Below are 72089 nucleotides of genomic sequence, written 5' to 3'. Positions count from 1 at the left end.
TCAGAAATCAATTTCAGACTTATAACGAAGTGTGTAGACTTTTTTTAGTTAACCTATATAAAATTCAACATTTTTATGAACTCTTTCTTTTTGTGTTGCCTTTATCTTTCTATTTGATTCAAGATAGATGAAATTTGTTAGGATTTGGGTTAGTTCTTCTTGGTATTTCATCCTTCTTCAATTGTGAAATTTGACTTCCTTCATATTTTCTTGAATCAACGTACATAGAAATGCAATTTTTACTAGACGTATTGCCTTAGAACATATTAATTGTGATTACAATACATTTTTCAAACTTTTTTTTGTTAAAGATGAGTTTATCTAGTTTACAATTTAGTCTCAGAAATCAATTTCTGAATTATAACGAATTGTGTAGACTTTTTTGAGTTAACGTATATTAAATTCAACATTTTTATGAACTCTTGATTTTTGTACCGGCTTTGTCTTTCAATTTGATTCAAATATATGAAATTTGTTACAATTTGGATTAGTTCTGGCTGGTCTTTCATCCTTCTTCTATTGTGAAATTTGGCTTCCATCATATTTTCTTGAATTAACGTACATAGAAATGCAATTTTTACTAGACGTAATACCTCAAAACATATAATTTGTGATTAAAATACATTTTTCAAACTTTTACTGTTAAAGATGAGTTTGTCTAGTTTACAATTTAGTCACAGAAATCAATTTCCGACTTATAACGTAATGTGTAGACTTTTTTGAGTTAACGTATCATAAATTCAACAGTTTTATGAACTCTTTCTTTTTGTGTTGGCTTTGTCTTTCAATTTGATTCAAATAGATGAAATTTGTTGGAATTTGGATTAGTGTTGCCTGTGCTTTTATCCTTCTTCTATTGTTAAATTTGACTTCCTTCATATTTTCTTGAATCAACGTACATAGAAATGCAATTTTCACTAGACGTAATGCCTCAGAACATATTATTTGTGATTACAATACATTTTTCAATCTTTTTCTGTTAAAGATGAGTTTATCTAGTTTACAATTTAGTCTCAGAAATCAATTTCCGACTTATAACGAAATGTGTAGACTTTTTTGAGTTGACGTATATTAAATTCAACAGTTTATGAACTCTTTGTTTTTGTGTTGACTTTGTCTTTCAGTTTGATTCAAATAGATGAAATTTGTTGGAATTTGGATTAGTGCTACCTGGGCTTTTATCCATCTTCTATTGTTAAATTTGACTTCCTTCATATTTCTTGAATTAACGTACATAGAAATGCAATTTTTACTAGACGTAATACCTCAGAACATATAATTTGTGATTAAAATACATTTTTCAAACTTTTTCTGTTAAAGATGAATTTGTCTAGTGTACAATTTAGTCTCAGAAATCAATTTCCGACTTATAACGAAATGTGTAGACTTTTTTGAGTTGACGTATATTAAATTCAACAGTTTATGAACTCTTTCTTTTTGTGTTGACTTTGTCTTTCAATTTGATTCAAATAGATGAAATTTGTTGGAATTTGGATTAGTGCTGCCTGGGCTTTTATCCTTCTTCTATTGTTAAATTTGACTTGCTTCATATTTTCTTGAATCAACGTACATAGAAATGCAATTTTCACTAGACGTAATTCCTTAGAACATATTATTTCTGATTACAATACATTTTTCAAACTTTTTCTCTTAAAAATGAGTTTATCTAGTTTACAATTTAGTCTCAGAAATCAATTTCAAATGTATAACGATTTGTGTAGACTTTTTGGAGTTAACGTATATAAAATTCAACATTTTTATGAACTCTTTCTTTTTGTGTTGCCTTTGTCTTTCTATTTGATTCAAGATAGATGAAATTTGTTAGGATTTGGATTAGTTCTTCTTGGTCTTTCATCCTTCTTCTATTGTGAAATTTGACTTCCTTCATATTTTCTTGAATCAACGTACATAGAAATGCAATCTTTACTAGACGTATTGCATTAAAACATATTAATTGTGATTACAATACATTTTCAAACTTTTTCTGTTAAAGTTGAGTTTATCTAGTTTACAATTTAGTCTCAGAAATCAGTTTCAGATGTATAACGATGTGTGTAGACTTTTTTGAATTAACGTATATAAAATTCAACATTTTTATGAACTCTTTCTTTTTGTGTTGCCTTTGTCTTTCTATTTGATTCAAGATAGATGAAATTTGTTAGGATTTGGATTAGTTCTTCATGGTCTTTCATCCTTCTTCTATTGTGAAATTTGGCTTCCTACATATTTTCTTGAATTAACGTACATAGAAATGCAATTTTTACTAGACGTAATACCTTAGAACATATAATTTGTGATTAAAATACATTTTTCAAACTTTTTTTGTTAAACATGAGTTTGTCTACTTTACAATTTAGTCTCAGAAATCAATTTCCGACTTATAACGAAGTGTGTAGACTTTTATGAGTTAATGTATATAAAATTCAACATTTTTATGAACTCTTTCTTTTTGTGTTGGCTTTGTCTATCTATTTGATTCAAGATAGATGAAATTTGTTAGGATGTGGATTAGTTCTGCATGGTCTTTCGTCCTTCTTCTATTGAAAATTTGACTTCCTTCATATTTTCTTGAATCAACGTACATAGAAATGCAATTTTTACTAGACGTATTGCCTTAGAACATATTAATAGTAATTACAATACATTTTTCAAACTTTTTTTTGTTAAAGATGAGTTTATCTAGTTTACAATTTAGTCTCCGAAATCAGTTTCTGACTTATAACGAAGTGTGTAGACTTTTTTGAGTTAACGTACATTAAATTCAACATTTTTACGAACTCTTTATTTTTGTATTGACTTTGTCTTTCAATTTGATTCAAATAGATGAAATTTGTTACAATTTGGATTAGTTTTGGCTGGTCTTTTATCCTTCTTCTATTGTGAAATTTGGCTTCCTTCATATTTTCTTGAATCAACGTACACAGAAATGCAATTTTTAGTAGACGTAATTACTTAGAAGATATTTATTGTGATTACAATACATTTTAAAACTTTTTCTATTAAAGATGAGTTTATCTTGTTTACAATCTAGTCTCAGAAATCAACTTCCGACTTATAACAAAGAGTGTAGACTTTTTTGAGATAACGTATAAAAATTTCAACATTTTTATGAACTCTTTATTTTTGTATTGGTTTTTTCTTTCAATTTGATTCAAATAGATGAAATTTGTTACAATTTGGATTAGTTCTGGCTGGTCTTTCATCCTTCTTCTATTGTGAAATTCTGCTTCCTTCATATTTTCTTGAATTAACGTACATAGAAATGCAATTTTTACCAGACGTAATACCTTAGAACATATAATTTGTGATTAAAATACATTTTTCAAACTTTTTCTGTTAAAGATGAGTTTGTCTAGTTTGCAATTTAGTCTCATAAATCAGTTTCCGACTTATAACGAAGTGTGTAGACTTTTTTGAGTTAATGTATATAAGATTCAACATTTTTATGAACTCTTTCTTTTTGTGTTAGCTTTGTCTTTCTATTTGATTCAAGATAGATGAAATTGTTTTAGGATTTGGATTAGTTCTGCATTGTCTTTCATCCTTCTTCTATTGTGAAATTTGGCTTCCTTCATATTTTCTTGAATTAACGTACATAGAAATGCAATTTTTACTAGACGTAATACCTCAAAACATATAATTTGTGATTAAAATACATTTTTCAAACTTTTACTGTTAAAGATGAGTTTGTCTAGTTTACAATTTAGTCACAGAAATTAATTTCCGACTTATAACGTAATGTGTAGACTTTTTTGAGTTAACGTATCATAAATTCAACAGTTTTATGAACTCTTTCTTTTTGTGTTGGCTTTGTCTTTCAATTTGATTCAAATAGATGAAATTTGTTGGAATTTGGATTAGTGTTGCCTGTGCTTTTATCCTTCTTCTATTGTTAAATTTGACTTCCTTCATATTTTCTTGAATCAACGTACATAGAAATGCAATTTTCACTAGACGTAATGCCTTAGAACATATTATTTGTGATTACAATATATTTTTCAATCTTTTTCTGTTAAAGATGAGTTTATCTAGTTTACAGTTTAGTATCAGAAATCAATTTCAGACTTATAACGAAGTGTGTAGACTTTTTTTAGTTAACCTATATAAAATTCAACATTTTTATGAACTCTTTCTTTTTGTGTTGCCTTTATCTTTCTATTTGATTCAAGATAGATGAAATTTGTTAGGATTTGGGTTAGTTCTTCTTGGTATTTCATCCTTCTTCAATTGTGAAATTTGACTTCATTCATATTTTCTTGAATCAACGTACATAGAAATGCAATTTTTACTAGACGTATTGCCTTAGAACATATTAATTGTGATTACAATACATTTTTCAAACTTTTTTTTGTTAAAGATGAGTTTATCTAGTTTACAATTTAGTCTCAGAAATCAATTTCTGAATTATAACGAATTGTGTAGACTTTTTTGAGTTAACGTATATTAAATTCAACATTTTTATGAACTCTTGATTTTTGTACCGGCTTTGTCTTTCAATTTGATTCAAATATATGAAATTTGTTACAATTTGGATTAGTTCTGGCTGGTCTTTCATCCTTCTTCTATTGTGAAATTTGGCTTCCTTCATATTTTCTTGAATTAACGTACATAGAAATGCAATTTTTACTAGACGTAATACCTCAAAACATATAATTTGTGATTAAAATACATTTTTCAAACTTTTACTGTTAAAGATGAGTTTGTCTAGTTTACAATTTAGTCACAGAAATCAATTTCCGACTTATAACGTAATGTGTAGACTTTTTTGAGTTAACGTATCATAAATTCAACAGTTTTATGAACTCTTTCTTTTTGTGTTGGCTTTGTCTTTCAATTTGATTCAAATAGATGAAATTTGTTGGAATTTTGATTAGTGTTGCCTGTGCTTTTATCCTTCTTCTATTGTTAAATTTGACTTCCTTCATATTTTCTTGAATCAACGTACATAGAAATGTAATTTTCACTAGACGTAATGCCTTAGAACATATTATTTGTGATTACAATACATTTTTCAATCTTTTTCTGTTAAAGATGAGTTTATCTAGTTTACAATTTAGTCTCAGAAATCAATTTCAGATGTATGACGATGTGTGTAGACTTTTTTGAGTTAACGTATATAAAATTCAACATTTTTATGAACTGTTTCTTTTTGTGTTGCCTTTGTCTTTCTATTTGATTCAGAATAGATTAAATTTGTTAGGATTTGGATTAGTTCTTCTTGGTATTTCATCCTTCTTCTATTGTGAAATTTGGCTTCCTACATATTTTCTTGAATTAACGTACATAGATATGAAATTTTTACTAGACGTAATACCTTAGAACATATAATTTGTGATTAAAATACTTTTTTCAAACTTTTTTTGTTAAAAATGAGTTTGTCTACTTTACAATTTAGTCTCAGAAATCAATTTCTGACTTATAACGAAGTCAGTAGACTTTTTTGAGTTAAAGTATATTAAATTCAACATTTTTATGAACTCTTTCTTTTTGTGTTGGCTTTGTCTTTCAATTTGATTCAAATAGATGAAATTTGTTGGAATTTGGATTAGTTCTGCCTGGGCTTTTATCCTTCTTCAATTGTGAAATTTGACTTCCTTCATATTTTCTTGAATCAACGTACATAGAAATGCAATTTTTACTAGACGTATTGCCTTAGAACATATTAATTGTAATTACAATACATTTTTCAAACTTTTTTTTGTTAAAGATGAGTTTATCTAGTTTACAATTTAGTCTCAGAAATCAATTTCCGACTTACAACGAAGAGTGTAGACTTTTTTGAGTTAACGAATATAAGATTCAACATTTTTATGAACTCTTTCTTTTTGTGTTAGCTTTGTCTTTATATTTGATTCAAGATAGATGAAATTTGTTAGGATTTGGATAAGTTCTTCTTGGTCTTTCATCCTTCTTCTATTGTGAAATTTGACTTCCTTCATATTTTCTTGAATCAACGTACATAGAAATGCAATTTTTACTGACGTATTGCCTTAGAACATATTAATAGTAATTACAATACATTTTTCAAACTTTTTTTTGTTAAAGATGAGTTTATTTAGTTTACAATTTAGTCTCCGAAATCAATTTCTGACTTATAACGAAGTGTGTAGACTTTTTTGAGTTAACGTACATTAAATTCAACATTTTTACGAACTCTTTATTTTTGTATTGACTTTGTCTTTCAATTTGATTCAAATAGATGAAATTTGTTACAATTTGGATTAGTTTTGGCTGGTCTTTTATCCTTCTTCTATTGTGAAATTTGGCTTCCTTCATATTTTCTTGAATCAACGTACATAGAAATGCAATTTTTACTAGACGTAATACCTTAGAACATATAAATTGTGATTAAAATACATTTTTCAAACTTTTTCTGTTAAAGATGAGTTTGTCTAGTTTGCAATTTAGTCTCAGAAATCAATTTCCGACTTATAACGAAGTGTGTAGACTTTTTTGAGTTAACGTATATAAGATTCAACATTTTTATGAACTCTTTCTTTTTGTGTTAGCTTTGTCTTTCTATTTGATTCAAGATAGATGAAATTTTTTTAGGATTTGGATTAGTTCTGCATTGTTTTTCATCCTTCTTCTATTGTGAAATTTGACTTCCTACATATTTTCTTGAACCAACGTACATAGAAATGCAATTTTTACTAGACGTAATGCCTTAGAACATATTATTTATGATTAAAATAAAATTTTCAAACTTTTTCAGTTAAAGATGAGTTTATCTAATTTACAATTTAGTATCAGAAATCAATTTCAGACTTATAACGAAGTGTATAGACTTTTTTGAGTTAACGTATATAAAATTCAACATTTTTATGAACTCTTTCTTTTTGTGTTGCCTTTATCTTTCTATTTGATTCAAGATAGATGAAATTTGTTAGGATTTGGATTAGTTCTGCATTGTCTTTCATCCTTCTTCTATTGTGAAATTTGGCTTCCTTCATATTTTCTTGAATTAACGTACATAGAGATGCAATTTTTACTAGACGTAATACCTTAGAACATATAATTGGTGATTAAAATACATTTTTCAAACTTTTTCTGTTAAAGAAGAGTTTATCTAGTTTTCAATTTAGTCTCAGAAATCAATTTCCGACTTATAACGAAGTGTGTAGACTTTTTTGAGTTAACGTATATAAGATTCAACATTTTTATGAACTCTTTCTTTTTGTGTTAGCTTTGTCTTTCTATTTGATTCAAGATAGATGAAATTTTTTTAGGATTTGGATTAGTTCTGCATTGTCTTTCATCCTTCTTCTATTGTGAAATTTGACTTCCTTCATATTTTCTTGAATTAACGTACATAGAAATGCAATTTTTACTAGACGTAATACCTCAGAACATATAATTTGTGATTAAAATACTTTTTTCAAACTTTTTCTGTTAAAGATGAGTTTGTCTAGTTTACAATTTAGTCTCAGAAATCAATTTCCGACTTATAACGAAATATGTAGACTTTTTTGAGTTAACGTATATTAAGTTCAACAGTTTTATGAACTCTTTCTTTTTGGGTTGGCTTTGTCTTTCAATTTGATTCAAATAGATGAAATTTGTTGGAATTTGGATTAGTGCTGCCTGGGCTTTTATCCTTCTTCTATTGTTAAATTTGACTTCCTTCATATTTTCTTGAATCAACGTACATAGAAATGCAATTTTCACTAGACGTAATGCCTTAGAACATATTATTTGTGATTACAATACATTTTTCTAACTTTTTCTGTTAAAGATGAGTTTATCTGGTTTACAATTTAGTCTCAGAAATCAATTTCAGATGTATGACGATGTGTGTAGACTTTTTTGAGTTAACGTATATAAAATTCAACATTTTTATGAACTCTTTCTCTTTGTGTTGCCTTTGTCTTTCTATTTGATTAAAGATAGATGAAATTTGTTAGGATTTGGATTAGTTTTTCTTGGTCTTTCATCCTTCTTCTATTGTGAAATTTGGCTTCCTACATATTTTCTTGAATTAACGTACATAGAAATGCAATTTTTACTAGACGTAATACCTTAGAACATATAATTTGTGATTAAAATACATTTTTCAAACTTTTTTTGTTAAAGATGAGTTTGTCTACTTTACAATTTAGTCTCAGAAATCAATTTCTGACTTATAACGAAGTGAGTAGACTTTTTTGAGTTAAAGTATATTAAATTCAACATTTTTATGAACTCTTTCTTTTTGTGTTGGCTTTGTCTTTCAATTTGATTCAAATAGATGAAACTTGTTGGAATTTGGATTAGTTCTGCCTAGGCTTTTATCCTTCTTCTATTGTTAAATTTGACTTCCTTCATATTTTCTTGAATCAACGTACATAGAAATGCAATTTTCACTAGACGTAATGCCTTAGAACATATTATTTGTGATTACAATACATTTTTGAAACTTTTTCAGTTAAAGATGAGTTTATCTAGTTTACAATTTAGTCTCAGAAATCAATTTCCGACTTATAACGAAGTGTGTAGACTTTTTTGAGTTAACGTATATTAAATTCAACATTTTTATGAACTCTTTATTTTTGTCTTGGCTTTGTATTTTTATTTGATTCAAGATAGATGATATTTGTTAGGATTTGGATTAGTTCTGTATGGTCTTTCATCCTTCTTCTATTCTAAAATTTGACTTCCTTCATATTTTCTTGAATCAACGTACATAGAAATGCAATTTTTACTAGGCGTATTGCCTTAGAACATATTAATTGTAATTACAAAACATTTTTCAAACTTTTTCTGTTAAAGATGAGTTTATCTAGTTTAAAATTTAGTCTCATAAATCAAATTCCGACTTATAAAGAAATGTGTAGACTTTTTTTAGTTAACATATATAAAATTCAACATTTTTATGAACTCTTTCTTTTTGTGTTGGCTTTGTCTTTCTATTTGATTCAAGATAGATGAAATTTGTTAGGATTTGGATTAGTTCTTCTTGCTCTTTCATCCTTCTTCTATTGTGAAATTTGACTTCCTTCATATTTTCTTGAATCAACGTACATAAAAATGCAATTTTTACTAGACGTATTGCCTTAGAACATATTAATTGTGATTACAATACATTTTTCAAACTTTTTCTGTTAAATTTGAGTTTATCTAGTTTACAAGTTAGTCTCAGAAATCAATTTCTTACTTATAACGAAGAGTGTAGACCTTTTTGAGTTAGCGTATATAAGATTCAACATTTTTATGAACTTTTTCTTATTGGGTTAGCTTTCTCTTTCTATTTGATTCAAGATAGATGAAATTTGTTAGGATTTGGATTAGTTCTGCATTGTCTTTCATCCTTCTTCTATTGTGAAATTTGACTTCCTTCATATTTTCTTGAATCAACGTACATAGAAATGCAATTTTTACTAGACGTATTTCCTTAGAACTTATTAATTGTAATTACAATATATTTTTCAAAATTTTTTTTGTTAAGGATGAGTTTATCTAGTTTACAATTTAGTCTCAGAAATCAATTTCTGACTTATAACGAAGTGTGTAGACTTTTTTGAGTTAACGTATATTAAATTCAACATTTTTATGAACTCTTTATTTTTGTATTGGCTTTGTCTTTCAATTTGATTCAAATAGATGAAATTTGTTACAATTTGGATTAGTTCTGGCTGGTCTTTCATCCTTCTTCTATTGTGAAATTTGGCTTCCTTCATATTTTCTTGAATTAACGTACATAGAAATGCAATTTTTACTAGACGTAATACCTCAGAACATATAATTTGTGATTAAAATACATTTTTCAAACTTTTTCTGTTAAAGATGAGTTTGTATAGTTTACAATTTAGTCTCAGAAATCAATTTCCGACTTATAACGAAATGTGTAGACTTTTTTGAGTTAATGTATATTAAATTCAACAGTTTTACGAACTCTTTCTTTTTGTGTTGGCTTTGTCTTTCAATTTGATTCAAATAGATGAAATTTGTGGGACTTTGGATTAGTTCTGCCTTGGCTTTTATCCTTCTTCTATTGTTAAATTTGAATTCATTCATATTTTCTTGAATTAACGTACATAGAAATGCAATTTTCACTAGACGTAATGCCTTAGAACATATTATTTGTGATTACAATACATTTTTCAAACTTTTTAAGTTAAAGATGAGTTTATCTAGTTTAAAATTTAGTCTCAGAAATCAATTTCCGACTTATAACGAAGTGTGTAGACTTTTTTGAGTTAACGTATATTAAATTCAACATTTTTATGAACTCTTTATTTTTGTCTTGGCTTTGTATTTTTATTTGATTCAAGATAGATAATATTTGTTAGGATTTGGATTAGTTCTGCATGGTCTTTCATCCTTCTTTTATTCTAAAATTTGACTTCCTTCATATTTTCTTGAATCAACGTACATAGAAATGCAATTTTTACTAGGCGTATCGCCTTAGAAAATATTAATTGTAATTACAAAATTTTTTCAAACTTTTTCTGTTAAATATGAGTTTATCTAGTTTAAAGTTTAGTCTCATAAATAAAATTCCGACTTATAACGAAATGTGTAGACTTTTTTTAGTTAACGTATATAAAATTCAACATTTTTATGAACTCTTTCATTTTCTGTTGGCTGTGTCTTTCTATTTGATTCAAGATAGATGAAATTTGTTAGTATTTGGATTAGTTATGCATGGTCTTTCATCCTTCTTGTATTATGAAATTTGACTTCCTTCGTATTTTCTTGATTCAACGTACATAGAAATGCAATTTTTACTAGACGTATTTCCTTAGAACATATTAATTGTAATTACAATATATTTTTCAAACTTTTTTTGTTGAAGATGAGTTTATCTAGTTTACAATTTAGTCTCAGAAATCAATTTCCGACTTATAACGAAATGTGTAGACTTTTTTGAGTTAACGTATATAAAATTCAACATTTTTATGAACTCTTGTGTCAGCTTTGTATTTCTATCTGATTCAAGATACATGAAATTTGTTAGGATTTGGATTAGTTCTGCATGGTCTTTCATCCTTCTTCTATTGTGAAATTTGACTTCCTTCATATTTTCTTGAATCAACGTACATAGAAATGCAATTTTTACTAGACGTATTGCCTTAGAACATATTAATTGCAATTACAATACAATTTTCAAACTTTTTCTGTTAAAGATGAGTTTATCTAGTTTACAATTTAGTCTCAGAAATCAATTTCCGACTTATAACGAAATGTGAAGACTTTTTTGAGTTAACGTATATAAAATTCAACATTTTTATGAACTCTTTCTTTTTGTGTTTCTATATGATTCAAGATAGATGAAATTTGTTAGGATTTGGATTAGTTCTGCATGGTCTTTCATCCTTCTTCTATTGTGAAATTTGACTTCCTTCATATTTTCTTGAATCAACGTCCATAGAAATGCAATTTTTACTAGACGTATTGCCTTAGAACATATTAATTGTAATTACAGTACATTTTTCAAACTTTTTCTGTTAAAGATGAGTTTATCTAGTTTAAAAGTTAGTCTCATAAATCAAATTCCGACTTATAACGAAATGTGTAGACTTTTTTGAGTTAACGTATATAAAATTCAACATATTTATGAACACTTTCATTTTCTGTTGGCTTTGTCTTTCTATTTGATTGAAGATAAATGAAATTTGTTAGGATTTGGATTAGTTCTGCATGGTCATTCATCCTTCTTGTATTGTGAAATTTGATTTCCTTCATATTTTCTTGATTCAACGTACATAGAAATACAATTTTTACTAGATGTATTGCCTTAGAACATATTAATTGTAATTACAATACATTTTTCAAACTTGTTTTTGTTAAAAATGAGTTTATCTAGTTTACAATTTAGTCTCAGAAATCAATTTCTGACTTATAACGAAGTGTGTAGACTTTTTTGAGTTAACGTATATTAAATTCAACATTTTTATGAACTCTTTATTTTTGTATCGGCTTTGTCTTTCAATTTGATTCAAATAGATGAAATTTGTTACAATTTGGATTAGTTCTGGCTGGTCTTTCATCCTTCTTCTATTGTGAAATTTGGCTTCCTTCATATTTTCTTGAATTAACGTACATAGAAATGCAATTTTTACTAGACGTAATACCTCAGAACATATAATTTGTGATTAAAATACATTTTCAAACTTTTTCTGTTAAAGACGAGTTTTTCTAGTTTACAATTTAGTCTCAGAAATCAATTTCCGACTTATAACGTAATGTGTAGACTTTTTTGAGTTAACGTATATTCAATTCAACAGTTTTATGAACTCTTTCTTTTTGTGTTGGCTTTGTCTTTAAATTTGATTCAAATAGATGAAATTTGTTGGAATTTGGCTTAGTTCTGCATGGTCTATCATCCTTCTTCTATTGTGAAATTTGACTTCTTTCATATTTTCTTGAATCAACGTACATAGAAATGCAATTTTTACTAGACGTATTGCCTTAGAACATATTAATTGTGATTACAATACATTTTTCAAACTTTTTCTGTTAAATATGAGTTTATCTAGTTTACAAGTTAGTCTCAGAAATCAATTTCCGACTTATAACGAAGAGTGTAGACCTTTTTGAGTTAGCGTATATAAGATTCAACATTTTTATGAACTTTTTCTTATTGGGTTAGCTTTCTATTTCTATTTGATTCAAGATAGATGAAATTTGTTAGGATTTGGATTAGTTCTGTATTGTCTTTCATCCTTCTTCTATTGTGAAATTTGACTTCCTTCATATTTTCTTGAATCAACGCACATAGAAATGCAATTTTTACTAGACGTATTTCCTTAGAACTTATTAATTGTAATTACAATATATTTTTCAAACTTTTTTTTGTTAAGGATGAGTTTATCTAGTTTACAATTTAGTCTCAGAAATCAATTTCTGACTTATAACGAAGTGTGTAGACTTTTTTGAGTTAACGTATATTAAATTCAACATTTTTATGAACTCTTTATTTTTGTATTGGCTTTGTCTTTCAATTTGATTCAAATAGATGAAATTTGTTACAATTTGGATTAGTTCTGGCTGGTCTTTCATCCTTCTTCTATTGTGAAATTTGGCTTCCTTCATATTTTCTTGAATTAACGTACATAGAAATGCAATTTTTACTAGACGTAATACCTCAGAACATATAATTTGTGATTCAAATACATTTTTCAAACTTTTTCTGTTAAAGATGAGTTTGTATAGTTTACAATTTAGTCTCAGAAATCAATTTCCGACTTCTAACGAAATGTGTAGACTTTTTTGAGTTAATGTATATTAAATTCAACAGTTTTACGAACTCTTTCTTTTTGTGTTGGCTTTGTCTTTCTATTTGATTCAAATAGATGAAATTTGTGGGAATTTGGATTAGTTCTGGCTGGGCTTTTATCCTTCTTCTATTGTTAAATTTGACTTCATTCATATTTTCTTGAATTAACGTACATAGAAATGCAATTTTCACTAGACGTAATGCCTTAGAACATATTATTTGTGATGACAATACATTTTTCAAACTTTGAAGTTAAAGATGAGTTTATCTAGTTTACAATTTAGTCTCAGAAATCAATTTCCGACTTATAACGAAGTGTGTAGACTTTTTTGAGTTAACGTATATTAAATTCAACATTTTTATGAACTCTTTATTTTTGTCTTGGCTTTGTATTTTTATTTGATTCAAGATAGGTAATATTTGTTAGGATTTGGATTAGTTCTGCATGGTCTTTCATCCTTCTTTTATTCTAAAATTTGACTTCCTTCATATTTTCTTGAATCAACGTACATAGAAATGCAATTTTTACTAGGCGTATTGCCTTAGAACATATTAATTGTAATTACAAAATTTTTTCAAACTTTTTCTGTTAAATATGAGTTTATCTAGTTTAAAATTTAGTCTCATAAATAAAATTCCGACTTATAACGAAATGTGTAGACTTTTTTTAGTTAACGTATATAAAATTCAACATTTTTATGAACTCTTTCATTTTCTGTTGGCTGTGTCTTTCTATTTGATTCAAGATAGATGAAATTTGTTAGTATTTGGATTAGTTATGCATGGTCTTTCATCCTTCTTGTATTATGAAATTTGACTTCCTTCGTATTTTCTTGATTCAACGTACATAGAAATGCAATTTTTACTAGACGTATTTCCTTAGAACATATTAATTGTAATTACAATATATTTTTCAAACTTTTTTTGTTAAAGATGAGTTTATATAGTTTACAATTTAGTCTCAGAAATCAATTTCCGACTTATAACGAAATGTGTAGACTTTTTTGAGTTAACGTATATAAAATTCAACATTTTTATGAACTCTTGTGTCGGCTTTGTGTTTCTATCTGATTCAAGATACATGAAATTTGTTAGGATTTGGATTAGTTCTGCATGGTCTTTCATCCTTCTTCTATTGTGAAATTTGACTTCCTTCATATTTTCTTGAATTAACGTACATAGAAATGCAATTTTTACTAGACGTAATACTTCAGAACATATAATTTGTGATTAAAATACATTTTTCAAACTTTTTCTGTTAAAGACGAGTTTGTCTAGTTTACAATTTAGTCTCAGAAATCAATTTCCGACTTATAACGTAATGCGTAGACTTTTTTGAGTTAACGTATATTAAATTCAACAGTTTTATGAACTCTTTCTTTTTGTGTTGGCTTTGTCTTTAAATTTGATTCAAATAGATGAAATTTGTTGGAATTTGGATTAATTCTGCATGGTCTTTCATCCTTCTTCTATTGTGAAATTTGACTTCCTTCATATTTTCTTGAATCAACGTACATAGAAATGCAATTTTTACTAGACGTATTGCCTTAGAACATATTAATTGTAATTACAATACAATTTTCAAACTTTTTCTGTTAAAGATGAGTTTATTTAGTTTACAATTTAGTCTCAGAAATCAGTTTCCGACTTATAACGAAATGTGAAGACTTTTTTGAGTTAACGTATATAAAATTCAACATTTTTATGAACTCTTTCTTTTTTTGTTTCTATCTGATTCAAGATAGATGAAATTTTTTAGGATTTGGATTAGTTCTGCATGGTCTTTCATCCTTCTTCAATTGTGAAATTTGACTTCCTTCATATTTTCTTGAATCAACGTCCATAGAAATGCAATTTTTACTAGACGTATTGCGTTAGAACATATTAATTGTAATTACAATACATTTTTCAAACTTTTTTTGTTAAAGATGAGTTTATCTAGTTTAAAATTTAGTCTCATAAATCAAATTCCGACTTATAACGAAATGTGTAGACTTTTTTTAGTTAACGTATATAAAATTCAACATTTTTATGACCTCTTTCATTTTCTGTTCGCTGCGTCTTTCTATTTGATTCAAGATAGATGAAATTTGTTAGGATTTGGATTAGTTCTGCATGGTCTTTCATCCTTCTTGTATTGTGAAATTTGACTTCCTTCGTATTTTCTTGATTCAACTATATGAAATTTGTTACAATTTAGATTAGTTCTGGCTGGTCTTTCATCCTTCTTCTATTGTGAAATTTGGCTTCCTTCATATTTTCTTGAATTAACGTACATAGAAATGCAATTTTTACTAGACGTAATACCTCAGAACATATAATTTGTGATTAAAATACATTTTTCCAACTTTTTCTGTTAAAGATGAGTTTGTCTAGTTTACAATTTAGTCTCAGAAATCAATTTCCGACTTATAATGAAGTGTGTACACTTTTTTGAGTTAACGTATATTAAATTCAACAGTTTTATGAACTCTTTATTTTTGTGTTGGCTTTGTCTTTCAATTTGATTCAAATAGATGAAATTTATTGGAATTTGGATTAGTGCTGCCTGGGCTTTTATCCTTCTTCTATTGTTAAATTTGACTTCCTTCATATTTTCTTGAATAAACGTCCATAGAAATGCAATTTTTACTAGACGTATTGCATTAGAACATATTAATTGTAATTACAATACATTTTTCAAACTTTTTCTTTTAAAGATGAGTTTATCTAGTTTAAAATTTAGTCTCATAAATCAAATTCCGACTTATAACGAAATGTGTAGACTTTTTTGAATTAACGTATATAAAATTCAACATTTTTATGAACTCTTTCATTTTCTGTTGGCCTTGTCTTTCTATTTGATTCAAGATAGATGAAATTTGTTAGGATTTGGATTAGTTCTGCATGGTCTTTCATCCTTCTTGTATTGTGAAATTTGACTTTCTTCATATTTTCTTGATTCAACGTACATAGAAATGCAATTTTTACTAGACGTATTTCCTTAGAACATATTAATTGTAATTACAATACATTTTTCAAACTTTTTCTATTAAAGATGAGTTTATCTAGTTTACAATTTAATCTCAGAAATCAATTTCCGACTTATAACGAAATGTGTAGACTTTTTTGAGTTAGCGTATATTAAATTCAACATTTTTATGAACTCTTTGTTTTTGTGTTGGCTTTGTCTTTTTATTTGATTCAAGATAGATGATATTTGTTAGGATTTGGATTAGTTCTGCATGGTCTTTCATCCTTCATCTATTGTGAAATTTGACTTCCTTCATATTTTCTTGAATCAACTTACATAGAAATGCAATTTTTACTAGACGTATTGCCTTAGAACATATTAATTTTAATTACAATACAATTTTAAAACTTTTTCTGTTAAAGATGAGTTTATCTAGTTTACAATTTAGTCTCAGAAATCAATTTCCGACTTATAACGAAATGTGAAGACTTTTTTGAGTTAACGTATATAAAATTCAACATTTTTATGAACTCTTTCTTTTTGTGTTGGCTTTGTCTTTCAATTTGATTCAAATAGATGAAATTTTTTAGGATTTGGATTAGTGATGCCTGGGATTTTATCCTTCTTCTATTGTTAAATTTGACTTCCTTCATATTTTCTTGAATCAACGTACATAGAAATGCAATTTTCACTAGACGTAATTTCTTAGAACATATTATTTGTGATTACAATACATTTTTCAAACTTTTTTTGTTAAAGATGAGCTAATCTAGTTTACAATTTAGTCTCAGAAATCAATTTCCGACTTATAACGAAGTGAGTAGACTTTTTTGAGTTAAAGTATATTAAATTCAACATTTTTATGAACTCTTTCTTTTTGTGTTGGCTTTGTCTTTCAATTTGATTCAAATAGATGAAATTTGTTGGAATTTGGATTAGTTCTTCCTGGGATTTTATCCTTCTTCAATTGTGAAATTTGACTTCCTTCATATTTTCTTGAATCAACGTACATAGAAATGCAATTTTTACTAGACGTATTGCCTTAGAACATATTAATTGTAATTACAATACATTTTTCAAACTTTTTTTTGTTAAAGATGAGTTTGTCTAGTTTACAATTTAGTCTCAGAAATCAATTTCTGACTTATAACGATGTGTGTAGACTTTTTTGAGTTAACGTATATTAAATTAAACATTTTTATGAACTCTTTATTTTTGTATCGGCTTTGTCTTTCAATTTGATTCAACTAGATGAAATTTGTTACAATTTGGATTAAATCTGGCTGGTCTTTCATCCTTCTTCTATTGTGAAATTTGGCTTCCTTCATATTTTCTTGAATTAACGTACATAGAAATGCAATTTTTACTAGACGTAATACCTCAAAACATATAATTTGTGATTAAAATACATTTTTCAAACTTGTTCTGTTAAAGATGAGTTTGTCTAGTTTACAATTTAGTCTCAGAAATCAATTTCCGACTTATAATGAAGTGTGTACACTTTTTTGAGTTAACGTATATTAAATTCAACAGTTTTATGAACTCTTTCTTTTTGTGTTGGCTTTGTCTTTCAATTTGATTCAAATAGATGAAATTTATTGGAATTTGGATTAGTGCTGCCTGGGCTTTTATCCTTCTTCTATTGTTAAATTTGACTTCCTACGTATTTTCTTGAATCAACGTACATAGAAATGCAATTTTCACTAGACGTAATGCCTTAGAACATATTATTTGTGATTAAAATACATTTTTCAAACTTTTTCTGTTAAAGATGAGTTTATCTAGTTTACAATTTAGTCTCAGAAATCAATTTCCGACTTACAACGAAGAGTGTAGACTTTTTTGAGTTAACGTATATAAGATTCAACATTTTTATGAACTCTTTCTTTTTGTGTTGCCTTTGTCTTTCTATTTGATTCAAGATAGATGAAATTTGTTAGGATTTGAATTAGTTCTGCATGGTCTTTCATCCTTCTTCTATTGTGAAATTTGACTTCCTTCATATTTTCTTGAATCAGCGTACATAGAAATGCAATTTTTACTAGACGTATTGCCTTAGAACATATTAATTTTAATTACAATACAATTTTCAAACTTTTTCTGTTAAAGATGAGTTTATCTAGTTTACAATTTAGTCTCAGAAATATATTTCCGACTTATAACGAAATGTGAAGACTTTTTTGAGTTAACATATATAAAATTCAACATTTTTATGAACTCTTTCTTTTTGTGTTGGCTTTGTGTTTCTATCTGATTCAAGATAGATGAAATTTGTTAGGCTTTGGATTAGTTCTGCATGGTCTTTCATCCTTCTTCTATTGTGAAATTTGACTTCCTTCATATTTTCTTGAATCAACGTCCATAGAAATGCAATTTTTACTAGACGTATTGCCTTAGAACATATTAATTGTAATTACAATACATTTTTCAAACTTTTTCTGTTAAAGATGAGTTTATCTAGTTTACAATTTAGTCTCAGAAATCAATTTCCGACTTATAACGAAATGTGTAGACTTTTCAGAGTTAACGTATATAAAATTCAACAGTTTTATGAACTCTTTCTTTCTGTGTTGGATTTGTCTTTCTATTTGATTCAAGATAAATGAAATTTGTAAGGATTTGGATTAGTTCTGCATGGTCTTTCATCCTTCTTCTATTGTGAAATTTGACTTCCTTCATATTTTCTTGAATCAACGTCCATAGAAATGCAATTTTTACTAGACGTATTGCCTTAGAACATATTAATTGTAATTACAATACATTTTTCAAACTTTTTCTGTTAAAGATGAGTTTATCTAGTTTAAAATTTAGTCTCATAAATCAAATTCCGACTTATAACGAAATGTGTAGACATTTTTTAGTTAACGTATATAAAATTCAACATTTTTATGAACTCTTTCATTTTCTGTTGGCTTTGGCTTTCTATTTGATTCAAGATAGATGAAATTTGTTAGGATTTGGATTAGTTCTGCATGGTCTTTCATCCTTCTTGTATTGTGAAATGTGACTTCCTTCATATTTTCTTGAATCAACGACATAGAAATGCAATTTTTACTAGACGTATTGCCTTAGAACATATTTATTGTAATTACAATACATTTTTCAAACTTTTTCTATTAACGATGAGTTTATCTAGTTTACAATTTAATCTCAGAAATCAATTTCCGACTTATAACGAAATGTGTAGACTTTTTTGAGTTAACGTATATTAAATTCAACATTTTTATGAACTCTTTCTTTTTGTGTTGGCTTTGTATTTTTATTTGATTCAAGATAGATGATATTTTTTAGGATTTGGATTAGTTCTGCATGGTCTTTCATCCTTCTTCTATTGTGAAATTTGACTTCCTTCCTATTTTCTTGAATCAACTTACATAGAAATGCAATTTTTACTAGGCGTATTTCCTTAGAACATAATAATTGTAATTACAATACATTTTTCAAACTTTTTCTGTTAAAGATGAGTTTATCTAGTTTAAAATTTTGTCTCATAAATCAAATTCCGACTTATAACTAAATGTGTAGACTTTTTTGAGTTAACTTATATTAAATTCAACATTTTTATGAACTCTTTATTTTTGTATTGGCTTTGTCTTTCAATTTGATTCAAATAGATGAAATTTGGACAATTTGGATTAGTTCTGGATGATCTTTCATCATTCTTCTATTGTGATATTTGGCTTCCTACATATTTTCTTGAATTAACGTACATAGAAATGCAATTTTTACTAGAAGTAATACATTAGAACATATAATTTGTGATTAAAATACATTTTTTAAACTTTTTTTGTTAAAGTTGAGTTTGTCTAGTTTACAATTTAGTCTCAGAAATCAATTTCCGACTTATAACGAAGTGTGTAGACTTTTTTGAGTTAACGTATATTAAATTCAACATTTTTTATAAACTCTTTCTTTTCGTGTTGGCTTTGTCTTTTTATTTGATTCAAGATAGATGATATTTGTTAGGATTTGGATTAGTTCTTCATGGTCTTTCATCCTTCTTCTATTGTGAAATTTGACTTCCTTCATATTTTCTTGATTCAACGTACATAGAAATGCAATTTTTCCTAGACGTATTGCCTTAGAACATATTATTTATAATTACAATACATTTTTCAAACTTTTTCTATTAAAGATGAGTTTATCTAGTTTACAATTTAATCTCAGAAATCAATTTCCGACTTATAACGAAATGTGTAGACTTTTTTGAGTTAACCTATATTAAATTCAACATTTTTATGAACTCTTTCTTTTTGTGTTGGCTTTGTCTTTCTATTTGATTCAAGATAGATGAAATTTGTTAGGATTTGGATTAGTTCTGCATGGTCTTTCATCCTTTTTCTATTGTGAAATTCTACTTCCTTCATATTTTCTTGAATCAACGTACATAGAAATGCAATTTTTACTAGGCGTATTTCCTTAGAACATATTAATTGTAATTACAATACATTTTTCAAACTTTTTCTGTTAAAGATGAGTTTATCTAGTTTACAATTAAGTCTTATAAATAAATTTCCGACTTATAACGAAGTGTGTAGACTTTTTTGAGTTAATGTATATTAAATTCAACAATTTTATGAACTCTTTCTTTTTGTGTTGGCTATGTCTTTCAATTTGATTCAAATGGATGAAATTTGTTGGAATTTGGATTAGTTCTTCCTGGGCTTTTATCCTTCTTCTATTGTTAAATTTGACTTCCTTCATATTTTCTTGAATCAACGTACATAGAAATGCAATTTTCACTAGACGTAATGCCTTAGAACATATTATTTGTGATTACAATACATTTTTAAAACTTTTTTTTGTTAAAGATGAGTTTATCTAGTTTACAATTTAGTCTCAGAAATCAATTTCCGACTTATAACGAAGTGTGTAGACTTTTTTGAGTTAACATTATTAAATTCAACATTTTGATGAACTCTTTCTTTTTGTATTGGCTTTGTCTTTCAATTTGATTCAAATAGATGAAATTTGTTACAATTTGGATTAGTTCTGGCAGGTCTTTTATCCTTCTTCTATTGTGAAATTTGGCTTCCTTCATATTTTCTTGAATTAACGTACATAGAAATGCAATTTTTACTAGACGTAATACCTCAGAACATATAATTTGTGATTAAAATACATTTTTCAAACTTTTTCTGTTAAAGATGAGTTTGTCTAGTTTACAATTTAGTCTCAGAAATCAATTTCCGACTTATAACGAAGTGTGTAGACTTTTTGAGTTAACGTATATTAAATTCAACATTTTTTATGAACTCTTTCTTTTCGTGTTGGCTTTGTCTTTTTATTTGATTCAAGATAGATGATATTTGTTAGGATTTGGATTAGTTCTGCATGGTCTTTCATCCTTCTTCTATTGTGAAATTTGACTTCCTTCATATTTTCTTGAATCAACGTACATAGAAATGCAAGGCGTATTGCCTTAGAACATATTAATTGTAACTACAATACATTTTTCAAACTTTTTCTGTTAAAGTTGAGTTTATCTAGTTTAAAATTTAGTCTCATTAATCAAATTCCGACTTATAACGAAATGTGTAGACTTTTTTGAGTTAACGTATATTAAATTCAACATTTTTATGAACTCTTTCATTTTCTGTTGGCTTTGTCTTTCTATTTGATTCAAGATAGATGAAATTTGTTAGGATTTGGATTAGTTCTGCATGGTCTTTCATCCTTCTTGTATTGTGAAATTTGACTTCCTTCATATTTTCTTGATTCAATGTACATAGAAATGCAATTTTAACTAGACGTATTGCCTTAGAACATATTAATTGTAATTACAATACATTTTTCAAACTTTTTCTATTAAAGATGAGTTTATCTAGTTTACAATTTAATCTCAGAAATCAATTTCCGACTTATAACGAAATGTGTAGACTTTTTTGAGTTAACGTATATTAAATTCAACATTTTTATGAACTCTTTCTTTTTGTGTTGGCTTTGTCTTTTTATTTGATTCAAGATAGATGATATTTGTTAGGATTTGGATTAGTTCTGCATGGTCTTTCATCCTTCTTGTATTGTGAAATTTGACTTCCTTCATATTTTCTTGAATCAACGTACATAGAAATGCCATTTTTACTAGGCGTATTGCCTTAGAACATATCAATTGTAATTACAATACATTTTTCAAACTTTTTTTTGTTAAAGATGAGTTTATCTAGTTTAAAATTTAGTCTCATAAATCAATTTCCGACTTATAACGAAATGTGTAGACTTTTTTGAGTTAACGTATATTAAATTCAACATTTTTATGAACTCTTTCTTTTTGTGTTGGCTTTGTCTTTTTATTTGATTCAAGATAGATGATATTTGTTAGGATTTGGATTAGTTCTGCATGGTCTTTCATCCTTCTTCTATTGTGAAATTTGACTTCCTTCATATTTTCTTGAATCAACGTACATAGAAATGCCATTTTTACTAGGCGTATTGCCTTAGAACATATCAATTGTAATTACAATACATTTTTCAAACTTTTTTTTGTTAAAGATGAGTTTATCTAGTTTAAAATTTAGTCTCATAAATCAAATTCCGACTTATAACGAAATGTGTAGACTTTTTTGAGTTAACGTATATTAAATTCAACATTTTTATGAACTCTTTATTTTTGTATTGGCTTTGTCTTTCAATTTGATTCAAATAGATGAAATTTGGACAATTTAGATTAGTTCTGGATGATCTTTCATCATTCTTCTATTGTGAAATTTGGCTTCCTACATATTTTCTTGAATTAACGTACATAGAAATGCAACTTTTACTAGAAGTAATACATTAGAACATATAATTTGTGATTAAAATACATTTTTCAAACTTTTTTTGTTAAAGTGGAGTTTGTCTAGTTTACAATTTAGTCTCAAAAATCAATTTCCGACTTATAACGAAGTGAGTAGACTTTTTTGAGTAAACGTATATTAAATTCAACATTTTTATGAACTCTTTCTATTTGTGTTAGCTTTGTCTTTCTATTTGATTCAAGATAGATGAAATTTGTTAGGATTTGGATTAGTTCTGCATGGTCTTTAATCCTTGTTCTATTGTGAAATTTGACTTCCTTCATATTTTCTTGATTCAACGTACATAGAAATGCAATTTTTACTAGACGTATTGCCTTAGAACATGTTAATTGTAATTACAATACATTTTTCAAACTTTTTCTATTAAAGATGAGTTTATCTAGTTTACAATTTAATCTCAGAAATCAATTTCCGACTTATAACGAAATGTGTAGACTTTTTTGAGTTAACCTATATTAAATTCAACATTTTTATGAACTCTTTCTTTTTGTGTTGGCTTTGTCTTTCTATTTGATTCAAGATAGATGAAATTTGTTAGGATTTGGATTAGTTCTGCATGGTCTTTCATCCTTCTTCTATTGTGAAATTCTACTTCCTTCATATTTTCTTGAATCAAAGTACATAGAAATGCAATTTTTACTAGGCGTATTGCCTTAGAACATATTAGTTGTAATTACAATACATTTTTCAAACTTTTTCTGTTAAAGATGAGTTTATCTAGTTTACAATTTAGTCTTATAAATAAATTTCCGACTTATAACGAAGTGTGTAGACTTTTTTGAGTTAATGTATATTAAATTCAACAGTTTTATGAACTCTTTCTTTTTGTGTTGGCTATGTCTTTCAATTTGATTCAAATAGATGAAATTTGTTGGAATTTGGATTAGTTCTGCCTGGGCTTTTATCCTTCTTCTATTGTTAAATTTGACTTCCTTCATATTTTCTTGAATCAATGTACATAGAAATGCAATTTTCACTAGACGTAATGCCTTAGAACATATTATTTGTGATTACAATACATTTTTAAAACTTTTTTTTGTTAAAGATGAGTTTATCTAGTTTACAATTTAGTCTCAGAAATCAATTTCCGACTTATAACGAAGTGTGTAGACTTTTTTGAGTTAACATATACTAAATTCAACATTTTTATGAACTCTTTCTTTTTGTATTGGCTTTGTCTTTCAATTTGATTCAAATAGATGAAATTTGTTACAATTTGGATTAGTTCTGGCAGGTCTTTTATCCTTCTTCTATTGTGAAATTTGGCTTCCTTCATATTTTCTTGAATTAACGTACATAGAAATGCAATTTTTACTAGACGTAATACCTCAGAACATATAATTTGTGATTAAAATACATTTTTCAAACTTTTTCTGTTAAAGATGAGTTTGTCTAGTTTACAATTTAGTCTCGGAAATCAATTTCCGACTTATAACGAAGTGTGTAGACTTTTTTGAGTTAACGTATATTAAATTCAACATTTTTTATGAACTCTTTCTTTTCGTGTTGGCTTTGTCTTTTTATTTGATTCAAGATAGATGATATTTGTTAGGATTTGGATTAGTTCTGCATGGTCTTTCATCCTTCTTCTATTGTGAAATTTGACTTCCTTCATATTTTCTTGAATCAACGTACATAGAAATGCAATTTTCACTAGACGTAATGCCTTAGAACATATTATTTGTGATTACAATACATTTTTAAAACTTTTTCAGTTAAATATGAGTTTATCTAGTTTACAATTTAGTCTCAGAAATCAATTTCTGACTTATAACGAAGTGTGTTGACTTTGTTGAGTTAACGTATATTAATTTCAACATTTTTATGAACTCTTTCTTTTTGTATTGGCTTTGTCTTTCAATTTGATTCAAATAGAAGAAATTTTTTACAATTTGGATTATTTCTGGGTGGTCTGTCATCCTTCTTGTATTGTGAAATTTGACTTCCTTCATATTTTCTTGATTCAACGTACATAGAAATGCAATTTTTACTAGGCGTATTGCCTTAGAACATATTAATTGTAATTAAAATACATTTTTCAAACTTTTTCTGTTAAAGATGAGTTTATCTAGTTTAAAATTTAGTCTCATAAATCAAATTCCGACTTATAACGAAATGTGTAGACTTTTTTGAGTTAACGTATATTAAATTCAACATTTTTATGAACTCTTTATTTTTGTATTGGCTTTGTCTTTCAATTTGATTCAAATTGATGAAATTTGGACAATTTGGATTAGTTCTGGATGATCTTTCATCATTCTTCTATTGTGAAATTTGGCTTCCTACATATTTTCTTGAATTAACGTACATAGAAATGCAATTTTTACTAGAAATAACACATTAGAACATATAATTTGTGATTGAAATACATTTTTCAATCTTTTTTTGTTAAAGTTGAGTTTGTCTAGTTTACAATTTAGTCTCAGAAATCAATTTCCGACTTATAACGAAGTGAGTAGACTTTTTTGAGTTAACGTATATTAAATTCAACATTTTTATGAACTCTTTCTTTTTGTGTTGGCTTTGTCTTTCCATTTGATTCAAATAGATGAAATTTGTTGGAATTTGGATTAGTTCTGCCTGGGCTTTTATCCTTCTTCTATTGTTAAATTTGACTTCCTTCATATTTTCTTGAATCAACGTACATAGAAATGCAATTTTCACTAGACGTAATGCCTTAGAACATATTATTTGTGATTACAATACATTTTTCAAACTCTTTCAGTTAAAGATGAGTTTATCTAGTTTACAATTTAGTCTCAGAAATCAATTTCCGACTTATAACGAAGTGTGTAGACTTTTTTGAGTTAACGTATATTAAATTCAACATTTTTTATGAACTCTTTCTTTTCGTGTTGGCTTTGTCTTTTTATTTGATTCAAGATAGATGATATTTGTTAGGATTTGGATTAGTTCTGCATGGTCTTTCATCCTTCTTCTATTGTGAAATTTGACTTCCTTCATATTTTCTTGAATCAACGTACATAGAAATGCAAGCCGTATTGCCTTAGAACATATTAATTGTAATTACAATACATTTTTCAAACTTTTTCTGTTAAAGATGAGTTTATCTAGTTTAAAATTTAGTCTTATAAATCAAATTCCGACATATAACGAAATGTGTAGACTTTTTTGAGTTAACGTATATTAAATTCAACATTTTTATGAACTCTTTCTTTTTGTGTTGGCTTTGTCTTTTTATTTGATTCAAGATAGATGATATTTGTTAGGATTTGGATTAGTTCTGCATGGTCTTTCATCCTTCTTCTATTGTGAAATTTGACTTCCTTCATATTTTCTTGAATCAACGCACATAGAAATGCAATTTTTACTAGGCGTATTGCCTTAGAACATATTAATTGTAATTAAAATACATTTTTCAAACTTTTTCTGTTAAAGATGAGTTTATCTAGTTTAAAATTTAGTCTCATAAATCAAATTCCGACTTATAACGAAATGTGTAGACTTTTTTGAGTTAACTTATATTAAATTCAACATTTTTATGAACTCTTTATTTTTGTATTTGCTATGTCTTTCAATTTGATTCAATTAGATGAAATTTGGACAATTTGGATTAGTTCTGGATGATCTTTCATCATTCTTCTATTGTGAAATTTGGCTTCCTACATATTTTCTTGAATTAACGTACATAGAAATGCAATTTTTACTAGAAGTAATACATTAGAACATATAATTTGTGATTAAAATACATTTTTCAAACTTTTTTTTGTTAAAGTGGAGTTTGTCTAGTTTACAATTTAGTCTCAGAAATCAATTTCCGACTTATAACGAAGTGAGTAGACTTTTTTGAGTTAACGTATATTAAATTCAACATTTTTATTACCTCTTTCTTTTTATGTTGGCTTTGTCTTTCAATTTGATTCAAATAGATGAAATTTGTTGGAACTTGGATTAGTTCTGCCTCTGCTTTTATCCTTCTTCAATTGTGAAATTTGACTTCCTTCATATTTTCTTGAATCAACGTACATAGAAATGCAATTTTTACGAGACGTATTGCCTTATAACATATTAATTATAATTACAATACATTTTTCAAACTTTTTTTTGTTAAAGATAGTTAATCTAATTTACAATTTAGTATCAGAAATCAATTTCTGACTTATAACGAAGTGTGTAGACTTTTTTGAGTTAACGTATATTAAATTCAACATTTTTTATTAACTCTTTCTTTTCGTGTTGGCTTTGTCTTTTTATTTGATTCAAGATAGATGATATTTGGTAGGATTTGGATTAGTTCTGCATGGTCTTTCATCCTTCTTCTATTGTGAAATTTGACTTCCTTCATATTTTCTTGAATCAATGTGCATAGAAATGCAAGGCGTATTGCCTTAGAACATATTAATTGTAACTACAATACATTTTTCAAACTTTTTCTGTTAAAGATGAGTTTATCTAGTTTAAAATTTAGTCTCATAAATCAAATTCCGACTTATAACGAAATGTGTAGACTTTTTTGAGTTAACGTATATAAAATTCAACATTTTTATGAACTCTTTCATTTCCTATTGGCTTTGTCTTTCTATTTGATTCAAGATAGATGAAATTTGTTAGGATTTGGATTAATTTTGCCTGGTATTTCATCCTTCTTGTATTGTGAAATTTGACTTCCTTCATATTTTCTTGATTCAACGTACATAGAAATGCAATTTTCACTAGACGTAATGCCTTAGAACATATTATTTGTGATTACAATACATTTTTCAAACTTTTTCAGTTAAAGATGAGTTTATCTAGTTTACAATTTAGTCTCAGAAATCAATTTCCGACTTATAACGAAGTGTGTAGACTTTTTTGAGTTAACGTATATTAAATTCAACATTTTTTATGAACTCTTTCTTTTCGTGTTGGCTTTGTCTTTTTATTTGATTCAAGATAGATGATATTTGTTGGGATTTGGATTAGTTCTGCGTGGTCTTTCATCCTTCTTCTATTGTGAAATTTGACTTCCTTCATATTTTCTTGAATCAACGTGCATAGAAATGCAAGGCGTATCGCCTTAGAACATATTAATTGTAACTACAATACATTTTTCAAACTTTTTCTGTTAAAGTTGAGTTTATCTAGTTTAAAATTTAGTCTCATAAATCAAATTCCGACTTATAACGAAATGTGTAGACTTTTTTGAGTTAACGTATATAAAATTCAACATTTTTATGAACTCTTTCATTTCCTATTGGCTTTTTCTTTCTATTTGATTCAAGATAGATGAAGTTTGTTAGGATTTGGATTAGTTCTTCCTGGTATTTCATCCTTCTAGTATTGTGAAATTTGACTTCCTTCATATTTTCTTGATTCAACGTACATAGAAATGCAATTTTTACTAGGCGTATTGCCTTAGAACATATTAATTGTAATTAAAATACATTTTTCAAACTTTTTCTGTTAAAGATGAGTTTATCTAGTTTAAAATTTAGTCTCATAAATCAAATTCCGACTTATAACGAAATGTGTAGACTTTTTTGAGTTAACGTATATTAAATTCAACATTTTTATGAACTCTTTATTTTTGTATTGGCTTTGTCTTTCAATTTGATTCAAATTGATGAAATTTGGACAATTTGGATTAGTTCTGGATGATCTTTCATCATTCTTCTATTGTGAAATTTGGCTTCCTACATATTTTCTTGAATTAACGTACATAGAAATGCAATTTTTACTAGAAATAACACATTAGAACATATAATTTGTGATTGAAATACATTTTTCAAACTTTTTTTGTTAAAGTTGAGTTTGTCTAGTTTACAATTTAGTCTCAGAAATCAATTTCCGACTTATAACGAAGTGAGTAGACTTTTTTGAGTTAACGTATATTAAATTCAACATTTTTATGAACTCTTTCTTTTTGTGTTGGCTTTGTCTTTCCATTTGATTCAAATAGATGAAATTTGTTGGAATTTGGATTAGTTCTGCCTGGGCTTTTATCCTTCTTCTATTGTTAAATTTGACTTCCTTCATATTTTCTTGAATCAACGTACATAGAAATGCAATTTTCACTAGATGTAATGCCTTAGAACATATTATTTGTGATTACAATACATTTTTCAAACTTTTTCAGTTAAAGATGAGTTTATCTAGTTTACAATTTAGTCTCAGAAATCAATTTCCGACTTATAACGAAGTGTGTAGAATTTTTTGAGTTAACGTATATTAAATTCAACATTTTTTATGAACTCTTTCTTTTCGTGTTGGCTTTGTCTTTTTATTTGATTCAAGATAGATGATATTTGTTAGGATTTGGATTAGTTCTGCATGGTCTTTCATCCTTCTTCTATTGTGAAATTTGACTTCCTTCATATTTTCTTGAATCAACGTACATAGAAATGCAAGGCGTATTGCTTTAGAACATATTCATTGTAATTACAATACTTTTTTCAAACTTTTTCTGTTAAAGATGAGTTTATCTAGTTTAAAATTTAGTCTCATAAATCAAATTCCGACATATAACGAAATGTGTAGACTTTTTTGAGTTAACGTATATTAAATTCAACATTTTTATGAACTCTTTCTTTTTGTGTTGGCTTTGTCTTTTTATTTGATTCAAGATAGATGATATTTGTTAGGATTTGGATTAGTTCTGCATGTTCTTTCATCCTTCTTCTATTGTGAAATTTGACTTCCTTCATATTTTCTTGAATCAACGTACATAGAAATGCAATTTTTACTAGGCGTATTGCCTTAGAACATATTAATTGTAATTACAATACATTTTTTAAACTTTTTCTGTTAAAGATGAGTTTATCTAGTTTAAAATTTAGTCTCATAAATCAAATTCCGACTTATAACGAAATGTGTAGACTTTTTTGAGTTAACTTATATTGAATTCAACATTTTTATGAACTCTTTATTTTTGTATTGGCTTTGTCTTTCAATTTGATTCAAATAGATTAAATTTGGACAATTTGGATTAGTTCTGGATGATCTTTCATCATTCTTCTATTGTGAAATTTGGCTTCCTACATATTTTCTTGAATTAACGTACATAGAAATACAATTTTTACTAGAAGTAATACATTAGAACTTATAATTTGTGATTAAAATACATTTTTCAAACTTTTTTTTGTTAAAGTGGAGTTTGTCTAGTTTACAATTTAGTCTCAGAAATCAATTTCCGACTTATAACGAAGTGAGTAGACTTTTTTGAGTTAACGTATATTAAATTCAACATTTTTATTACCTCTTTCTTTTTATGTTGGCTTTGTCTTTCAATTTGATTCAAATAGATGAAATTTGTTGGAACTTGTATTAGTTCTGCCTCTGCTTTTATCCTTCTTAAATTGTGAAATTTGACTTCCTTCATATTTTCTTGAATCAACGTACATAGAAATGCAATTTTTACGAGATGTATTGCCTTATAACATATTAATTATAATTACAATACATTTTTCAAACTTTTTTTTGTTAAAGATAGTTAATCTAATTTACAATTTAGTATCAGAAATCAATTTCTGACTTATAACGAAGTGTGTAGACTTTTTTGAGTTAACGTATATTAAATTCAACATTTTTACTAACTCTTTCTTTTTGTGTTGGCTTTGTCTTTCAATTTGATTCAAATAGATGAAATTTGTTGGAATTTGGATTAGTTCTGCCTGGGCTTTTATCCTTCTTCTATTGTTAAATTTGACTTCCTTCATATTTTCTTGAATCAACGTACATAGAAATTTAATTTTCACTAGACGTAATGCCTTAGAACATATTATTTGTGATTACAATACATTTTTCAAACTTTTTCGGTTAAAGATGAGTTTATCTAGTTTACAATTTAGTCTCAGAAATCAATTTCTGACTTATAACGAAGTGTGTACACTTTTTTGAGTTAACGTATATTAAATTCAACATTTTTACGAACTTTTTATTTTTGTATTGGCTTTGTCTTTCGATTTGATTCAAATAGATGAAATTTGTTACAATTTGGATTAGTTCTGGCTGGTCTCTCATCCTTCTTCAATTGTGAAATTTGGCTTCCTTCATATTTTCTTGAATTAACGTACATAGAAATGCAATTTTTACTAGACGTAATACCTCAGAACATATAATTTGTGATTAAAATGCATTTTTCAAACTCTTTCTGTTAAAGATGAGTTTGTCTAGTTTACAATTTAGGCTCAGAAAACAATTTCCGACTTATAACGAAATGTGTAGACTCTTATGAGTTAATGTATATTAAATTCAACAGTTTTATGAACTCTTTCTTTTTGTGTTGGCTTTGTCTTTCAATTTGATTCAAATAGATGAAATTTGTTGGAATTTGGATTAGTTCTGCCTGGGCTTTTATCCTTCTTCTATTGTTAAATTTGACTTCCTTCATATTTTCTTGAATCAACGTACATAGAAATGCAATTTTCACTAGACGTAATGCCTTAGAACATATTATTTGTGATTACAATACATTTTTAAAACTTTCAGTTAAATATGAGTTTATCTAGTTTACAATTTAGTCTCAGAAATCAATTTCTGACTTATAACGAAGTGTGTTGACTTTGTTGAGTTAACGTATATTAAATTCAACATTTTTATGAACTCTTTATTTTTGTATTGGCTTTGTCTTTCAATTTGATTCAAATAGAAGAAATTTTTTACAATTTGGATTATTTCTGGGTGGTCTGTCATCCTTCTTCTATTGTGAAATTTGGCTTCCTTCATATTTTCTTGAATTAACATACATAGAAATGCAATGTTTACTAGACGTAATACCTCAGAACATATAATTTGTGATTAAAATGCATTTTTCAAACTTTTTCTGTTAAAGATGAGTTTGTCTGGTTTACAATTTAGGCTCAGAAAACAATTTCCGACTTATAACGAAATGTGTAGTCTTTTTTGAGTTAACGTATATTAAATTCAACAGTTTTATGAACTCTTTCATTTTCTATTGGCTTTGTCTTTCTATTTGATTGAAGATAGATGAAATTTGTTAGGATTTGGATTAGTTCTGCTTGGTCTTTCATCCTTCTTGTATTGTGAAATTTGACTTCCTTCATATTTTCTTGATTCAACATACATAGAAATGCAATTTTTACTAGACGTATTGCCTTAGAACATATTAATTGTAATTACAATATATTTTTCAAACTTTTTCTATTAAAGATGAGTTTATCTAGTTTACAATTTAATCTCAGAAATCAATTTCCGACTTATAACGAAATGTGTAGACTTTTTTGAGTTAACGTATATTAAATTCAACATTTTTATGAACTCTTTCTTTTTGTGTTGGCTTTGTCTTTTTATTTGATTCAAGATAGATGATATTTGTTAGGATTTGGATTAGTTCTGCATGGTCTTTCATCCTTCTTCTATTGTGAAATTTGACTTCCTTCATATTTTCTTGAATCAACGTACATAGAAATTCAATTTTCACTAGACGTAATGCCTTAGAACATATATTTGTGATTACAATACATTTTTCAAACTTCTTCTTTTAAAGATGAGTTTATCTAGTTTACAATTTAGTCTCAGAAATCAGTTTCCGACTTATACCGGAGTTTTTATACTTTTTTGAGTTAACGTATATAAAATTCAACATTTTTATGAACTCTTTCTTTTTGTGTTGGCTTTGTCTTTCTATTTGATTCAAGATAGATGAAATTTGTTAGGATTTGGATTATTTCTGCTTGGCCTTTCATCCTTCTTCCATTGTGAAAATTGACTTCCTTCATATATTCTTGAATCAACGTAACTAGAAATGCAAGTTTTACTAGACGTACTGCCTTAGAACATATTAATTGTGATAACAATACAATTTTCAAACTTTTTCAGTTAAATATGAGTTTATCTAGTTTACAATTTAGTCTCAGAAATCAATTTCCGACTTATAACGAAGTGTGTAGACTTTTTTGAGTTAACCTATATTAAATTCAACATTTTTATGAACTCTTTCATTTTGTGTTGGCTTTGTCTTTCTATTTGATTCAAGATAGATGAAATTTTTTAGGATTTGGATTAGTTCTGCATGGTCTTTCATCCTTCTTCTATTGTGAAATTCTACTTCCTTCATATTTTGTTGAATCAACGTACATAGAAATGCAATTTTTACTAGGCGTATTGCCTTAGAACATATTAATTGTAATTACAATACATTATTCAAACTTTTTCTGTTAAAGATGAGTTTATCTAGTTTACAATTTAGTCTTATAAATCAATTTCCGACTTATAACGAAGTGTGTAGACTTTTTTGAGTTAATGTATATTAAATTCAACAGTTTTATGAACTCTTTCTTTTTGTGTTGGCTTTGTCTTTCAATTTGAATCAAATAGATGAAATTTGTTACAATTTGGATTTTTTCTGGCTTGTCTTTCATCCTTCTTCTATTGTGAAATTTGGCTTCCTTCATATTTTCTTGAATTAACGTACATAGAAATGCAATTTTTACTAGACGTAATACCTAAGAACATATAATTTGTGATTAAAATACATTTTTCAAACTTTTTCTGTTAAAGATGAGTTTGTCTAGTTTACAATTTATTCTCAGAAATCAATTTCCGACTTATAACGAAGTGTGTAGACTTTTTTGAGTTAACGTATATTAAATTCAACATTTTTTATGAACTCTTTATTTTCGTGTTGGCTTTGTCTTTTTATTTAATTCAAGATAGATGATATTTGTTAGGATTTGGATTAGTTCTGCATGGTCTTTCATCCTTCTTCTATTGTGAAATTTGACTTCCTTCATATTTTCTTGAATCAACGTACATAGAAATGCAAGGCGTATTGCCTTAGAACATATTAATAATAACTACAATACATTTTTCAAACCTTTTCTGTTAAAGATGAGTTTATCTAGTTTAAAATTTAGTCTCATAAATCAAATTCCGACTTATAACGAAATGTGTAGACTTTTTTGAGTTAACGTATATAAAATTCAACATTTTTATGAACTCTTTCATTTTCTGTTGGCTGTGTCTTTCTATTTGATTCAAGATAGATGAAATTTGTTAGGATTTGGATTAGTTCTGCATGGTCTTTCATCCTTCTTGTATTGTGAAATTTGACTTCCTTCATATTTTCTTGATTCAACGTACATAGAAATGCAATTTTTACTAGACGTATTGCCTTAGAACATATTAATTGTAATTACAATACATTTTTCAAACTTTTTCTATTCAAGATGAGTTTATCTAGTTTACAATTTAATATCAGAAATCAATTTCCGACTTATAACGAAATGTGTAGACTTTTTGAGTTAACGTATATTAAATTCAACATTTTTATGAACTCTTTCTTTTTGTGTTGGCTTTGTCTTTTTATTTGATTCAAGATAGATGATATTTGTTAGGATTTGGATTAGTTCTGCATTGTCTTTCATCCTTCTTCTATTGTGAAATTTGACTTCCTTCATATTTTCTTGAATCAACGTACATAGAAATGCAATTTTTACTAGGCGTATTGCCTTAGAACATATTAATTTTAATTACAATACATTTTTCAAACTTTTTCTGTAAAAGATGAGTTTATCTAGTTTAAAATTTAGTCTCATAAATCAAATTCCGACTTATAACGAAATGTGTAGACTTTTTTGAGTTAACGTATATTAAATTCAACATTTTTATGAACTCTTTATTTTTGTATTGGCTTTATCTTTAAATTTGATTCAAATAGATGAAATTTGGACAATTTGGATTAGTTCTGGATGATCTTTCATCATTCTTCTATTGTGAAATTTGGCTTCCTACATATTTTCTTGGATTAACGTACATAGAAATGCAATTTTTACTAGAAATAATACATTAGAACATTTAATTTGTGATTGAAATACATTTTTCAAACTTTTTTTGTTAAATTTGAGTTTGTCTAGTTTACAACTTAGTCTCAGAAATCAATTTCCGACTTATAACGAATTGAGTAGACTTTTTTGAGTTAACGTATATTAAATTCAACATTTTTATGAATTCTTTCTTTTTGTGTTGGCTTTGTCTTTCAATTTGATTCAAATAGATGAAATTTATTGGAATTTGGATTAGTTTTGCCTAGGCTTTTATCCTTCTTCTATTGTTAAATTTGACTTCCTTCATATTTTCTTGCATCAACGTACATAGAAATGCAATTTTCACTACACGTAATGCCTTAGAACATATTATTTGTGATTACAATACATTTTTCAAACTTTTTAAGTTAAATATGAGTTTATCTAGTTTACAATTTAGTCTCAGAAATCAATTTCTGACTTATAACGAAGTGTGTTGACTTTGTTGAGTTAACGTATATTAAATTCAACATTTTTATGAACTCTTTATTTTTGTATTGGCTTTGTCTTTCAATTTGATTCAAATAGATGAAATTTGTTAGGATTTGGATTAGTTCTGCATGGTCTTTCATCCTTCTTTTATTGTGAAATTTGACTTCCTTCATATTTTCTTGAATCAACGTACATAGAAATGCAAGGCGTATTGCCTTAGAACATATTAATTATAATTACATTACATTTTTCAAACTTTTTCTGTTAAAGGTGAGTTTATCTAGTTTAAAATTTAGTCTCATAAATCAAATTCCGACTTATAACGAAATGTGTATACTTTTTTGAGTTAACGTATATAAAATTCAACATTTTTATGAACTCTTTTATTTTCTGTTGGCTTTGTCTTTCTATTTGATTCAAGATAGATGAAATTTATTACAATTTGGATTAGTTCTGGCTGGTCTTTCATCCTTCTTCTATTGTGAAATTTGGCTTCCTTCATATTTTCTTGAATTAACGTACATAGAAATGCAATTTTTACTAGACGTAATACCTCAGAACATATAATTTGTGATTAAAATGCATTTTTCAAACTTTTTCTGTTAAAGATGAGTTTGTCTAGTTTATAATTTAGTCTCAGAAATCAATTTCCGACTTATAACGAAATGTGTAGACTTTTTTGAGTTAATGTATATTAAATTCAAAAGTTATATGAACTCTTTCTTTTTGTGTTGGCTTTGTCTTTCAATTTGATTCAAATAGATAAAATTTGTTGGAATTTGGATTAGTTCTGCCTGGGCTTTTATCCTTCTTCTATTGTTAAATTTGACTTCCTTCATATTTTCTTGAATCAACGTACATAGAAATGCAATTTTCACTAGACGTAATGCCTTTAAACATATTATTTGTGATTACAATACATTTTTCAAACTTTTTCGGTTAAAGATGAGTTTATCTAGTTTACAATTTAGTCTCAGAAATCAATTTCCGAATTATAACGAAGTGTGTAGACTTTTTTGAGTTAACGTATATTAAATTCAACATTTTTTATGAACTCTTTCTTCTTGTGTTGGCTTTGTCTTTTTATTTGATTCAAGATAGATGATATTTGTTAGGATTTGGATTAGTTCTGCATGGCCTTTCATCCTTCTTGTATTGTGAAATTTGACTTCCTTCATATTTTCTTGATTCAACGTACATAGAAATGCAATTTTTACTAGACGTATTGCCTTAGAACATATTAATTGTAATTACAATACATTTTTCAAACTTTTTCTATTAAAGATGAGTTTATATAGTTTACAATTTAATCTCAGAAATCAATTTCCGACTTATAACGAAATGTGTAGACTTTTTTGAGTTAACGTATATTAAATTCAACATTTTTATGAACTCTTTCTTTTTGTGTTGGCTTTGTCTTTTTATTTGATTCAAGATAAATGAAATTTGTTAGGATTTGGATTAGTTCTGCATGGTCTTTCATCCTTCTTGTATTGTGAAATTTGACTTCCTTCATATTTTCTTGATTCAACGTACATAGAAATCCAATTTTTACTAGATGTATTGCCTTAGAACATATTAATTGTAATTACAATACATTTTCCAAACTTTTTCAATTAAAGATGAGTTTATCTAGTTTAGAATTTAATCTCAGAAATCAATTTCCGCCTTATAACGAAATGTGTAGACTTTTTTGAGTAACGTATATAAAATTCAACATTTTTATGAATTCTTTCTTTTTGTGTCGGCTTTGTGTTTCTATCTGATTCAAGATACATGAAATTTGTTAGGATTTGGATTAGTTCTGCATGGTCTTTCCTCCTTCTTCTATTGTGAAATTTGACTTCCTTCATATTTTCTTGAATCAACGTACATTGAAATGCAATTTTTACTAGACGTATTGCCTTAGAATATATTAATTATATTTACAATACATTTTTCAAACTTTTTTTTGTTAAAGATGAGTTTATCTAGTTTACAATTTAGACTCTGAAATCAATTTCTGACTTATAACGAAGTGTGCAGGCTTTTTTGAGTTAACGTATATTAAATTTAACATTTTTATGAACTCTTTATTTTTGTATTGGCTTTGTCTTTCAATTAGTTCTGGCTGGTGTTTCATCATTCTTCTATTGTGAAATTTGGCTTCCTTCATATTTTCTTGAATTAACGTACATAGAAATGAAATTTTTACTAGACGTAATACCTCAGAACATATAATTTGTGATTAAAATGCATTTTTCAAACTTTTTCTGTTAAAGATGAGTTTGTCTAGTTTACAATTTAGTCTCAGAAATCAATTTCCGACTTATAACGAAATGTGTAGACTTTTTTGAGTTAATGTATATTAAATTCAAAAGTTTTATGAACTCCTTCTTTTTGTGTTCGCTTTGTCTTTCAATTTGATTCAAATAGATGAACTTTCTTGGAATTTGGATTAGTTCTGCCTGGGATTTTATCCTTCTTCTATTGTGAAATTTGACTTCCTTCATATTTTCTTGAATCAACGTACATAGAAATGCAATTTTTACTAGGCGTATTGCCTTAGAACATGTTAATTGTAATTACAATACATTTTTTCAAACTTTTTCTATTAAAGATGAGTTTATCTAGTTTAAAATTTAGTCTCATAAATCAAATTCCGACTTATAACGAAATGTGTAGACTTTTTTGAGTTAACGTATATTAAATTCAACATTTTTATGAACTCTTTATTTTTGTATTGGCTTTTTCTTTCAATTTGATTCAAATAGATGAAATTTGGACAATTTGGATTAGTTCTGGATGATCTTTCATCATTCTTCTATTGTGAAATTTGGCTTCCTACATATTTTCTTGAATTAACGTACATACAAATGCAATTTTTACTAGAAGTAATACATTAGAACATAAAATTTGTGATTAAAATACATTTTTCAAACTTTTTTTGTTAAAGTTGAGTTTGTCTAGTTTACAATTTAGTCTCAGAAATCAATTTCCGACTTATAACGAAGTGAGTAGACTTTTTTGAGTTAATGTATATTAAATTCAACATTTTTATGAACTCTTTATTTTTGTATTGGCTTTGTCTTTCAATTTGATTCAAATAGATGAAATTTGTTAGGATTTGGATTAGTTCTGCATGGTCTTTCATCCTTCTGTTATTGTGAAATTTGACTTCCTTCATATTTTCTTGAATCAACGTACATAGAAATGCAAGGCGTATTGCCTTAGAACATATTAATTGTAATTACAATACATTTTTCAAACTTTTTTTGTTAAAGGTGAGTTTATCTAGTTTAAAATTTAGTCTCATAAATCAAATTCCGACTTATAACGAAATGTGTATACTTTTTTGAGTTAACGTATATAAAATTCAACATTTTTATGAACTCTTTTATTTTCTGTTGGCTTTGTCTTTCTATTTGATTCAAGATAGATGAAATTTATTACAATTTGGATTAGTTCTGGCTGGTCTTTCATCCTTCTTCTATTGTGAAATTTGGCTTCCTTCATATTTTCTTGAATTAACGTACATAGAAATGCAATTTTTACTAGACGTAATACCTCAGAACATATAATTTGTGATTAAAATGCATTTTTCAAACTTTTTCTGTTAAAGATGAGTTTGTCTAGTTTATAATTTAGTCTCAGAAATCAATTTCCGACTTATAACGAAATGTGTAGACTTTTTTGAGTTAATGTATATTAAATTCAACAGTTATATGAACTCTTTCTTTTTGTGTTGGCTTTGTCTTTCAATTTGATTCAAATAGATAAAATTTGTTGGAATTTGGATTAGTTCTGCCTGGGCTTTTATCCTTCTTCTATTGTTAAATTTGACTTCCTTCATATTTTCTTGAATCAACGTACATAGAAATGCAATTTTCACTAGACGTAATGCCTTAGAACATATTATTTGTGATTACAATACATTTTTCAAACTTTTTCAGTTAAAGATGAGTTTATCTAGTTTACAATTTAGTCTCAGAAATCAATTTCCGAATTATAACGAAGTGTGTAGACTTTTTTGAGTTAACGTATATTAAATTCAACATTTTTTATGAACTCTTTCTTCTTGTGTTGGCTTTGTCTTTTTATTTGATTCAAGATAGATGATATTTGTTAGGATTTGGATTAGTTCTGCATGGCCTTTCATCCTTCTTGTATTGTGAAATTTGACTTCCTTCATATTTTCTTGATTCAACGTACATAGAATGCAATTTTTGCTAGGCGTATTGCCTTAGAACATATTAATTGTAATTACAATACATTTTTCAAACTTTTTCTATTAAAGATGAGTTTATATAGTTTACAATTTAATCTCAGAAATCAATTTCCGACTTATAACGAAATGTGTAGACTTTTTTGAGTTAACGTATATTAAATTCAACATTTTTATGAACTCTTTCTTTTTGTGTTGGCTTTGTCTTTTTATTTGATTCAAGATAGATGAAATTTGTTAGGATTTGGATTAGTTCTGCATGGACTTTCATCCTCCTTGTATTGTGAAATTTGACTTCCTTCATATTTTCTTGATTCAACGTACATAGAAATGCAATTTTTACTAGACGTATTGCCTTAGAACATATTAATTGTAATTACAATACATTTTCCAAACTTTTTCAATTAAAGATGAGTTTATCTAGTTTAGAATTTAATCTCAGAAATCAATTTCCGCCTTATAACGAAATGTGTAGACTTTTTTGAGTAACGTATATAAAATTCAACATTTTTATGAATTCTTTCTTTTTGTGTCGGCTTTGTGTTTCTATCTGATTCAAGATACATGAAATTTGTTAGGATTTGGATTAGTTCTGCATGGTCTTTCATCCTTCTTCTATTTTGAAATTTGACTTCCTTCATATTTTCTTGAATCAACGTACATTGAAATGCAATTTTTACTAGACGTATTGCCTTAGAATATATTAATTATATTTACAATACATTTTTCAAACTTTTTTTTGTTAAAGATGAGTTTATCTAGTTTACAATTTAGACTCAGAAATCAATTTATGACTTATAACGAAGTGTGCAGGCTTTTTTTGAGTTAACGTATATTAAATTCAACATTTTTATGAACTCTTTATTTTTGTATTGGCTTTGTCTTTCTATTTGATTCAAGATAGATGAAATTTGTTACAATTTGGATTAGTTCTGGCTGGTGTTTCATCATTCTTCTATTGTGAAATTTGGCTTCGTTCATATTTTCTTGAATTAACGTACATAGAAATGAAATTTTTACTAGACGTAATACCTCAGAACATATAATTTGTGATTAAAATGCATTTTTCAAACTTTTTCCGTTAAAGATGAGTTTGTCTAGTTTACAATTTAGTCTCAGAAATCAATTTCCGACTTATAACGAAATGTGTAGACTTTTTTGAGTTAATGTATATTAAATTCAACAGTTTTATGAAGTCCTTCTTTTTGTGTTCGCTTTGTCTTTCAATTTGATTCAAATAGATGAAATTTGTTGGAATTTGGATTAGTTCTGCCTGGGATTTTATCCTTCTTCTATTGTTAAATTTGACTTCCTTCATATTTTCTTGAATCAACGTACATAGAAATGCAATTTTCACTAGACGTAATGCCTTAGAACATATTATTTGTGATTACAATACATTTTTCAAACTTTTTCAGTTAAAGATGAGTTTATCTAGTTTACAATTTAGTCTCAGAAATCAATTTCCGACTTATAACGAAGTGTGTAGACTTTTTTGAGTTAACGTATATTAAATTCAACATTTTTTTATGAACTCTTTCTTTTTGTGTTGGCTTTGTCTTTTTATTTGATTCAAGATAGATGATATTTGTTAGGATTTGGATTAGTTCTGCATGGTCTTTCATCCTTCTTCTATTGTGAAATTTGACTTCCTTCATATTTTCTTGAATCAACGTACATAGAAATGCAAGGCGTATTGCCTTAGAACATATTAATTGTAATTAAAATACATTTTTCAAAATTTTTCTATTAAAGATGAGTTTATCTAGTTTACAATTTTATCTCAGAAATCAATTTCCGACTTATAACGAAATGTGTAGACTTTTTTGAGTTAACGTATATAAAATTCAACATTTTTATGAACTCTTTCATTTTCTGTTGGCTTTGTCTTTCTATTTGATTCAAGATACATGAAATTTGTTAGGATTTGGATTAGTTCTGCATGGTCGTTCATCCTTCTTCTATTGTGAAATTTGACTTCCTTCATATTTTCTTGAATCAACGTACATAGAAATGCAATTTTTACTAGACGTATTGCCTTAGAACATATTAATTATATTTACAATACATTTTTCAAACTTTTTTTTGTTAAAGATGAGTTTATCTAGTTTACAATTTAGTCTCAGAAATCAATTTCTGACTTATAACAAAGTGTGCATGCTTTTTTGAGTTAACGTATATTAAATTCAACATTTTTATGAACTCTTTATTTTTGTATTGGCTTTGTCTTTCAATTTGATTCAAATAGATGAAATTTGTTACAATTTGGATTAGTTCTGGCTGGTCTTTATCCTTCTCCTATTGTGAAATTTGGCTTCCTTCCTATTTTCTTGAATTAACGTACATAGAAATGCAATTTTTACTAGACGTAATACCTCAGAACATATAATTTGTGATTAAAATGCATTTTTCAAACTTTTTCTGTTAAAGATGAGTTTGTCTAGTTTACAATTTAGTCTCAGAAATCAATTTCCGACTTATAACGAAATGTGTATATTTTTGAGTTAATGTATATTAAATTCAACAGTTTTATGAACTCTTTCTTTTTGTGTTGGCTTTGTATTTTTATTTGATTCAAGATAGATGATATTTGTTAGGATTGGGATTAGTTTTGCATGGTCTTTCATCCTTCTTCTATTGTGAAATTTGACTTCCTTCATATTTTCTTGAATCAACGTACATAGAAATGCAAGGCGTATTGCCTTAGAACATATTAATTGTAATTACAATACATTTTTCAAACTTTTTCTGTTAAAGATGAGTTTATCTAGTTTAAAATTTAGTCTCATAAATCAAATTCCGACTTATAACGAAATGTGTAGCCTTGTTTGAGTTAACGTATATAAAATTCAACATTTTTATGAACTCTTTCTTTTTGTGTCGGCTTTGTGTTTCTATCTGATTCAAGATAGATGAAATTTGTTAGGATTTGGATTAGTTCTGCATGGTCTTTCATCCTTCTTGTATTGTGAAATTTGACTTCCTTCATATTTTCTTGATTCAACGTACATAGTAATGCAATTTTTACTAGACGTATTGCCTTAGAACATATTAATTGTAATTACAATACATTTTTCAAACTTTTTCTATTAAAGATGAGTTTATCTAGTTTACAATTTAATCTCAGAAATCAATTTCCGACTTATAACGAAATGTGTAGACTTTTTTGAGTTAACGTATATAAAATTCAACATTTTTATGAATTCTTTCTTTGTGTCGGCTTTGTGTTTCTATCATATTCAAGATACATGAAATTTTTTAGGATTTGGATTAGTTCTGCATGGTCTTTCATCCTTCTTCTATTGTGAAATTTGACTTCCTTCATATTTTCTTGAATCAACGTACATAGAAATGCGATTTTTACTGGACGTATTTCCTTAGAACATATTAATTGTAATTACAATAAAATTTTCAAACTTTTTCTGTTAAAGATGAGTTTATCTAGTTTACGATTTAGTCTCAGAAATCAATTTCCGACTTATAACGAAATGTGTAGACTTTTTTGAGTTAATGTATATTAAACTCAACATTTTTATGAACTCTTTCTTTTTGTGTCGGGTTTGTGTTTCTATCCGATTCAAGATAGATGAAATTTGTTAGGATTTGGATTAGTTCTGCATGGTCTTTCATCCTTCTTCTATTGTGAAATTTGACTTCCTTCATATTTTTCTTGAATCAACGTACATAGAAATGCAATTTTTACTAGATGTATTGCCTTAGAACATATTAATTGTAATTACAATACATTTTTCAAACTTTTAATGTTAAAGATGAGTTTCTCTAGTTTACAATTTAGTCTCAGAAATCAATTTCCGACTTATAACGAAGTGTGTAGACTTTTTTGAGTAAACGTATATTAAATTCAACATTTTTTTATGAACTCTTTCTTTTTGTGTTGGCTTTGTCTTTTTATTTGATTCAAGATAGATGATATTTGTTAGGATTTGGATTAGTACAGCATGGTCTTTCATCCTTCTACTATTGCGAAATTTGACTTCCTTCATATTTTCTTGAATCAACGTACATAGAAATGCAAGGCGTATTGCCTTAGAACATATTAATTGTAATTAAAATACATTTTTCAAACTTTTTCTGTTAAAGATGAGTTTATCTAGTTTAAAATTTAGTCTCATAAATAAAATTCCGACTTATAACGAAATGTGTAGACTTTTTTGAGTTAACGTATATAAAATTCAACATTTTTATGAACTCTTTCATTTTCTGTTGGCTTTGTCTTTCTATTTGATTCAAGATAGATGAAATTTGTTAGGATTTAGATTAGTTCTTCATGGTCTTTCATCCTTCTTGTATTGTGACATTTGACTTCCTTCATATTTTCTTGATTGAACGTACATAGAAATGCAATTTTTACTAGACGTATTGCCTTAGAACATATTAATTGTAATTACAATACATTTTTCAAACTTTTTCAATTAAAGATGAGTTTATCTAGTTTACAATTTAATCTCAGAAATCAATTTCCGACTTATAACGAAATGTGTAGACTTTTTTGAGTTAACGTATATAAAATTCAACATTTTTATGAACTCTTTCTTTTTGTGTCGGCTTTTTGTTTCTATCTGATTCAAGATACATGAAATTTGTTAGGATTTGGATTAGTTCTGCATGGTCGTTCATCCTTCTTCTATTGTGAAATTTGACTTCCTTCATATTTTCTTGAATCAACATACATAGAAATGCAATTTTTACTAGACGTATTGCCTTAGAACATATTAATTATATTTACAATACATTTTTCAAACTTTTTTTGTTAAAGATGAGTTTATCTAGTTTACAATTTAGTCTCAGAAATCAATTTCTGACTTATAACGAAGTGTGCATGCTTTTTTGAGTTAACGTATATTAAATTCAACATTTTTATGAACTCTTTATTTTTGTATTGGCTTTGTCTTTCAATTTGATTCAAATAGATGAAATTTGTTACAATTTGGATTAGTTCTGGCTGGTCTTTATCCTTCTTCTATTGTGAAATTTGGCTTCCTTCCTATTTTCTTGAATTAACGTACATAGAAATGCAATTTTTACTAGACGTAATACCTCAGAACATATAATTTGTGATTAAAATGCATTTTTCAAACTTTTTCTGTTAAAGATGAGTTTGTCTAGTTTACAATTTAGTCTCAGAAATCAATTTCCGACTTATAACGAAGTGTGTAGACTTTTTTGAGTAAACGTATATTAAATTCAACATTTTTTTATGAACTCTTTCTTTTTGTGTTGGCTTTGTCTTTTTATTTGATTCAAGATAGATGATATTTTTTAGGATTTGGATTAGTACAGCATGGTCTTTCATCCTTCTTCTATTGCGAAATTTGACTTCCTTCATATTTTCTTGAATCAACGTACATAGAAATGCAAGGCGTATTGCCTTAGAACATATTAATTGTAATTAAAATACATTTTTCAAACTTTTTCTGTTAAAGATGAGTTTATCTAGTTTAAAATTTAGTCTCATAAATAAAATTCCGACTTATAACGAAATGTGTAGACTTTTTTGAGTTAACGTATATAAAATTCAACATTTTTATGAACTCTTTCATTTTCTGTTGGCTTTGTCTTTCTATTTGATTCAAGATAGATGAAATTTGTTAGGATTTAGATTAGTTCTTCATGGTCTTTCATCCTTCTTGTATTGTGACATTTGACTTCCTTCATATTTTCTTGATTGAACGTACATAGAAATGCAATTTTTACTAGACGTATTGCCTTAGAACATATTAATTGTAATTACAATACATTTTTCAAACTTTTTCAATTAAAGATGAGTTTATCTAGTTTACAATTTAATCTCAGAAATCAATTTCCGACTTATAACGAAATGTGTAGACTTTTTTGAGTTAACGTATATAAAATTCAACATTTTTATGAACTCTTTCTTTTTGTGTCGGCTTTTTGTTTCTATCTGATTCAAGATACATGAAATTTGTTAGGATTTGGATTAGTTCTGCATGGTCGTTCATCCTTCTTCTATTGTGAAATTTGACTTCCTTCATATTTTCTTGAATCAACATACATAGAAATGCAATTTTTACTAGACGTATTGCCTTAGAACATATTAATTATATTTACAATACATTTTTCAAACTTTTTTTGTTAAAGATGAGTTTATCTAGTTTACAATTTAGTCTCAGAAATCAATTTCTGACTTATAACGAAGTGTGCATGCTTTTTTGAGTTAACGTATATTAAATTCAACATTTTTATGAATTCTTTATTTTTGTATTGGCTTTGTCTTTCAATTTGATTCAAATAGATGAAATTTGTTATAATTTGGATTAGTTCTGGCTGGTCTTTATCCTTCTTCTATTGTGAAATTTGGCTTCCTTCCTATTTTCTTGAATTAACGTACATAGAAATGCAATTTTTACTAGACGTAATACCTCAGAACATATAATTTGTGATTAAAATGCATTTTTCAAACTTTTTCTGTTAAAGATGAGTTTGTCTAGTTAACAATTTAGTCTCAGAAATCAATTTCCGACTTATAACTAAATGTGTATACTTTTTTGAGTTAATGTATATTAAATTCAACAGTTTTATGAACTCTTTCTTTTTGTGTTGGCTTTGTCTTTCAATTTGATTCAAATAGATGAAATTTGTTGGAATTTGGATTAGTTCTCCCTGGGCTTTTATCCTTCTTCTATTGTTAAATTTGTCTTCCTTCATATTTTCTTGAATCAACGTACATAGAAATGCAATTTTCACTAGACTTAATGCCTTAGAACATATTAATTGTAATTAAAATACATTTTTCAAACTTTTTCTGTTAAAGATGAGTTTATCTAGTTTAAAATTTAGTCTCAGAAATAAATTTCCGAGTTATAACGAAGTGTGTAGACTTTTTTGAGTTAACTTATATTAAATTCAACATTTTTTATGAACTCTTTCTTTTTGTGTTGGCTTTGTATTTTTATTTGATTCAAGATAGATGATATTTGTTAGGATTGGGATTAGTTCTGCATGGTCTTTCATCCTTCTTCTATTGTGAAATTTGACTTCCTTCATATTTTCTTGAATCAACGTACATAGAAATGCAAGGCGTATTGCCTTAGAACATATTAATTGTAATTACAATACATTTTTCAAACTTTTTCTGTTAAAGATGAGTTTATCTAGTTTAAAATTTAGTCTCATAAATCAAATTCCGACTTATAACGAAATGTGTAGACTTGTTTGAGTTAACGTATATAAAATTCAACATTTTTATGAACTCTTTCATTTTCTGTTGGCTTTGTCTTTCTATTTGATTCAAGATAGATGAAATTTGTTAGGATTTGGATTAGTTCTGCATGGTCTTTCATCCTTCTTGTATTGTGAAATTTGACTTCCTTCATATTTTCTTTATTCAACGTACATAGAAATGCAATTTTTACTAGACGTATTGCCTTAGAACATATTAATTGTAATTACAATACATTTTTCAAACTTTTTCTATTAAAGATGAGTTTATCGAGTTTACAATTCAGTCTCAGAAATCAATTTCCGACTTATAACGAAATGTGTAGACTTTTTTGAGTTAACGTATATAAAATTCAACATTTTTATGAATTCTTTCTTTGTGTCGGCTTTGTGTTTCTATCAGATTCAAGATACATGAAATTTTTTAGGATTTGGATTAGTTCTGCATGGTCTTTCATCCTTCTTCTATTGTGAAATTTGACTTCCTTCATATTTTCTTGAATCAACGTACATAGAAATGCGATTTTTACTGGACGTATTTCCTTAGAACATATTAATTGTAATTACAATAAAATTTTCAAACTTTTTCTGTTAAAGATGAGTTTATCTAGTTTACGATTTAGTCTCAGAAATCAATTTCCGACTTATAACGAAATGTGTAGACTTTTTTGAGTTAATGTATATTAAATTCAACATTTTTATGAACTCTTTCTTTTTGTGTCGGGTTTGTGTTTCTATCTGATTCAAGATAGATGAAATTTGTTAGGATTTGGATTAGTTCTGCATGGTCTTTCATCCTTCTTCTATTGTGAAATTTGACTTCCTTTATATTTTTCTTGAATCAACGTACATAGAAATGCAATTTTTACTAGATTAATTTCCTTAGAACATATTAATTGTAATTACAATACATTTTTCAAACTTTTACTGTTAAAGATGAGTTTCTCTAGTTTACAATTTAGTCTCAGAAATCAATTTCCGACTTATAACGAAGTGTGTAGACTTTTTTGAGTAAACGTATATTAAATTCAACATTTTTTTATGAACTCTTTCTTTTTGTGTTGGCTTTGCCTTTTTATTTGATTCAAGATAGATGATATTTGTTAGGATTTGGATTAGTACTGCATGGTCTTTCATCCTTCTTCTATTGCGAAATTTGACTTCCTTCATATTTTCTTGAATCAACGTACATAGAAATGCAAGGCGTATTGCCTTAGAACATATTAATTGTAATTAAAATACATTTTTCAAACTTTTTCTGTTAAAGATGAGTTTATCTAGTTTAAAATTTAGTCTCATAAATCAAATTCCGACTTATAACGAAATGTGTAGACTTTTTTGAGTTAAGGAATATAAAATTCAACATTTTTATGAACTCTTTCATTTTCTGTTGGCTTTGTCTTTCTATTTGATTCAAGATAGATGAAATTTGTTAGGATTTAGATTAGTTCTTCATGGTCTTTCATCCTTCTTGTATTTTGAAATTTGACTTCCTTCATATTTTCTTGATTGAACGTACATAGAAATGCAATTTTTACTAGACGTATTGCCTTAGAACATATTAATTGTAATTACAATACATTTTTCAAACTTTTTCAATTAAAGATGAGTTTATCTAGTTTACAATTTAATCTCAGAAATCAATTTCCGACTTATAACGAAATGTGTAGACTTTTTTGAGTTAACGTATATAAAATTCAACATTTTTATGAACTCTTTCTTTTTGTGTCGGCTTTGTGTTTCTATCTGATTCAAGATACATGAAATTTGTTAGGATTTGGATTAGTTCTGCATGGTCGTTCATCCTTCTTCTATTGTGAAATTTGACTTCCTTCATATTTTCTTGAATCAACGTACATAGAAATGCAATTTTTACTAGACGTATTGCCTTAGAACATATCAATTATATTTACAATACATTTTTCTAACTTTTTTTTGTTAAAGATGAGTTTATCTAGTTTACAATTTAGTCTCAGAAATCAATTTCTGACTTATAACGAAGTGTGCATGCTTTTTTGAGTTAACGTATATTAAATTCAACATTTTTATGAACTCATTATTTTTGTATTGGCTTTGTCTTTCAATTTGATTCAAATAGATGAAATTTGTTACAATTTGGATTAGTTCTGGCTGGTCTTTATCCTTCTTCTATTGTGAAATTTGGCTTCCTTCATATTTTCTTGAATTAACGTACGTAGAAATGCAATTTTTACTAGACGTAATACCTCAGAACATATAATTTGTGATTAAAATGCATTTTTCAAACTTTTTCTGTTAAAGATGAGTTTGTCTAGTTTACAATTTAGTCTCAGAAATCAATTTCCGAGTTATAACGAAGTGTGTAGACTTTTTTGAGTTAACTTATATTAAATTCAACATTTTTTATGAACTCTTTCTTTTTGTGTTGGCTTTTTATTTTTATTTGATTCAAGATAGATGATATTTGTTAGGATTGGGATTAGTTCTGCATGGTCTTTCATCCTTCTTCTATTGTGAAATTTGACTTCCTTCATATTTTCTTGAATCAACGTACATAGAAATGCAAGGCGTATTGCCTTAGAACATATTAATTGTAATTACAATACATTTTTCAAACTTTTTCTGTTAAAGATGAGTTTATCTAGTTTAAAATTTAGTCTCATAAATCAAATTCCGACTTATAACGAAATGTGTAGACTTGTTTGAGTTAACGCATATAAAATTCAACATTTTTATGAACTCTTTCATTTTCTGTTGGCTTTGTCTTTCTATTTGATTCAAGATAGATGAAATTTGTTAGGATTTGGATTAGTTTTGCATGGTCTTTCATCCTTCTTCTATTGTGAAATTTGACTTCCTTCATATTTTCTTGAATCAACGTACATGGAAATGCAATTTTTACTAGACGTATTTCCTTAGAACATATTAATTGTAATTACAATACAATTTTCAAACTTTTTCTGTTAAAGAAGAGTTTATCTAGTTTACGATTTAGTCTCAGAATTCAATTTCCGACTTATAACGAAATGTGTAGAATTTTTTGAGTTAATGTATATTAAATTCAACATTTTTATAAACTCTTTCTTTTTGTGTCGGCTTTGTGTTTCTATCTGATTCAAGATAGATGAAATTTGTTAGGATTTGGATTAGTTCGGCATGGTCTTTCATCCTTCTTCTATTGTGAAATTTGACTTCCTTCATATTTTTCTTGAATCAACGTACATAGAAATGCAATTTTTACTAGATGTATTGCCTTAGAACACATTAATTGTAATTACAATACATTTTTGAAACTTTTACTGTTAAAGATGAGTTTCTCTAGTTTACAATTTAGTCTCAGAAATCAATTTCCGACTTATAACGAAGTGAGTAGACTTTTTTGAGTTAACGTATATTAAATTCAACATTTTTATGAACTCTTTCTTTTTGTGTTGGCTTTGTCTTTCAATTTGATTCAAATAGATGAAATTCGTTGGAATTTGGATTAGTTCTGCCTGGGCTTTTATCCTTCTTCAATTGTGAAATTTCACTTCTTTCATATTTAATTGAATCAACGTACATAGAAATGCAATTTTTACTAGAAATATTGCCTTAGAACATATTAATTATAATTACAATACATTTTTCAAACTTTTTTTTTTTAAAGATGAGTTTATCTAATTTACAATTTAGTCTCAGAAATCAATTTCTGACTTATAACGAAGTGTGTAGTCTTTTTTGAGTTAACGTATATTAAATTCAACATTTTTATGAACTCTTTATTTTTGAATTGGCTTTGTCTTTCAATTTGATTCAAATAGATGAAATTTGTTACAATTTGGATTAGTTCTGGGTGGTCTTTCATCCTTCTTCTATTGTGAAATTTGGCTTCCTTCATATTTTCTTGAATTAACGTACATAGAAATGTAATTTTTACTAGACGTAATACCTCAGAACATATAATTTGTGATTAAAATACATTTTTCAAATTTTTTCTGTTAAAGATGAGTTTGTCTAGTTTACAATTTAGTCTCAGAAATCAATTTACGACTTATAACGAAATGTGTAGACTTTTTTGAGTTAATGTATATTAAATTCAACAGTTTTATTAACTCTTTATTTTTGTGTTGGCTTTGTCTTTCAATTTGATTCAAATAGATGGAATTTATTGGAATTTGGATTAGTTCTGCCTGGGCTTTTATCCTTCTTCTATTGTTAAATTTGACTTCCTTCATATTTTCTTGAATCAACGTACATAGAAATGCAATTTTCACTAGACGTAATGCCTTTGAACATAATATTTGTGATTACAATACTTTTTTCAAACCTTTTCAGTTAAAGATGAGTTTATCTAGTTTACAATTTAGTCTCAGAAATCAATATCTGACTTATAACGAAGTGTGTAGACTTTTTTGAGTTAACGTATATTAAATTCAACATTTTTATGAACTCTTTATTTGTGTATTGTATTTGTCTTTCAATTTGATTCAAATAGATGAAATTTGTTACAATTTGGATTAGTTCTGGATGGTCTTTCATCCTTCTTCTACTGTGAAATTTGGCTTCCTTCATATTTTCTTGAATTAACGTACATAGAAATGCAATTTTTACTAGACGTAATACCTGAGAACATATAATTTGTGATTAAAATACATTTTTCAAACTTTTTCTGTTCAAGATGAGTTTGTCTAGTTTACAATTTAGTCCCAGAAATCAATTTACGACTTATAACGAAATGTGTAGACTTTTTTGAGTTAATGTATATTAAATTCAACAGTTATATGAACTCTTTCTTTTTGTGTTGGCTTTGTCTTTCAATTTGATTCAAATAGATGGAATTTGTTGGAATTTGGATTAGTTCTGCATGGGCTTTCATCCTTCTTCTATTGCGAAATTTGACTTCTTTCATATTTTCTTGAATCAACGTACATAGAAATTCAATATTTACTAGACGTAATGCCTTAGAACATATTATTTATGATTACAATATATTTTTCAAACTTTTTCAGTTAAAGATGAGCTTATCTAGTTTACAATTTAGTTTCAGAAATCAATTTCAGACTTATAACGAAGTGTGTAGACTTTTATGAGTTAACGTATATAAAATTCAACATTTTTATAAACTCTTTATTTTTGTTTTTCCTTTGTCTTTCTATTTGATTCAAGATAGATGAAATTTGTTAGGATTTGGATTAGTTCTTCTTGGTCTTTCATCCTTCTTCTATTGTGATATTTGACTTCCTTCATATTTTCTTGAATCAACGTACATAGAAATGCAATTTTCACTAGACGTAATGCCTTAGAACATATTATTTGTGATTACAATACATTTTTTAAACTTTTTCTGTTAAATCTGAGTTTATCTAGTTTACAATTTAGTCTCAGAAATCAATTTCAGATGTACAACGAAGTGTGTAGACTTTTTTGAGTTAACGTATATAAAATTTAACATTTTTATGAACTCTTTCTTTTTGTGTTGCCTTTGTCTTTCTATTTGATTCAAGATAGATGAAATTTGTTAGGATTTGGATTAGTTATTCTTGGTCTTTCATCCTTCTTCTATTGTGAAATTTGACTTCCTTCATATATTCTTGAATCAACGTACATAGAAATGCAATTTTTACTAACGTACTGCCTTAGAACATATTTATTGTGATTACAATACATTTTTCAAACTTTTTTTCTTAAAGATGAGTTTAACTAGTTTACAATTTAGTCTCAGAAATGAATTTCCGACTTATAACGAAAAGTGTAGACTTTTTTGAGTTAACGTATAAAAAATTCAACATTTTTATGAACTCTTTATTTTTGTATTGGCTTTGTCTTTCAATTTGTTTCAAATAGATGAAGTTTGCTAGAATTTGGATTAGTTCTGGCTGGTCTTTCATCCTTCTTAGATTGTGAAATTTGACTTCCTTCATATTTTCTTGAATCAACGTACATAGAAATGCAATTTTTACTAGACGGAATGCCATAGAACATATTAATTGTAATTACAATACATTTTTCAAACTTTTTCTGTTAAAGATGAGTTTATCCAGTTTACAGTTTAGTTTCATAAATCAATTTCAGATGTATAACGAAATGTGTAGACTTTTTTGAGTTAACGTATATAAAACTCAACATTTTTATGAACTCTTTCTTTTTGTGTTGGCTTTGTCTTTTTATTTGATTCAAGATAGATGAAATTTTTTAGGATTTGGATTAGTTCTTCTTGGTCTTTCATCCTTCTTCTATTGTGAAATTTGACTTCCTTCAAATTTTCTTGAATCAACGTACATAGAAATGCAATTTTTACTAGACGTATTGCCTTAGAACATATTAATTATAATTACAATACATTTTTCGAACTATTTTTTGTTAAAGATGAGTTTATCTAGTTTACAATTTAGTCTCAGAAATCAATTTCTGACTTATAACGAAGTGTGTAGACTTTTTTGAGTTAACGTATATTAAATTCAACATTTTTATGAACTCTTTATTTTTGTATTGGCTTTGTATTTCAATTTGATTCAAATAGATGAAATTTGTTAAAATTTGGATTAGTTCTGGCTGGTCTTTCATCCTTCTTCTATTGTGAAATTTGGCTTCCTTCATATTTTCTTGAATTAACGTACATAAAATGCAATTTTTACTAGACGTAATTCCTTAGAACATATAATTTGTGATTAAAATACATTTTTCAAACTTTCTCTGTTAAAGATGAGTTTATCTAGTTTACAATTTAGTCTCAGAAATCAATTTGCGACTTATTCCGAAGTTTGTAGACTTTTTTGAGTTAACGTATAAAAAATTCAACATTTTTATGATCTCTTTATTTTTGTATTGCCTTTGTCTTTTAATTTGATTCAAAAAGATGAAATTTGTTAGAATTTGGATTAGTTCTGGCTGGTCTTTCATCCTTCTTAGATTGTGAAATTTGACTTCCTTCATATTTTCTTGAATCAACGTACATAGAAATGCAATTTTTACTAAACGTAATGCCTTAGAACATATTAATTGTAATTACAATACATTTTTCAAACTTTTTTTTGTTAAAGATGAGTTTATCTAGTTTACAATTTATTCTTAGAAATCAATTTCTGACTTATAACGAAGTGTGTAGACTTTTTTGAGTTAACGTATATTAAATTCAACATTTTTATGAACTCTTTATTTTTGTATTGACTTTGTCTTTCAATTTGATTCAAATAGATGAAATTTGTTACAATTTGGATTAGTTTTGGCTGGTCTTTTATCCTTCTTCTATTGTGAAATTTGGCCTCCTTCATATTTTCTTGAATCTACGTACACAGAAATGCAATTTTTACTAGACGTAATTGCTTAGAAGATATTTATTGTGGTTACAATACATTTTAAAACGTTTTCTGTTAAAGATGAGTTTATCTTGTTTACAATTTAGTCTCAGAAATCAACTTCCGACTTATAAAAAAGAGTGTAGAATTTTTTTATGTTAACGTATAAAAATTTCAACATTTTTATGAACTTTTTATTTTTGTATTGGCTTTATATTTCGATTTGATTCAAATATATGAAAGTTGTTACAATTTGGATTAGTTCTGGCTGGTCTTTGATCCTTCTTCTATTGTGAAATTTGGCTTCCTTCATATTTTCTTGAATTAACGTACATAGAAATGCAATTTTTACTAGTCGTAATACCTTAGAACATATAATTTGTGATTAAAATACATTTTTCAAACTTTTTCTGTTAAAGATGAGTTTATCTAGTTTGCAATTTAGTCTTAGAAATCAATTTCCGACTTATAATGAAGTGTGTAGACTTTTTTGAGTTAACGTATATAAGATTCAACATTTTTATGAATTCTTTCTTTTTGTGTTAGCTTTGTCTTTCTATTTGATTCAAGATAGATGAAAGTTGTTAGGATTTAGATTAGTTCTGCATTGTCTTTCATCCTTTTTCTATTGTGAAATTTGACTTCCTTCATATTTTCTTGAATCAACGTACATAGAAATGCAATTTTTACTAGACGTAATGCCTTAGAACATATTATTTATAATTAAAACTTATTTTTCAAACTTTTTCAGTTAAGGATGAGTTTATCTAGTTTACAATTTAGTATCAGAAATCAATTTCAGACTTATAACGAAGTGTGTAGACTTTTTTGAGTTAACGTATATAAAATTCAACATTTTCATGAACTCTTTCTTTTTGTGTTGCCTTTATCTTTCTATTTGATTCAAGATAGATGAAATTTATTAGGATTTGGATTAGTTCTTCTTGGTCTTTCATCCTTCTTCTATCGTGAAATTTGACTTCCTTCACATTTTCTTGAATCAACGTACATAGAAATGCAATTTTTACTAGACGTAATACCTCAGAACATATAATTTGTGATTAAAATACATTTTTCAAACTTTTTCTGTTAAATTTGAGTTTATCTAGTCTACAATTTAGTCTCAGAAATCAATTTCCGACTTATAACGAAGAGTGTAGACTTTTTTGAGTTAACGTATATAAGATTCAACATTTTTATGAACTCTTTTTTTTGTGATAGCTTTCTCTTTCTATTTGATTCAAGATAGATGAAATTTGTTAGGATTTGGATAAGTTCTGCATTGTCTTTCATCCTTCTTCTATTGTGAAATTTGACTTCCTTCATATTTTCTTGAATCAACGTACATAGAAATTCAATATTTACTAGACGTAATGCCTTAGAACATATTATTTATGATTACAATATATTTTTCAAACTTTTTCAGTTAAAGATGAGCTTATCTAGTTTACAATTTAGTTTCAGAAATCAATTTCAGACTTATAACGAAGTGTGTAGACTTTTATGAGTTAACGTATATAAAATTCAACATTTTTATAAACTCTTTCTTTTTGTTTTGCCTTTGTCTTTCTATTTGATTCAAGATAGATGAAATTTGTTAGGATTTGGATTAGTTCTTCTTGGTCTTTCATCCTTCTTCTATTGTGATATTTGACTTCCTTCATATTTTCTTGAATCAACGTACATAGAAATGCAATTTTCACTAGACGTAATGCCTTAGAACATATTATTTGTGATTACAATACATTTTTTAAAATTTTTCTGTTAAATCTGAGTTTATCTAGTTTACAATTTAGTCTCAGAAATCAATTTCAGATGTACAACGAAGTGTGTAGACTTTTTTGAGTTAACGTATATAAAATTCAACATTTTTATGAACTCTTTCTTTTTGTGTTGCCTTTGTCTTTCTATTTGATTCAAGATAGATGAAATTTGTTAGGATTTGGATTAGTTATTCTTGGTCTTTCATCCTTCTTCTATTGTGAAATTTGACTTCCTTCATATTTTCTTGAATCAACGTACATAGAAATGCAAGGCGTATTGCCTTAGAACATATTAATTGTAATTACAATACATTTTTCAAACTTTTTCTGTTAAAGATGAGTTTATCTAGTTTAAAATTTAGTCTCATAAATCAAATTCCGACTTATAGCGAAATGTGTAGACTTGTTTGAGCTAACGTATATAAAATTCAACATTTTTATGAACTCTTTCATTTTCTGTTGGCTTTGTCTTTCTATTTGATTCAAGATAGATGAAATTTGTTAGGATTTGGATTAGTTCTGCATGGTCTTTCATCCTTCTTCTATTGTGAAATTTGACTTCCTTCATATTTTCTTGAATCAACGTACATAGAAATGCAAGGCGTATTGCCTTAGAACATATTAATTGTAATTATAATACATTTTTCAAACTTTTTCTGTTAAAGATGAGTTTATCTAGTTTAAAATTTAGTCTCATAAATCAAATTCCGACTTATAACGAAATGTGTAGACTTGTTTGAGTTAACGTATATAAAATTCAACATTTTTATGAACTCTTTCATTTTCTGTTGGCTTTGTCTTTCTATTTGATTCAAGATAGATGAAATTTGTTAGGATTTGGATTAGTTCTGCATGGTCTTTCATCCTTCTTGTATTGTGAAATTTGAATTCCTTCGTATTTTCTTGATTCAACGTACATAGAAATGCAATTTTTACTAGACGTATTGCATTAGAACATATTAATTGTAATTACAATACATTTTTCAAACTTTTTCTATTAAAGATGAGTTTATCTAGTTTACAATTTAGTCTCAGAAATCAATTTCCGACTTATAACGAAATGTGTAGACTTTTTTGAGTTAACGTATATAAAATTAAACATGTTTATGAACTCTTTCTTTTTGTGTCGGCTTTGTGTTTCTATCTGATTCAAGATAGATGAAATTTGGATTAGTTCTGCATGGTCTTTCATCCTTCTTGTATTGTGAAATTTGACTTCCTTCATACTTTCTTGATTCAACGTACATAGAAATGCAATTTTTACTAGACGTATTGCCTTAGAACATATTAATTGTAATTACAATACATTTTTCAAACTTTTTCTATTAAAGATGAGTTTATCTAGTTTACAATTTAATCTCAAAAATCAATTTCCCACTTATAACGAAATGTGTAGACTTTTTTGAGTTAAGGTATATAAAATTCAACATTTTTATGAATTCTTTCTTTGTGTCGTAGACTTTTTTGAGTTAATGTATATTAAATTCAACAGTTTTATGAACTCTTTCTTTTTGTGTTGGCTTTGTTTTTCAATTTGGTTCAAATAGATGAAATTTGTTGAATTTGGATTAGTTCTGCCTGGGCTTTTATCCTTCTTCTATTGTTAAATTTGACTTCCTTCTTATTTTCATGAATCAACGTACATAGAAATGCAATTTTCACTAGACGTAATTCCTTAGAACATATTATTTGTGGTTACAATACATTTTTCAAAATTTTTCTGTTAAAAGATGAGTTTATCTAGTTTAGAATTTAGTCTCAGAAATCAATTTCAGATGTATAACGAAGTGTGTAGACTTTTTTGAGTTAACGTATATAAAATTCAACATTTTTATGAACTCTTTCTTTTTGTGTTGCCTTTGTCTTTCTATTTGATTCAGGATAGAGAAATTTGTTAGGATTTGGATTAGTTCTTCTTGGTCTTTCATCCTTCTTCTATTGTGAAATTTGACTTACTTCATATTTTCTTGAATCAACATAAATAAAAATGCAATTTTTACTAGACGTATTGCATTAGAACATATTAATTGTGATTATTATACATTTTTCAAACTTTTACTATTAAATTTGAGTTTATTTAGTTTACAATTTAGTCGCAGAAATCAATTTCCGACTTATAACGAAGAGTGTAGACTTTTTTGAGTTGACGTATATAAGATTCAACATTTTTATGAACTCTTTCTTTTTGTGTAAGCTTTGTCTTTCTATTAGGTTCAAGATAGATGAAATTTGTTAGGATTTGGATAAGTTCTGCATTGTCTTTCATCCTTCTTCTATTGTGAAATTTGACTTCCTTCATATTTTCTTGAATCGACGTACATAGAAATTCAATTTTTACTAGACGTAATGCCTTAGAACATATTATTTATGATTACAATATATTTTTCAAACTTTTTCAGTTAAAGATGAGTTTATCTAGTTTACAATTTAGTTTCAGAAATCAATTTCATTTTTTTTTTTGCTAGGTTCAGAAATCAATTCCAGACTTATAACGAAGTGTGTAGACTTTTATGAGTTAACGTATATAAAATTCAACATTTTTATGAACTCTTTCTTTTTGTGTTGGCTTTGTCTATCTATTTGATTCAAGATAGATGAAATTTGTTAGGATTTGGATTCGTTCTGCATGGTATTTTATCCTTCTTCTATTGCGAAATTTGTCTTCCTTCATATTTTCTTGAATCAACAAACATAGAAATGCAATTTTTACTAGACGTATTGCCTTAGAACATATTAATTGTAATTACAATACATTTTTCAAACTTTTTTTTGTTAAAGATGAGTTTATCTAGTTTACAATTTATTCTTAGAAATCAATTTCTGACTTATAACGAAGTGTGTAGACTTTTTTGAGTTAACGTATATTAAATTCAACATTTTTATGAACTCTTTATTTTTGTATTGACTTTGTCTTTCAATTTGATTCAAATAGATGAAATTTGTTACAATTTGGATTAGTTTTGGCTGGTCTTTTATACTTCTTCTATTGTGAAATTTGGCCTCCTTCATATTTTCTTGAATCTACGTACACAGAAATGCAATTTTTACTAGACGTAATTGCTTAGAAGATATTTATTGTGGTTACAATACATTTTAAAACGTTTTCTGTTAAAGATGAGTTTATCTTGTTTACAATTTAGTCTCAGAAATCAACTTCCGACTTATAAAAAAGAGTGTAGAATTTTTTTATGTTAACGTATAAAAATTTCAACATTTTTATGAACTTTTTATTTTTGTATTGGCTTTATATTTCGATTTGATTCAAATATATGAAAGTTGTTACAATTTGGATTAGTTCTGGCTGGTCTTTGATCCTTCTTCTATTGTGAAATTTGGCTTCCTTCATATTTTCTTGAATTAACGTACATAGAAATGCAATTTTTACTAGTCGTAATACCTTAGAACATATAATTTGTGATTAAAATACATTTTTCAAACTTTTTCTGTTAAAGATGAGTTTATCTAGTTTGCAATTTAGTCTTAGAAATCAATTTCCGACTTATAATGAAGTGTGTAGACTTTTTTGAGTTAACGTATATAAGATTCAACATTTTTATGAATTCTTTCTTTTTGTGTTAGCTTTGTCTTTCTATTTGATTCAAGATAGATGAAAGTTGTTAGGATTTAGATTAGTTCTGCATTGTCTTTCATCCTTTTTCTATTGTGAAATTTGACTTCCTTCATATTTTCTTGAATCAACGTACATAGAAATGCAATTTTTACTAGACGTAATGCCTTAGAACATATTATTTATAATTAAAACTTATTTTTCAAACTTTTTCAGTTAAGGATGAGTTTATCTAGTTTACAATTTAGTATCAGAAATCAATTTCAGACTTATAACGAAGTGTGTAGACTTTTTTGAGTTAACGTATATAAAATTCAACATTTTCATGAACTCTTTCTTTTTGTGTTGCCTTTATCTTTCTATTTGATTCAAGATAGATGAAATTTATTAGGATTTGGATTAGTTCTTCTTGGTCTTTCATCCTTCTTCTATTGTGAAATTTGACTTCCTTCACATTTTCTTGAATCAACGTACATAGAAATGCAATTTTTACTAGACGTAATACCTCAGAACATATAATTTGTGATTAAAATACATTTTTCAAACTTTTTCTGTTAAATTTGAGTTTATCTAGTCTACAATTTAGTCTCAGAAATCAATTTCCGACTTATAACGAAGAGTGTAGACTTTTTTGAGTTAACGTATATAAGATTCAACATTTTTATGAACTCTTTTTTTTGTGATAGCTTTCTCTTTCTATTTGATTCAAGATAGATGAAATTTGTTAGGATTTGGATAAGTTCTGCATTGTCTTTCATCCTTCTTCTATTGTGAAATTTGACTTCCTTCATATTTTCTTGAATCAACGTACATAGAAATTCAATATTTACTAGACGTAATGCCTTAGAACATATTATTTATGATTACAATATATTTTTCAAACTTTTTCAGTTAAAGATGAGCTTATCTAGTTTACAATTTAGTTTCAGAAATCAATTTCAGACTTATAACGAAGTGTGTAGACTTTTATGAGTTAACGTATATAAAATTCAACATTTTTATAAACTCTTTCTTTTTGTTTTGCCTTTGTCTTTCTATTTGATTCAAGATAGATGAAATTTGTTAGGATTTGGATTAGTTCTTCTTGGTCTTTCATCCTTCTTCTATTGTGATATTTGACTTCCTTCATATTTTCTTGAATCAACGTACATAGAAATGCAATTTTCACTAGACGTAATGCCTTAGAACATATTATTTGTGATTACAATACATTTTTTAAACTTTTTCTGTTAAATCTGAGTTTATCTAGTTTACAATTTAGTCTCAGAAATCAATTTCAGATGTACAACGAAGTGTGTAGACTTTTTTGAGTTAACGTATATAAAATTTAACATTTTTATGAACTCTTTCTTTTTGTGTTGCCTTTGTCTTTCTATTTGATTCAAGATAGATGAAATTTGTTAGGATTTGGATTAGTTATTCTTGGTCTTTCATCCTTCTTCTATTGTGAAATTTGACTTCCTTCATATATTCTTGAATCAACGTACATAGAAATGCAATTTTTACTAACGTACTGCCTTAGAACATATTTATTGTGATTACAATACATTTTTCAAACTTTTTTTCTTAAAGATGAGTTTAACTAGTTTACAATTTAGTCTCAGAAATGAATTTCCGACTTATAACGAAAAGTGTAGACTTTTTTGAGTTAACGTATAAAAAATTCAACATTTTTATGAACTCTTTATTTTTGTATTGGCTTTGTCTTTCAATTTGTTTCAAATAGATGAAGTTTGCTAGAATTTGGATTAGTTCTGGCTGGTCTTTCATCCTTCTTAGATTGTGAAATTTGACTTCCTTCATATTTTCTTGAATCAACGTACATAGAAATGCAATTTTTACTAGACGGAATGCCATAGAACATATTAATTGTAATTACAATACATTTTTCAAACTTTTTCTGTTAAAGATGAGTTTATCCAGTTTACAGTTTAGTTTCATAAATCAATTTCAGATGTATAACGAAATGTGTAGACTTTTTTGAGTTAACGTATATAAAACTCAACATTTTTATGAACTCTTTCTTTTTGTGTTGGCTTTGTCTTTTTATTTGATTCAAGATAGATGAAATTTTTTAGGATTTGGATTAGTTCTTCTTGGTCTTTCATCCTTCTTCTATTGTGAAATTTGACTTCCTTCAAATTTTCTTGAATCAACGTACATAGAAATGCAATTTTTACTAGACGTATTGCCTTAGAACATATTAATTATAATTACAATACATTTTTCGAACTATTTTTTGTTAAAGATGAGTTTATCTAGTTTACAATTTAGTCTCAGAAATCAATTTCTGACTTATAACGAAGTGTGTAGACTTTTTTGAGTTAACGTATATTAAATTCAACATTTTTATGAACTCTTTATTTTTGTATTGGCTTTGTATTTCAATTTGATTCAAATAGATGAAATTTGTTAAAATTTGGATTAGTTCTGGCTGGTCTTTCATCCTTCTTCTATTGTGAAATTTGGCTTCCTTCATATTTTCTTGAATTAACGTACATAAAATGCAATTTTTACTAGACGTAATTCCTTAGAACATATAATTTGTGATTAAAATACATTTTTCAAACTTTCTCTGTTAAAGATGAGTTTATCTAGTTTACAATTTAGTCTCAGAAATCAATTTGCGACTTATTCCGAAGTTTGTAGACTTTTTTGAGTTAACGTATAAAAAATTCAACATTTTTATGATCTCTTTATTTTTGTATTGCCTTTGTCTTTTAATTTGATTCAAAAAGATGAAATTTGTTAGAATTTGGATTAGTTCTGGCTGGTCTTTCATCCTTCTTAGATTGTGAAATTTGACTTCCTTCATATTTTCTTGAATCAACGTACATAGAAATGCAATTTTTACTAAACGTAATGCCTTAGAACATATTAATTGTAATTACAATACATTTTTCAAACTTTTTTTTGTTAAAGATGAGTTTATCTAGTTTACAATTTATTCTTAGAAATCAATTTCTGACTTATAACGAAGTGTGTAGACTTTTTTGAGTTAACGTATATTAAATTCAACATTTTTATGAACTCTTTATTTTTGTATTGACTTTGTCTTTCAATTTGATTCAAATAGATGAAATTTGTTACAATTTGGATTAGTTTTGGCTGGTCTTTTATCCTTCTTCTATTGTGAAATTTGGCCTCCTTCATATTTTCTTGAATCTACGTACACAGAAATGCAATTTTTACTAGACGTAATTGCTTAGAAGATATTTATTGTGGTTACAATACATTTTAAAACGTTTTCTGTTAAAGATGAGTTTATCTTGTTTACAATTTAGTCTCAGAAATCAACTTCCGACTTATAAAAAAGAGTGTAGAATTTTTTTATGTTAACGTATAAAAATTTCAACATTTTTATGAACTTTTTATTTTTGTATTGGCTTTATATTTCGATTTGATTCAAATATATGAAAGTTGTTACAATTTGGATTAGTTCTGGCTGGTCTTTGATCCTTCTTCTATTGTGAAATTTGGCTTCCTTCATATTTTCTTGAATTAACGTACATAGAAATGCAATTTTTACTAGTCGTAATACCTTAGAACATATAATTTGTGATTAAAATACATTTTTCAAACTTTTTCTGTTAAAGATGAGTTTATCTAGTTTGCAATTTAGTCTTAGAAATCAATTTCCGACTTATAATGAAGTGTGTAGACTTTTTTGAGTTAACGTATATAAGATTCAACATTTTTATGAATTCTTTCTTTTTGTGTTAGCTTTGTCTTTCTATTTGATTCAAGATAGATGAAAGTTGTTAGGATTTAGATTAGTTCTGCATTGTCTTTCATCCTTTTTCTATTGTGAAATTTGACTTCCTTCATATTTTCTTGAATCAACGTACATAGAAATGCAATTTTTACTAGACGTAATGCCTTAGAACATATTATTTATAATTAAAACTTATTTTTCAAACTTTTTCAGTTAAGGATGAGTTTATCTAGTTTACAATTTAGTATCAGAAATCAATTTCAGACTTATAACGAAGTGTGTAGACTTTTTTGAGTTAACGTATATAAAATTCAACATTTTCATGAACTCTTTCTTTTTGTGTTGCCTTTATCTTTCTATTTGATTCAAGATAGATGAAATTTATTAGGATTTGGATTAGTTCTTCTTGGTCTTTCATCCTTCTTCTATCGTGAAATTTGACTTCCTTCACATTTTCTTGAATCAACGTACATAGAAATGCAATTTTTACTAGACGTAATACCTCAGAACATATAATTTGTGATTAAAATACATTTTTCAAACTTTTTCTGTTAAATTTGAGTTTATCTAGTCTACAATTTAGTCTCAGAAATCAATTTCCGACTTATAACGAAGAGTGTAGACTTTTTTGAGTTAACGTATATAAGATTCAACATTTTTATGAACTCTTTTTTTTGTGATAGCTTTCTCTTTCTATTTGATTCAAGATAGATGAAATTTGTTAGGATTTGGATAAGTTCTGCATTGTCTTTCATCCTTCTTCTATTGTGAAATTTGACTTCCTTCATATTTTCTTGAATCAACGTACATAGAAATTCAATATTTACTAGACGTAATGCCTTAGAACATATTATTTATGATTACAATATATTTTTCAAACTTTTTCAGTTAAAGATGAGCTTATCTAGTTTACAATTTAGTTTCAGAAATCAATTTCAGACTTATAACGAAGTGTGTAGACTTTTATGAGTTAACGTATATAAAATTCAACATTTTTATAAACTCTTTCTTTTTGTTTTGCCTTTGTCTTTCTATTTGATTCAAGATAGATGAAATTTGTTAGGATTTGGATTAGTTCTTCTTGGTCTTTCATCCTTCTTCTATTGTGATATTTGACTTCCTTCATATTTTCTTGAATCAACGTACATAGAAATGCAATTTTCACTAGACGTAATGCCTTAGAACATATTATTTGTGATTACAATACATTTTTTAAACTTTTTCTGTTAAATCTGAGTTTATCTAGTTTACAATTTAGTCTCAGAAATCAATTTCAGATGTACAACGAAGTGTGTAGACTTTTTTGAGTTAACGTATATAAAATTCAACATTTTTATGAACTCTTTCTTTTTGTGTTGCCTTTGTCTTTCTATTTGATTCAAGATAGATGAAATTTGTTAGGATTTGGATTAGTTATTCTTGGTCTTTCATCCTTCTTCTATTGTGAAATTTGACTTCCTTCATATTTTCTTGAATCAACGTACATAGAAATGCAAGGCGTATTGCCTTAGAACATATTAATTGTAATTACAATACATTTTTCAAACTTTTTCTGTTAAAGATGAGTTTATCTAGTTTAAAATTTAGTCTCATAAATCAAATTCCGACTTATAGCGAAATGTGTAGACTTGTTTGAGCTAACGTATATAAAATTCAACATTTTTATGAACTCTTTCATTTTCTGTTGGCTTTGTCTTTCTATTTGATTCAAGATAGATGAAATTTGTTAGGATTTGGATTAGTTCTGCATGGTCTTTCATCCTTCTTCTATTGTGAAATTTGACTTCCTTCATATTTTCTTGAATCAACGTACATAGAAATGCAAGTTTTACTAGACGTATTGCCTTAGAACATATTAATTGTAATTACAATACATTTTTCAAACTTTTTCTGTTAAAGATGAGTTTATCTAGTTTACAATTTAGTCTCAGAAATCAATTTCCGACTTATAGCGAAATGTGTAGACTTTTTTGAGTTAACATATATAAAATTCAACATTTTTATGAACTCTTTCTTTTTGTGTTGTCTTTGTCTTTCTATTTGATTCAAGATAGATGAAATTTGTTAGGATTTGGATTTGTTCTACATGGTCTTTCATCCTTCTACTATTGTGAAATTTGACTTCCTTCATATTTTCTTGAATCAACGTACATAGAAATGCAATTTTTAGTAGACGTAATGCTTTAGAACATATTATTTTTTATTACAATACATTTTTCAAACTTTTTCAGTTAAAGATGAGTTTATCTAGTTTACAATTTAGTCTCAGAAATCAATTTCCAACTTATAACGAAGTGTGTAGACTTTTTTGAGTTAACGTATATAAAGTTCAACATATATATGAACTCTTTATTTTTGTATTGGCTTTGTCTTTCTATCTGATTCAAGATAGATGAAATTTGTTAGGATTTGGATTAGTTCTGCTTGGTCTTTCAACCTTCTTCTATTGTGAAATTTGACTTCCTTCGTATTTTCTTGAATCAACGTACATAGAAATGCAATTTTTAGTAGACGTAATGCCTTAGAACATATTATTTGTGATTACAATAAATTTTTCAAACTTTTTCACTGAAAGATGAGTTTATCTAGTTTACAAATTAGTCTCAGAAATTCCGACTTATAACGAAGTGTGTAGACTTTTTTGAGTTAACGTATATTAAATTCAACATTTTTATGAACTCTTTCTTTTTGTGTTGGCTTTATCTTTCTATTTGATTCAAGATAGATGAAATTTGTTAGGATTTGGATTAGTTTTGCATGGTCTTTCATCCTTTTCTATTGTGAAATTTGACTTCCTTCATATTTTCTTGAATCAACGTACATAGAAATGCAATTTTTACTAGACGTATTTCCTTAGAACATATTAATTGTAATTTCAATACATTCTTCAAACTTTTTCTGTTAAAGATGAGTTTATCTAGTTTAAAATTTAGTCTCGGAAATCAATTTCCGACTTATAGCAAATGTGTAGACTTTTTTGAGTTAACATATATAAAATTCAACATTTTTATGAACTCTTTCTTTTTGTGTTGTCTTTGTCTTTCTATTTGATTCAAGATAGATGAAATTTGTTAGGATTTGGATTAGTTCTACATGGTCTTTCATCCTTCTTCTATTGTGAAATTTGACTTCCTTCATATTTTCTTGAATCAACGTACATAGAAATGCAATTTTTAGTAGACGTAATGCTTTAGAACATATTATTTGTGATTACAATACATTTTTCAAACTTTTTCAGTGAAATATGAGTTTATCTAGTTTACAATTTAGTCTCAGAAATCAATTTCCGACTTATTACGAAGTGTGTAGACTTTTTTGAGTTAACGTATATAAAGTTCAACATATATATGAACTCTTTATTTTTGTATTGGCTTTGTCTTTCTATCTGATTCAAGATAGATGAAATTTGTTAGGATTTGGATTAGTTCTGCTTGGTCTTTCAACCTTCTTCTATTGTGAAATTTGACTTCCTTCGTATTTTCTTAAATCAACGTACATAGAAATGCAATTTTTAGTAGACGTAATGCCTTAGAACATATTATTTGTGATTACAATACATTTTTCAAACTTTTTCAGTGAAATATGAGTTTATCTAGTTTACAATTTAGTCTCAGAAATTCCGACTTATAACGAAGTGTGTAGACTTTTTTGAGTTAACGTATATTAAATTCAACATTTTTATGTACTCTTTCTTTTTGTGTTGTCTTTGTCTTTCTATTTGATTCAAGATAGATGAAATTTGTTAGGATTTGGATTAGTTCTACATGGTCTTTCATCCTTCTTCTATTGTGAAATTTGACTTCCTTCATATTTTCTTGAATCAACGTACATAGAAATGCAATTTTTAGTAGACGTAATGCTTTAGAACATACTATTTTTTATTACAATACATTTTTAAAACTTTTTCAGTTAAAGATGAGTTTATCTAGTTTACAGTTTAGTCTCAGAAATCAATTTCCGACTTATAACGATGTGTGTAGACTTTTTTGAGTTAACATATATAAAGTTCAACATATTTATGAACTCTTTATTTTTGTATTGGCTTTGTCTTTCTATCTGATTCAAGATAGATGAAATTTGTTAGGATTTGGATTAGTTCTGCTTGGTCTTTCAACCTTCTTCTATTGTGAAATTTGACTTCCTTCGTATTTTCTTGAATCAACGTACATAGAAATGCAATTTTTAGTAGACGTAATGCCTTAGAACATATTATTTGTGATTACAATACATTTTTCAAACTTTTTCATTGAAAGATGAGTTTATCTAGCTTACAAATTAGTCTCAGAAATTCCGACTTATAACGAAGTGTGTAGACTTTTTTGAGTTAACGTATAATAAATTCAACATTTTTATGAACTCTTTCTTTTTGTGTTGGCTTTGTCTTTCTATTTGATTCAAGATAGATGAAATTTGTTAGGATTTGGATTAGTTTTGCATGGTCTTTCATCCTTTTCTATTGTGAAATTTGACTTCCTTCATATTTTCTTGAATCAACGTACATAGAAATGCAATTTTTACTAGACGTATTTCCTTAGAACATATTAATTGTAATTACAATACATTTTTCAAACTTTTTCTGTGAAAGACGAGTTTATCTAATTTATAATTTAGTCTCAGAAATCAATTTCCGACTTATAACGAAATGTGTAGACTTTTTTTGAGTTAACGTATATAAAATTCAACATTCTTATGAACTCTTTCTTTTTGTGTTGGCTTTGTCTTTCTATCTGATTCAAGATAGATGAAATTTGTTAGGATTTGGATTAGTTCTGCTTGGTCTTTCATCCTTCTTCTATTGTGAAATTTGACTTCCTTCATATTTTCTTGAATCAACGTACATAGAAATGCAATTTTTAGAAGACGTAATGCCTTAGAACATATTATTTGTGATTACAATACATTTTTCAAACTTTTTCAGTTAAAGATGAGTTTATCTAGTTTACAATTTAGTCTCAGAAATCAATTTCCGACTTATAACGAAGTGTGTAAACTTTTTTGAGTTAACGTATATAAAATTCAACAATCTTATGAACTCTTTCTTTTTGTGTTGGCTTTGTCTTTCTATTTGATTCAAGATAGATGAAATTTGTTAGGATTTGGATTAGTTCTGCATGGTTTTTCATCCTTCTTCTATTGTGAAATTTGACTTCCTTCATATTTTCATGAATCAACGTACATAGAAATGTAATTTTTACTAGACGTATTGCCTTAGAACATATTAATTGTAATTAAAATACATTTTTCAAAATTTTTCTCTTAAAGATGAGTTTATCGAGTTTACTTTTTGGTCTCAGAAATCAATTTCCGACTTGTAACTAAATGTGTAGACTTTTTTGAGTTAACATATATAAAATTCAACATTTTTATGAACTCCTTCTTTTTGTGTTGGCTTTGTCTTTCTATTTGATTCAAGATAGATGAAATTTGTTAGGATTTGGATTAGTTCTACATGGTCTTTCATCCTTCTTCTATTGTGAAATTTGACTTCCTTCATATTTTCTTGAATCAACGTACATAGAAATGCAATTTTTAGTAGACGTAATTCCTTAGAACATATTATTTGTGATTACAATACATTTTTCAAACTTTTTCAGTTAAAGATGAGTTTATCTAGTTTACAATTTAGTCTCAGAAATCAATTTCCGACTTATAACGAAGTGTGTAGACTTTTTTGAGTTAACGTATATTAAATTCAACATTTTTATGAACTCTTTCTTTTTGTGTTGGATTTGTCTTTCTATTTGATTCAAGATAGATGAAATTTGTTAGGATTTGGATTAGTTTTGCATGGTCTTTCATCCTTTTCTATTGTGAAATTTGACTTCCTTCATATTTTCTAGAATCAACGTACATAGAAATGCAATTTTTAGTAGACGTAATGCCTTAGAACATATTATTTGTGATTACAATACATTTTTCAAACTTTTTCAGTTAAAGATGAGTTTATCTAGTTTACAATTTAGTCTCAGAAATCAATTTCCGACTTATAACGAAATGTGTAGACTTTTTTGAGTTAACGTATATAAAATTCAACATTTTTATGAACTCTTTCTTTTTGTGTTGGCTTTGTCTTTCTATTTGATTCAAGATAGATGGAATTTGTTAGGATTTGGATTAGTTATACATGGTATTTCATCCTTCTTCTATTGTGAAATTTGACTTCCTTCATATTTTCTTGAATCAACGTGCATAGAAATGCAATTTTTACTAGACGTATTGCCTTAGAACATATTAATTGTAATTACAATACGTTTTTAAAAAATTTCTGTTAAAGACGAGTTTATCTAGTTTACAATTTAGTCTCAGAAATCAATTTCCGACTTATAACGAAATGTGTAGACTTTTTTGAGTTAACGTATATAAAATTCAACATTTTTATGAACTCTTTCTTTTTGTGTTGGCTTTGTCTTCCTATTTGATTCAAGATAGATGGAATTTGTTAGGATTTGGATTAGTTCTGCATGGTCTTTCATCCTTCTTCTATTGTGAAATTTGACTTCCTTCATATTTTCTTTAATCAGCGTACATAGAAATGCAATTTTTACTAGACGTATTGCCTTAGAACATATTAATTGTAATTACAATATATTTTTAAAACTTTTTCTGTTAAAGATGAGTTTATCTAGTTTACAATTTAGTCTCAGAAATCAATTTCCGACTTATAACGAAATGTGTAGACTTTTTTGAGTTAACGTATATAAAATTCAACATTTTTATGAACTCTTTCTTTTTGTGTTGGCTTTGTCTTTTTATTTGATTCAAGATAGATGGAATTTGTTAGGATTTGGATTAGTTCTACATGGTCTTTCATCCTTCTTCTATTGTGAAATTTGACTTCCTTCATATTTTCTTGAATCAAATGTACATAGAAATGCAATTTTTACTAGACATATTGCCTTAGAACCTATTAATTGTAATCACAATACATTTTTCAAACTTTTTCTGTTAAAGATGAGTTTATCTAGTTTACAATTTAGTCTCAGAAATCAATTTCCGACTTATAACGAAATGTGTAGACTTTTTTGAGTTAACGTATATAAAATTCAACATTTTTATGAACTCTTTCTTTTTGTGTTGGCTTTGTCTTTCTATTTGATTCAAGATAGATGAAATTTGTTAGGATTTGGATTAGTTTTGCATGGTCTTTCATCCTTCTTCTATTGTGAAATTTGACTTCCTTCATATTTTCTTGAATCAACGTACATAGAAATGAAATTTTTACTAGACGAATTGCATTAGAACATACTAATTGTAATTACAATACATTTTTCAAACTTTTTCTGTTAAAGATGAGTTTATCTAGCTTACAATTTAGTCTCAGAAATCAATTTCCGACTTATAACGAAATGTGTAGACTTTTTTCAGTTAACGTATATAAAATTCAGCAATTTAATGAACTTTTTCTTTTTATATTGGCTTTGTCTTTCTATTTGATTCAAGATAGATGAAATTCATTAGGATTTGGATTAGTTCTGCAAGGTCTTTTATCTTTCTTCTATTGTGAAATTTGACTTCCTTCATATTTTCTTGAATCAACGTACATAGAAATGCAATTTTTACTAGACGTATTGCCTTAGAAAATATTAATTGTAATTACAATACAATTTTACTTTTTCTATTAAAGATGAGTTTATCTACTTTACAATTTAGTCTCAGAAATCAATTTCCGACTTATAACGAAATGTGTAGACTTTTTTGAGTTAACGTATATAAAATTCAGCATTTTAATGAACTCTTTCTTTTTATATTGGCTTTGTCTTTCTATTTGATTCAAGATAGATGAAATTTGTTAGGATTTGGATTAGTTCTGCATGGTCTTTCATCTTTCTTCTATTGTGAAATTTGACTTCCTTCATATTTTCTTGAATCAACGGACATGGAAATGCAATTTTTACTAGAAGTATTGCCTTAGAACATATTAATTGTAATTACAATACATTTTTCAAACTTTTTCTGTTAAAGATGAGTTTATCTAGTTTACAATTTAGTCTCAGAAATCAATTTCCGACTTATAACGAAGTGTGTAGACTTTTTTGAGTTAACGTATATAAAATTCAACATTTTTATGAACTCTTTATTTTTGTGTTGGCTTTGTCTTTCTATTTGATTCAAATAGATGAAATTTGTTAGAATTTGGATTAGTTCTGGATGGTCTTTCATCCTTCTTCTATTGTGAAATTTGCCTTCCTTCATATTTTCTTGAATCAATGTACATAGAAATGCAATTTTTACTAGACGTAATGCCATAACATATTATTTGTGATTACAATACATTTTTCAAACTTTTTCTGTTAAAGATGATTTTATCTAATTTTCAATTTAGTCTCAGCAATCAATTTCCGACTTATAACGAAGTGTGTAGACTTTTTTGAGTTAACGTATATAAAATTAAACATTTTTATGAACTCTTTCTTTTTGTGTTGCCTTTGTCTTTCTATTTGATTCAAGATAGATGAAATTTGTTAGGATTTGGATTAGTTCTTCTTGGTCTTTCATCCTTTTTCTATTGTGAAATTTGCCTGCTTCATATTTTCTTGAATCAATGTATATAGAAATGCAATTTTTACTAGACGTAAAGCCTTATAACATATTATTTGAGATTACAATACATTTGTCAAACTTTATCTGTGAAAGAATGTGTTTATCTAGTTTACAATTTAGTCTTAGAAATCAGTTTCCGACTTATAACGAAGTGTGTAGACTTTTTTGAGTTAACGTATATAAAATTCAACATTTTTATGAACTCTTTCTTTTTGTGTTGCCTTTGTCTTTCTATTTGATTCAAGATAGATGAAATTTGTTAGGATTTGGATTAGTTATTCTTGGTCTTTCATCCTTCTTCTATTGTGAAATTTGACTTCCTTCATATATTCTTGAATCAACGTACATAGAAATGCAATTTTTACTAACGTACTGCCTTAGAACATATTTATTGTGATTACAATACATTTTTCAAACTTTTTTTCTTAAAGATGAGTTTAACTAGTTTACAATTTAGTCTCAGAAATGAATTTCCGACTTATAACGAAAAGTGTAGACTTTTTTGAGTTAACGTATAAAAAATTCAACATTTTTATGAACTCTTTATTTTTGTATTGGCTTTGTCTTTCAATTTGTTTCAAATAGATGAAGTTTGCTAGAATTTGGATTAGTTCTGGCTGGTCTTTCATCCTTCTTAGATTGTGAAATTTGACTTCCTTCATATTTTCTTGAATCAACGTACATAGAAATGCAATTTTTACTA

The sequence above is a fragment of the Papaver somniferum genome, chromosome 1, assembly GCF_003573695.1.
Source record: "Papaver somniferum cultivar HN1 chromosome 1, ASM357369v1, whole genome shotgun sequence".
NCBI lineage: Eukaryota > Viridiplantae > Streptophyta > Magnoliopsida > Ranunculales > Papaveraceae > Papaver > Papaver somniferum.
This window is presented reverse-complemented; position numbering follows the sequence as displayed.